Raw genomic sequence first — 72,089 nt, forward strand, 5'->3', positions numbered from 1 at the left:
AATTAAAATTGTATACTTCTAACAGAATTAATTTTAGATTACAACCTAACTCTATAAAAACTAATGTATTTTAGCTCTTACTTATATCTACAAAAAACATCAGATCAATTTTAGAAAAGTCTTACTACTCTATACATTAAAAAAAACTAAAAGGTCGCACACACTTACAATTTTGAGCTATCTATTGAATGACAAAAAGATTGTTTAAGAACAAGAATCATAACATCCCAAAACATTTTAAAAATGTAACAAAAACCAGAAAGGGAGGGGACAGGCCGTTTATTAGTCCCATAAGTTTTATAATAACGATTTCTTATTCGTTGGCTTAACAACAATTGGGACTTTTATTAAATTTAAAATTTTTAATTGGTTTATTCAAAAAGTGGAGTGTTTAAAAGTTTGAAGCACTAATCTACATAAGTGGTAATTTTGGGGGTGTACATATCATTGTCTCATCACTTTAGATGCCTGTACAAAAATAATCTTTAATAAATTCAATAGAGACAAAAAGAATACAAAAATAAAACTGTTTAAATAAAAATTATTAAAAAGCGTGGTGTAATTTATTAGATGACTGTAGACACACAAACATTTGTTTCATATAGAGAATATTCGCTAGTAAAAAAACTGGCCCTTTTTATTTTTATGCGTCCATGCATTTGAGAGTTTGACTACTGATAACAAACAAGGAACTTTGCTATGTTTCTCTAAAATACATAAAAATTTTATGAAATAAAAGCAAACTTATTTTTCAAATCAGGGTATAAGAGGTTGATAATTCTATTGTTAAGAGAGTACATTACTACCAGAGGCGTGCAGAAGGGGGATGTGGTGGAGTTAAAAAGGGTAACAAACTTTTCGGGTGCACATCGAACACCCCCCTGACAAAACCCTATGCAGTATGCACGCTCATACGGATCACTATATCAATAATTTATCGATGGTCTATTAATTACATTATTTCTTATTGGCTGATTGCTTGTGGTTTTTAAATACAATTTTCAAAAAAAGCGCTGTTTTGAAAGAACACCATTTTTTGGTCCCCTTACAGAAACGGCAACATTGCACATTAGTGAAAAAGTTGGTGTGCAATAGTTTTCGCAAATGCATGGAAATGTTTTCATATTATCCATGGAAAAAGGGGAAATTGGATCTTAAAGAAAAATGGTTCTTTTATCGAATTATGATTGGTTTGTTCCTAACTAGTAGCATCCTTACTTTTTGAACAAAAAATTTAATCTGTGGGAAATTTGGGGTTAATTTCTTTTATATCCATTGAGAATGCAAATCATTTTATCTCTTAATAGTAATAGACAATAGTTAAATCAAGGGAAAAAGTTGCAAAATCTATGACTCCTGACAATTTGATTATGTGTGGAAGTGATGTTACTACGAAAAGAATTAGACATCTTTGCAAATATTTAGAGCAATGGGGGTAACCATCAGGTATAAGACAATGAATTATAAATTATTCTTCACTCAATTCTGTAATTACTCTTTGGGATTAATGGTTTACATAAATGATTAATTTTATTTTGCCTGTTTCTTATAATGTCTACAATGTCTAAATGCCATTACAACCTATGAGAGACTTTGTTTTTGTCTAGGTAAGGTTTTATGCCAATTAACATGATGAATGCGATTACTTGTCCCTGTGCTTTTTTTTGTGCTACCGTTTTTCGCAAGCTATCAGTTTTAAGGTTAGCAATAAATCATATTCATATGAATATGTGTGTACAAAACAAAACAAAACAAAATGACACCATCCATTTATAGCGATGATAAATAAGAAAAATTAATTTACTAAAATAACTATTAAATACCTATAAATTTAACCTCCTGCCCTCTCCCTCTCTTGCTTTTAAATTTTGAACAAAAATAACATGTTTATAATCCTACAGGGTCCTATCCCTACGGAGTACTATCCCTCTTTTAACCCGTACTTAAACTAACCTAAACTAAAATAACATGTTTATTTATTTTTAAACCGCCAGTGAATTTCAAATGATATGCTTATTAATTATAAAAATCTTTACAAAAAATCAAAGACAATTCTAGATCTTGAAGTAAATAGACTGTCAGAATGTTTTTTTATTCTAGAAAATGTTTCTGCTATTAATGCTGCTTTATTGTGTGTTTCTTTATACAGAATGTTTCTGTTATAATAAAAGAAAATTTTTTACAAATAGATAGAAGATAGTTAGATTGGTGATTTCAAATTGCCTGATAGGATCCGGAAGGTCCAAAGTTCCAAGGGGACTGAGTGCCGCCAGCTGGCAGCTGATGGCGGCCAAATCCAGGTAGAGGTGATGGCGGTGGAGGGGGGTGTGTTTGCCCCGCGAAATGGTTTCCTAAAAACATAAATATTTTAAAGGTTTTGAAAGTTATGACATTGGAAGATTTGATTGTTCTTTATATCTCTGAAATGGAAAGATAGTTTTTAACGGAAAGGGAATACAAACTTAGAGCTCTTATACATATTTGCTTTTTAAAAGCCAACAGCAGAAATTATACAATTCTAAATATCTGGTCAAAATCGCATGAAACCAGATATGTTAAAATGTTGCTATGTCAAGCACCTAATAGCAAGAAAGGGAGAATGTCTTCGTGTATAAACAGGCACATCAAACTGACATGCACAGGTAGGACCTCTAGATAGGGTATTGCAATCAAACAGTTGCAACCCTTACAAGAAATAGCCAATTTAGGGATTAAATGGATGAGGAGGCTGTGGGCGCTGTCGCTATTGGAAAATAAACTAAGATGGAATGCAAATAAAAATGTGAACATGACATAAATGTGGCCAGATATTGCATATATTTAAACTACCCTACACAAATATTCCAAAATGGGATTCCTAACTTACTCACTACAGTGGTGACCAAAACTAACTGATAAATCTATTTTTTCAATTTTGACTTAGTTGAAAGTCATATTTAGGTGTGTTTACAAGAACGTCCAAGCTTTCTACTTTTTTGGAATTAGGGGGGGGGGGGGGTGGGGGGGTAAAATGGTTTCCAAAGTTCTACCGGATATTTCCCTTATTAGACCAAATCTGTCCTAATTGTTTTTCAAAAAATAAATAAGAAAAATGTTTTTTTTTTCATTCTTAGCTCTTAGCGTTGAAAATTAGGTATTTTGGTTGTTTTGAAATACCGCAGGGCGGGGTATACATATGTTACTGAATTACTAAAAAGGTGGGGCTTAAAAATGGTGAAAATTCAAATAAAGTGCAATACTACTTCTCTGTTTCTTTATCATTCTTCATTCTTAAAGATATCTCTCTCTCTCTCTCTCTCTCTCTCTCTTTCTCTCTCTCAGTTTTCCTTTGTTTAAAAATGAAAATTATGGTATTCCTTTTTATGTTTTTTTGATAAGATCAAGTAAAAATCCTTTCATTAGTAGAAGCAAAGCAACAAAATAATAAGGGCTTGTCAGAACATCCGTTAGACTGTCTGACTACCTCTTAATAATTAAAATCCTATAAATATCTAAGTGGTCTAGAATCTAGAATATTTAAGCACTTTATACTCTACATTATCTACGCAGTCTAAACTCTAGAGTTTTTAAGAAGTTTAGACTTAGCATTACATTCTTAACTCTACAGTTTGGACGCAGTTTCTCTCTATGGTATTTAAACTTCCTCTATAGACTCAACAGTATCTACGCAGTCTTGAATCTATAGCAGCGATACATTAAAGACTATTCAATATCTACAGGGTCATTGATTTATGACACGTTTTTTATGGTAATTTTGGACCAGAACCGTTCTTGTTCTCATAACTTTAAAAAAAGGAAAATCTAATTATGCAAAAAGAGTTGAAAATTTGAATTTGATGAGCTTTAATTATGCAAAAAAAAGAAATTTCATAAAAAAACAAATATTCAAAAAAGAGTTTTTACGATTTTAACTCATCTGTGTAGGCTGTTTGATATATCCTAAATGTACATATATTCTAGGTCTAAATATTTGATTTTCTAATTATAAAATAAGAAGTAAAAACCCCGCCCATTCGAAAGAGATTTTTAATGTTAAGGGACAGAGAAAGAGATTTTATGAAGTGTAAAGCTGTAATAGATGCTTACTTAATTTTTCTCTTTTAAAATTTATGTTCCAAAAGTACAAAAACAGGGACAATTTTGTTCAATAGTGCAAGAGTTGTTTAAAGGGGGAGTTAACCCATCAATCCCCAACCCCACCCCTCTTTTTCACCAAATCATAAAATATGAACCATTAAGAATTTTGGAGTGTTTAGATATTATAATAGTCGCATGCGCAGAGAATAATTACCAAATTTTCAACGACATTCGTATATTTGAAGTTTACATCGCATCATAGTGCTAGAGTAGCTGCGCTACCGAAAACAGAAGTTGCATTTATCGCCAAGTTAATCTGAATTTAACGAGTTAAATTTCACATTTTGACGTAGGATTCATTGTTTGGTTAAACAGCGTAGCTGCGCTACATGTATCATGTGAAAGTTCGTTGGTTGCTCGTTTATTTACCATTAAGGAAAAAAAAGTGTTGTATAGAGTTAGGTGGGAAAGGGGTTCCTTTAAGGGATATAAAGGGATAAGACAAAGGCCGAAATATTGATGTACATCCCTATGACAACACACTAAATTATCCCTTTTGTAGATTAAAATTAGTGGTTGAAATGTTTTAACAATCAACTTAATAAACAAACCAATCAAAATTCAGTAAAATGTTCAGCAAACGAATAAGAAAACGTTATTGTAAAAATTATACTTATTTATTTGTTACTTTTCAAAAATTCTACACTCGTTATATTACAAATCATGATTTATATTTTTTTGTTATTAAGTAAAGAAAGGATAGATTTGGTTGAGTTTAAAGGCACTCCTTGGAAAAAGGTTACATTTCTTTGAATTATGATTTTTTCTTTTTGTACCATCTATCTAGTTATTGTCTATTTACCTGGTCTAACTGGGGGCTGGCTGTTGCCAAAAGGTAGCTGGAGGGGTGGAGGTCCCCCACTAGTTTTCCTCTTGACTGGATTGCCAAACTGATGGTTGGTAGGACTCCCCCCGAAGGTGGTTCCAAAAAGGGTTATGGACCCGTGTGGTAAGTCTATACCTAAACATATACGATACAGAATTTATATATTAGCTATCAATAAAAGGAATCTAGCATAAACTATTTAAAATTAAAATGTAAATTTATGTTAAGTATAGAATGACGGTTGCAAACGTTAAAGGAAACGTTATTGACTGCCTTATGGACAAACCAAAGTTGCAGTCTTAACAGAGTAGCTGCGCTACTAAAACTGCATATTTAGCATTTTACATAATTATTGTTATGATATTTAAATAATGTAAATCTTTTAACTTAATTTTTTATGTGGTTTGAGTTTTGCAAAAATTTGTTTTTGAAAGGTCGTGATAAAATTAAAATTGTGCAGCTTTTCTATTACTAAGGTTAATGTGTACGTTAATATGACGTTGTAAGATTGGAAGATTTACTTGATTCCCTGTTTATTGATTATAATTAGAAAATTAGATTAATTAATTTGCAATTCATAGAAAAATATAATTTATCATAGCAATAGCTCATCTAACCCTTATAACTTTCCTTTTATGTTCATAGTATTCTGTTATTGCTGGGCTAATTTTGAATATAATTGTATTAGTAATGAAAAAGATATAAAAAAATGGCTTTTCATTAAATGTTAAAGCTTATTTTTGTAATTAAAATACCTAAGCGTCGCATTTTTTCTCAAAAATCTTTTTTCAAAATGCCTTTGTTTAATAAATAAATATGTTCACTAGTAAAAACCCCCTAAAAAATATATAAGAATAATGGATCATAAGCACTTTACCATTATAATTAAAAAACAACAGTTGAAGCAACTCTGTAGGAAAGAAAAGGATTACTTTACGTTATTGAACTTAACAACCCATAAGTTATAGAGTAGCTTCGCTATAAATTATTTGCCGTTGTGTAATAAAGTATCTTTTGGAATGTCAGAGATGTGCATGGATTCAGGGATAAGACAATGAACAAAAAATTGTCATCTTTTGTGTTACGTTGGGTTTTAAATATTATGGGAAAAGAATGCTTTCAATTTGAGCAGGGAGGAAGGGGACATTGGACTGTAAATTACAACAGTACTCAAAGTTTTGAAGACATCGTTTTACTCGTTGTTTAAATACTTTTGTTGAATATTGATTGGTTGGTTCCAAACCCTTTTTCAATCAAAAGTTTTTTCTTCAAAAGGGGTAATTTGTATATCATTATGAGGATTTAAATCAATTAAGCGTCCATTATTTCTTCCCTTAATATTTTTGAATGGGAGGAAAAATTAACTTAATTGCCATTGTCACCTCCTTCCCCCCTGGAGCTTTCAGATTATGATGACATTTTGATCCTTAAGATCTTACTGCATTTAGATCTACAGATATAAACTAGGACAGTTAGGTTCATAATAATCAACTGATATTCATTCTCAGTGATGATAAACAAAATAACCCCTATTGAAGATTAAACTTAAAAAAACATTTGGACAGTACTAGTTCAAACAAAAATTCAGTAAAAGTACCCAATGTTTTTGAGCCAAAGAATAAAAAACATGGTTATAAATTTTAGGTACCTGTGTAATTTACAGTCCAATGTACCCTGCCTACCAGCAAAAACTTTTATACTTTTTAACATACTTTTATACTTTTTAACATACTAATCTAATCTAATCTTTAATTGTTAAAAAAAAGTTGGAAAACATAATTTTGTTAGAGATGCTTCGCATCAAATAAAAATACTGTTCTTAGAGACATTTAAAAGTCAAATAAAATTTATACATTTAAAAGTAAAAGCAGTAACATCCCTCTAATCAACCAGTGGATCACATAACTATTGAAACTTAACCTAGCCTAATCCAGGTATATCAACAGATAAGAAAATGGATATATAATTGATATTATATCTTTTGTACCTTTAATTTATTGGTTGAAAAGTTTGAACACTGCTAATAAGGAACTAATCCATAAGGTAACCCAAAGTTTTGACCAATCATAAGTAAGTTTTCTTATGGAGGGTTATTATTACTGACCCAATACCGATTGAAGGGATCTTCTTTAAAAAGCTTTATGAAAATAAAAATAATTAAACTTAACAAGGTATCTTCAAAACATTTTTTGAAGTTCGATCCTTTTTGCATTTAAAAAAATATTATGTACTTTTCATTTTCTAAAGTCAGTCTCATAGAATTTTTAACATTATTCCATTTTTGTTAAATATATTTTTACATTTAAACAAAAAATAAAGTATTGTTATAAAAAAGAGATGCTCATAAAAGCTTACCTAGAAAAGAATCTGGCTCTTGTAAAGAGACGGGTAGGTTACAGAGTAGAATAACAATGGATAACAAAATTGTAGAGATGCTGCGCATAGTTCTACTTCTGGAACGGGAAAATATATTCTGTCTATCACATCCTGGGTATCAAAGAAAATTTTGTATTATAAAAGTAACTAGTTGTCATTCTGTCTGTCTGTCTGTGTTTGTGTATCTAAAGAGATGGATCTAGACCAATATGGTTCTCCTTTAAAGTGAAGCAGGTACTAGGAAAGTAAATCAATATTTTGGGGAGGATACATTCACCTTCTCAAGATAAGTGAACCTTGAAAAAAATTCAATCCCTTTCCAACTGGGTGAACTTAACTCCATCCGGCCTTTTCTTGAATGCCCCCAGAGGCCTCAGCCGCTAGTTAAATATATTTAATTTATTATCTTAAACTTAAGTTTCTTTGCCTAATGATTTTAAAGAAATTTGAGTAGAGTTTGACTCCTGGCTGCTAGTTGAACGTATTGGCCGCTGGCCAGCTAATGTGTATTCTGGCAGCTGACTACTGCTGCTTGAGCCGGCTGACTTCGTCAGCAGGCTGCGCCGACCCTTCATGTTGATCGGCAAGCTCACCTGAAAAGTAAAAAATATATTAAACAAAGTGCTTGTAGAGAAGATTCTCTTTTAATTTCATATTTTTTATTGACAAACATGTAGCTCATATTTCTGGTGGGGGGAGGAGAGATATTAAAAAGAAGATTCAAATTGTTAACAGTTATTGTCAATAAATCATAATATATGACATTCTTAATAAGATATGCTATTTGAATGTAAGCAATTCGTTGTTCGAATCGTTAAACAACTCCATCAAAATAAAAATATCATTTTATATTATTTACTTACCGGTGGTAGATATACATATCAAATATAGAGTAGCTATGCTACTAAAAGTACATCATAAATTGAAATTATTTTATCCTTTATTATATACCTATTCATGTATCCCTAATTACTACCCAAATAGAAAGTAATTAGACGCGTATTATGGCAATTAGGTAAAATTGTTGGCAAGCCAAAAGAATTTGCTTTTAGCTAGTTGCCAATAAAATTTCGGTGATATCCCTCAAAGTGCATGTTCCTTATTTTTGTATAATTGAAAATATTGGGAGGTGGAGGGGGGGGGGGAATTAGTTTTTTTTTCACTATACCTAATTCCTGCGGAGGCTCCTAACCCTGCGGTGCTACCCAGTAACTAATGTAAACTAACCTAACCTGACCAAATTTACTCATTTTTATTTTTTAATTGAGGTGGGGGGGGGGGGGGTTCAGTGCTTGACGAGGGACTTTGAGGGAAAATGCCAAAAATTGGTTTGTATGGAAAACAATTACAATTATATCTATTTTAAGGACAATACACTCTGTCATATAAAAACAAGAGCATTTTTTTTATTTGATCTTTGATTTTTATTTACCAGCGAGATTAAGACAATCATTCAATCTCCAAACATTACCAAAGACACAATTTTACATTTAACAATTAGAGGTGCTTGGTTATATTCCTTTTTTTATAACCAATTATCAATATTATCAATTTATAGAAAATAATTTCAAATGTATAAAAATCAAACTAACTTAATAACTTATTTCAACAATCAACCTAAAAATTCAAAATCACTAAACTTTTTTATCACAAACTCATTAGCAAACACGCCCTTACAGTTTGGCGCCAGTGTTGTAACTGAATATGTTGGTCTTATTGTGACAGGCAGGAAAGCATATATATATTTAGGACTTGTTGTGTGGAAAATGCAATTTTTATCTGGTATTTAATCACTGAATTATCAATCAGCTAGGGCAGGTTGGTTGGTGGTAAAGTGACCAAACAGGAACAAAAAAATGAGGACAATTCTTTACCTCTAAGCTCCTTCCTTGGTGCTCATACGATGCAGCAAAGGTTTCTTGTCTTTATATCATTACATCATTTGAATAAACTTTTATAAAAGAGAAGTTTTGCTATAAATAGAGTCTGTACGTTTGATTTGTATAATTGTCAAAGAAAAAAGCGCTGCATTTCGATTGTCAAAAAATATTAATAAGGGATTATTAATAGAAACATATATTACTTTGAAGCCGGCTGTGAAAAAAAGTGGCTTCGAAAATGAGAGAATATATGCTATTAAGTAAAATTTCTTAGCATTTATATAGTAAAACTCCATATATAAATTTAAAGCCGGCTGCAAGATTTTTGGAACTTTTGGTGATTTTTTCACATATATATTTCAATAAATTCCTTTGATTAATTACCATTCTCAGATTTCGAGGAAAATAAATTTTTTTTTAAATAAGGGAAAATCAATAAAAATAAATTTTTCAAATTATTAAGTTAAAAAATCACTAAACTTGTCATGATCGCTTCTAGTTTGGTTGTTTACCTAAAATGACTTTTTGAACCATAAAACCTAACTTTCTTGTTTATTGACCAATTTCAACCAATATTTTTTTATTTCACCTGGAAATTCATTGGAGATTCCAAATCTGATATCGTATTTTACCTAAAATGACTATTTGAACCATTAAATCCAACTTTCTTGTTTATTGACCAATTTCAACCATTTTTTTCCTTTCACCAGGAAATTCATTGAAGATTACAAATCTAATATCGTAGTTTACCCAAAATGACTATTTGAACCATTAAATCCAACTTTCTTGTTTATTAGCCAATTTCAACAAATTTTTTTTTCCTTTCACATGGAAATTCATTGGAGATTACAAATCTGATATCGTAGTTTACCCAAAATGACTATTTGAACCATTAAATCCAACTTTCTTGTTTATTAGCCAATTTCAACAAAAAAAATTTCCTTTCACATGGCAATTCATTAGAGATTACAAATCTGATATCGTAGTTTACCTAAAATGACTCCCTGAACCACTAAACCCTACTTCTTTGTTTATGGACTGATTTCAACCATTTTTTTTCTTTTACCTGGAAATACATTGGAGATTACAAATCTGATATCGTAGTTTACCTAGATTGACTCTCTGAACCACTAAACTCAACTTCCTTGTTTATGAACACAGTAATAGTGTCTGACTGATTATGACGTAACAAAAAAATTAGCCAATGAGAGGCCACTATAAATTTTACCATTGGTCAATAACGGCCTCTCATTGGCTATTTTTTTTGTTACGTCATAATCAGTCAGACACTATTACTGTGTTCCTTGTTTATGGACTGATTTCAACAAATAAAAATTTCTTTCACCAAGAAAATCATTGACGATTCTAATTCTGATATCATAGTTTACCTAAAATGATTTTCGAAACCACTTAATAAAATTTCCTTTTTTTTTGGACTAATTTCAAGGATAGGTTAGGTTAGGTGAAGATAAGATTTACCACGCAGTGTTAGGAAAGAGGTTTGGTTAGTGCCCCGTAGAGTTAACCCCTCCATGTAGGGGCTATAAATAAGAAAAATTACCATTTTGGACAAAGAATGTTGTCATCCTTGTTTAAAAATAACTGACCCTTCCCTTCTTTCTTTTGTTAAATTAGGACAGTCATGCCAATAAAAGCGAAGCTAAAAAAATCAGGTTGCCTAACAAACAACATTTTTGTATTTTTAGCAGGAAAGCTACTGTATAAATCCAAAACTCAATCTCCAACGTGATTTTTTCTCGGCTCCTATTCCAAAAAACAAGGACAATGGCAGACCAAACGAACATTAACACTTGTAGAGGCCAGACCTGAATATTCAGATCATAAATGTATAAAAGTCAATGCATAATTGCAAGTATTTTTTTAAAAACTACTTAAATACAGGAAAATGTTTAAGTAATTAAGTAATAATTAAACTAAAAGAAGTCAAAAACCCGCCTTAAAAAAAAGAAGAATGTAAATATGTTTAGTAAAGAATTTGTTCAATGCTTTGATTAATTGCTTAACAGTTACTTGGGGTGTAGGTTGTAAAAAGATGTCACTTAATTCCCAAGAGGGTAACTTTTAAAAGATTTTTTTCTCAAAAGATATCCATGGATATAGAGAAGAGTAAATGGACAAGGAATAATTGCATAATATTTAGTAACTTGAATATATTTACATTCTTCATAATATAACCTAATTGGCATCTCATTTAACTCTTAACCGACGGGTCCCTTGTCCCACCTTAATCGGTCATTGGGGGGGGGGGGGTTGAATGCCCCCCCCCATTATCTCAGTTCATTTCAGACCCACAGTACGTCAAAGTCAAATTTTGCTTCCTTCACCCTTTTATTTAACAACCTTTGTTTTAAATATTATAATTACTTTATTTACATTGCTATAAATCTCCCCTTTTCTCTTTTTATTGCTTATCATTTTTTCCCTGAAAAAATAAACCCTTTCCACTAAAAATCCTCAGAAAAAATCTGTTAAAAAATACAAATTACAATTTTCTTGGGGCAAATACAAATATGTAGTAGCAAAGCTTACTGTTGACTTTTTTCATTGATATAAACAGAATAAAAATCTAATGTTAATGGGCAGGCAGTTTTTAAAAGCGAAGCTTTTCTATAATTAGGTTCGGTCCGTCCGTCCGTCTTTTTTCGTTAAGTTAGGCATGTTAGAATTGTCCTATCGATTTCAAACTGTGTATGGTGATTTCTTTAGTAGTTAGGTACGATCTAGAAAGCGTAGCAACTCTATAATCATTACCAAAAATGTCCGTATGTTCATTTTAAACATGTTGATTTTTTAAAAGTGAAGCTTTTCTACATTTTTGGTCAGTCCGTCCTTCCGTAACGGATAGCTTTTTTTCATTAATTTAGGCATGTTAGAATTGTCCTATCGATTTCAAACTTTGCATGGTGATTTTTGTAGTAGTTAGGTACGATCTAGAAAGCGTAGCAACTCTATAATCATTACCAAAATATCCGTACGTTCATGTTGATATCTTAACAACTTTTTTAACAACAAATTTTTATGTGATCTAATTATCCGATTGATCTGATTTTTTGTATACTAATTCCTGGCACAACAAAGTACAATATTATAAGCGAAGCAACTCTATAATTAAGTCCTAAAAATGTAAGTATGTCCATAAACAGAAGTTTTGCAACAAATTTACGTATTATTTTGTCAAAACTTATCGTTTTAAAACATACAGGTTTTTCACTGTTTTTAAAAACATTTTTGTATGATATAATTATTGAAATATACATGTTAGAATTATCTTATCGATTTTAAACTTTGCATGGCGATTCCTGTAGTAGTTAAGTACGATTTAGAAAGCAACTCTATGCTCGTTACCAGAATGTCCGTACGTCCATTTTAAACATGTAGATTTTTTAACATTTTTAACAACAATTTTTTATGTGATAAAATCATCCGATTAATCTAATTTTTGAATTACTGGTGCCTATTACAATAAGGTACAATATTTTGAGCGAAGCATCTTTATAATCAAGTCTAAAAAATGTCAGTATGTCCTTAAACAGAAGTTTTGTAACAAATTTAGGTATAATTTTGTCAAAACTTATATATTAATATTTTGTATATTCAGTTCTGACACTCTACAAGAGGTAATGTTCGTCTATCATACCGTTTCAGAGTTTCGCTTTTATGAATGTTGTCATCCTTGTTCATTAAATATTAATGTGTTGGGATTCATATATCCCAATCCAATAGATTCAAATCAATTCGTAAAAATTAGTAAAACCAACTTTGATGTCAAATAACATATCTTAACCCCTTACAGTCGGGCCCCTTGCCGCACTTTAATCAGTCGGGGGGGGGGGGGGGAGGGGGCGTTCAACGTCCCCCCCCCTATTATCTCAGTTCCTATTAGAGCTAGAGGGGTAAAAATTTTTGTGCAAGTCCCCTGTGTTATGATGAATTTTAAGATGTTTAAGTCAAAAAAATATTTTTGCTCTTTACCTGGATGACCCTGCCAGGTTTGCTGGCATCCTGTGCCCGCCATGATGGAGACATTCAAAAAATTCCAACTCTCAGTTATGTGTCATACCCAAACTTAAAAAGTCAAGCTCTTTATCTTTCACACACAAAAAATGAGATAAAAAAAACCGGATGGGGGGGCGTTCAACGCTCCCCCCCCCCCCACCGACCGTTAAGGGTTAAAAGCTTTGATAATATATTTCTTATTTTTAACATTATGTGTAAATGATTTATGTTTTCTGTTCCCTCTTATGTTTCTAATAGATAATATTTCAATAAGATTGTTCTTGTTATTTATTTGTTTATGTTATTTGTTAAATTTAACCCTTTACAGTCGGGCCCCTTGCCGCACCTTAATCGGTCGGGGGGGGGGGGGCGTTCAACGCCCCCCCTAATTATCTCAGTTCCTATTAGAGCTAGAGGGCTAAATTTTTTTGTGCAAGTCCCCTGTTTGATAATGAATTTCCGACCTTTTATAAGTCTAAGTCAATTTTCGCTTCCTTCACCCTTTTATTTAACAACCTTTGTTTTTAGGTCTTTTTTTATTTAAAAATTTCAAACGGCTGTAATTTTCTTATTTTTGAAGCTAGAAGAAAATTTTTTTCCCAGAAAATGTTTATTTTTATGTAAATTTTACATTAGAAATGTCAAAATATAAATTTCAGCGGCCGCAGCTGTACTTGGCAGCTGCCAGCCGCCGCAGTCGGCGGTCGGCGGGAAAACGGCGGCTGATCTTCATGAAATTTTAATACGTTATGAAGACATGTAAGAAAAGCTTAAGTTTAAAATTTGAAGTCTCTAAGTCAAAAATTGCGGCCACAGGAGCCTTTTAAAGATTTCTGGAGACCTGTAGGATCAGGACCTGCAGGATCATACCTGGAACCTGAAAGTGACTTGAACACCTGTATTTCATATAAGGATGTACTACTAGAGGATTTTTTAGTATTTTGGTATGATAAAATGCTTTGTTTTAGTCAAAAAAATATTTTTGCTCTTTACCTGGATGACCCTGCCAGGTTTGCTGGCAACCTGTGCCCGCCAGGATGGAGATATTAAAAAAATTCCAACTCTCAGTTGTGTGTCATACCCATACTTAAAAAGTCAAGCAGTTTGGGCTCTTTATCTTTCACACACAGAAAATGAGATAGAAAAAACCGGATGGGGGGGCGTTCAACGCCCCCCCCCCCCCGACCGTTAAGGGTTAAATATCTTGTCAACAATTTTTCCTTAAAACAAGGATGACAACATCCTTAAAAGTAAAGCTTATAAATGACAAACGAGCCTAATGAAATCAACGTATTTCACAATCAACTTTGTTTAGAACCAAAAAGCTGTATAAAATAAACCAAAATTTATGTGTTTTTCTAGTTAGAATGATCTTTAAATTCACTGCATCAATTTTTCTACAGCTTTCATGGAAGGTTTAATTTGATTTATACTGGATCATATTGGTTAAACTGTATTACCCCTCACAACAAAAATAAAAACTTTTTCATTCCAAATTTTAAATTAAAACATTTTATCTTTAAAAGGAAAATAAAATTATGAGTGCTCAATATGGCATTTAAATTTTCTTTTAAAAATATTGATAATCCTAACAAAATTGTTCTTGTTATTTAAAATTACCGACAAAACAAATGCTAAAGTAGCTGATTACCAAATTTTGAAGAATAAAAAAATAAAAATAAAAAAAACAACAATGACGGTCAGACTGACTTTTTGCAGGTTTTTGGATATTTTTATATTTTTCACATTGGTGTTTATGGTCCAATTTTCAAAATTTTTCAGTTAAAGATATTGAAATTAAATTTCTGGCGTTTTAAGAAAAGAAACAATGGCGGCAAAACCGCCTTTCAGCAGGTCTTTGGCTATTTTTATATGTTTGACATATTTCCCCAATTTTGGTCCAATTTTAAAACTTTTTTGCATTGACAGTTTCAAAATATTTTTTCCCATTGTTATGTGCATCTAGTATGTAATTTATTTTAACCGTCTTCATCATACAAAATAAAAAAAGTTTCGTGTTTATTTCCTCCAAGAAATCTATTCTTGATTTCAATAAATACACTTTAAATCTACTTCTACGTATTTACATCCAAAAAATTTTGTGCTTCGCTACTTATGGATGTTGTCATCCTTGTTTAAATAGCATTTAAACCTTATAACTTACTTACTTGTATGTCTTGTCACTCTAATAAGGTATTTAGAAAAATGTATTTACTCGGCTACTATATAAAGTAGACATCTGAAATTGGACACAGGCCAATGAGCATCTTCAACCAAATTTGTTTGCTTTTCTATAAAGATTTGGAGCAAGGAAAGAAAATAAGTAGGGGGTTTCGTCGTATTTTCACAGTAACTTTTGATAGGTTTTTTTAGGTTAGGTAAATGTTAATGATTGTCCATCAGGGTTACAACCCTCCACCATGGCTAGAAATAGCAGAGAAGCTACTGTGAAATTACGATGTAACCCGTTTTCTTTCTATGATTTAAAGATTTTTGTATTCATGTTCATGTTGTCATCCTTGTTTTTAGTAGTAAAGCTACTTTATAATTCACAATGTCCGTCCGTCTGTCCGTCCGTAATTAATGAATTGGGGGAAACGTGATTTTCTCGGCTCATATAAAAGATAGAGAGCAGAAATTTTTTTTACAACATTCCCATCATTAAGGAGCTCAATTAACTATAAAACAAATCACGCTTGGTTTTTTATTAAATGAATAAGTTAGGGTACAATGTTTGGCACTTTCGATATAAGTAAATGATAATAAAAAACCCATAGAATGCGATAATAACTTCAGAAAAATCGAAGAAAATAGTTTTAATACTTAATTAACGTTTTTAAGTTTTTCTTCAAAAAGTTTAGATAAGATGCCTTTAAAAGTCGTCTATGATTTTGTCAGGGATAAAAATGTAACTTTAAAATAAGAATTACAACATATTTTTTCAATTAGTACAAAGTAAAATTTTGAACATTTTATTGATCAGTATATTTTTTAAAATGTGAAACCTGAATATTTTATCATGAAAATTGTGTTATGATTTGATTGTCTGCTAGATTACAAGAAAAAAGATACTGACAGTACTTGTTGGTTCTTTAAAAATAATTAGGTAGATTACTTTCAGAACCCCTCTTTTTGCAACGTTATTTCAATAGAACAGAGCCGTAGTCTTAGTGTACTCAATATCTAGACAGCCAACCATTGTTTTAGAATTGTTCATTTTTTTTAACTTCTGATAAAAACAGAATTAATGGTATTTTTGTAAATATTATACCTCCAAGAAATGGCTATACTTCCCAATCATATGTTGTGTGATATTTAAGAGGAATTATTTTGATATAATGTCATTAAAATATTCGTTAAAAAAAGTGCTATTCTAGCTTATACTTTACATTTTAATGTGTATGATAATTCAAATAAAAGATAATGAAGATTTATATTATATTTAATTGTTATAATTATAAAGAAAAACCTGGAAACAGTAAAAAACTGACTTTATTTTATTGACGTAGGGAAAATTTTGTCAAATATTTGAATAAAAAAACAATATGAAACAAAATAAATTATTTTTAATATAGTCACAAAAAGGCTTAATGAGTTTAGGAAATATTTCATTTACTAATCATGTCATTTAAACTCTATTCCACAGAATACAGTGTAAAAAGATGTTCTCGTTTTAATTTTAAGTAATTTTAATGCATTTTAATACCTTTTAATGATTTATTTTTTGAAACATCTTTTTATAAAATGTTATTGATTTTTGAAGTTTTATGTTAAAATGTTTTTAAATTTTGTTAACATTTTGTTTTAAATGTAGAAAATTGGTAATTCTAAACATTCAAAAAATGATTTTATTAAATTTTCATCACTTAAATTGCATGTTTGATGAAATTTTCAACTGATAATTCAAGAAAAATCGTTTAAGTTTTATTATATTTTACTTTGAAATGTTAAAAAAATATAATTGTTGTCAAAAATGTGGAAGTTATACTTTCCTCAAAAAAAGACCTAAAACATGCAAATTAACACGTGTAATGAGATTTTTTTTCTTTCAGGTTTAATTTTAAGTAATTATTGATATTTTTTGTAAAAAGGATTTTATATAAAAAGTTTTAAAACTCGAGTTATGTAGTGGTTCTAAAAAAGGTTGCGAATTTATGCAATTTTCTTGCAAAAAAAATTTTCTAGGATTTTAAAAATAGCAAAGGGTGTTATTAGACGTACTTACAGATACAATTGCAAAGTCATTTTGGCCAAACACTAAAATAAAGTTTTGACATCTGAGGGTCCAACCGTGAAATATGACGGTCGGACTGCTTTTAAGCAGGTTTTAGGCTATTTTTATATTTTCCAAATTTAACCCATATCTTTGGTGTTTGTGGTGGATTTTCAAAAATTTTTCAGTTAAAGATATCAAAATTAAATTTCCCATCATTTGAAGAAAACAACAATGACGGTCAGGCTGCCTTTTTGCAGGTTTTTGGCTATTTTTATACTTTTCACATTTTTCCCCATATCTTTGGTGTTTATGGTCCAATTTTCAAAAACTTTTCAGTTAAAGATATTAAAGTTAAATTTCTTGCGTTTTAAAAAAGAAACAATGGCGGCCAAACTGCCTTTTAGCAGGTTTTTGGCTATTTTTATATGTTTGACATATTTCCCCATATCTTTGGTATTTTTTGTCCACTTTTTAAAACTTTTTTGCATTAACAGTTTCAAAATATTTTTTCCCATTGTTTTGTGCATCTAGTATGTAATTTACTTTAACCGTCTTCATCATACAAAATAAAACAAGATTTCGTGTTTATTTTCTTCAATAAATCTATTCTTGATTTTAATAAACTCACTTTAGATCTACTTCTATATATTCCCATCCACAATTTTTTGTGCTTCGCTACTTATGGATGTTGTCATCCTTGTTGTTTTATTACTAAGCAAATAATTTATTATAATTATAAGATAAAGCCTTCTTTTAAATTTCAAATACAATAATATTGAAACAAATGATAAATAAATAAAATAGTTAATTTTAAGATTTTACAGTTAGGGAGTTGAATCCATTTTCATATAAGCAGAAATATAATCTATGATTACGGTTTTGACTCTCTAAGTAACGTAATCTACTATTTCACTTTCCCCTCTCTTGGTGATGATATCATCAAGTTCAACGCCGATACGATTTTTGAAATGTACCATTCCACTTTCAATAGAGGCGAAACTGGAGGGTACATTTATCAGTGTATTCATAAACATTGATTTCCTTATTTAAATCGACATAATAGTAATAGTATATTCTAGTTTTTTTTTATCTTAATTATTAATAGTATTTAATACACTACGATTAACATAATTTAGAAATAGTTTGTATGATTTCAATCATGTCGATGTTAAAAGTGTAAACCACCATTCCAGTTTCGCCTCTCTTAAAAGTGGAATGGTACATTTCAAAAATCGTATTGGCATTGGTGATATCATCACCAAGAGATGGAAAAGTGGAATGGCAGATTACGTTTTTTAGTGGGTCAAAACCGTAATCATAGATTACTGCTTTATGTTAAAGATTAAATGTGTATTTATTTGAGTTTTATAAGAAAAGTAAACAAGGATGCCAACATCTATAAGTAGCAAAGCACAAAAAAAACATGGATTTACAATTGAAAAAGGTAAAGCTCGTAAATATTCAGATACTAGTGATGCTATATTATTAAATGTGCCCCACAGTGATAAAATTGTTTAATAGCAGCTGTGTAAATCTAATTATCAAGATAGCGTTACAGACGAACAGACAAAGTGATTGAGTAAAAGAAGTTATTATAAAGAAAAAGCATGAAAGAGACCGAAAAGTTGGCAATTTAGACTGCGTCAATTCTAATGTTTCTTGACTGTCAGTCAATGTATTCTTAATGAATGTAGACTGTTGGTTGTATTGATAATCTCTTACTATAGAGTAGCTACGCTAATGAAAGTAGAACAATTACTAAAATGCGGGAAAGCAAAAAATATATTGCTACTTTGTTATCTTATTTGTTTCACCTTTCTTGTAAACTATTTGTATATTTTTCGTTCATTCAATTAATAATTGTTCTTTTCATATGGTTAATACTAATAGTAAGGTTTTAATTTCAATCCATATGATTATAGTAACAAGTAACAATATCTAAAAGTAGCGCAGCAATTACAAGAAAATAAGAAAAAAAGCAGTAAATTGTTAGTGATCAAGTAAGGCATATTTAGAAAACGTTTACTTGTTATATTAAAGATATTAAACATTTCGTGACAACGCCTCTTAAAGAGAACTGGTTTTAATCCAGCGGATATTAATCAGTTTCGAGGTCATACTTGAATATCTATTCCTAACTATAATCAAACTTTAATAAAATTTGAAAATTAATGGTAATTTTTACTCTTAAACATCAAGATTGAACACATTCAAAAGTAGCAAAGCATTTAAAACAAATAAGTAAATTTCTAAACAATCATATCTTCTTAATTTTAATTCTATAAAATAAATAACAAGACCAATTGATTAATATACTAACCAACAAATAAGACTTGAAAAGAAGCTGTGCTTCTTAAAACCGTTAATGGTTTTATTTTTTCTTTTTTTTAGGTATTTTTTGTAATTGAGGGTTTCCGTCTAAACGTTAAAAGTTTAAATCTTTAAAAAAATTAGTATTTTATTACAATACAGATGGTTGAGGTCCTGTGATCGATTACCTCTAAAAACCCGTTTTATGTGTTTTCTTTTGTGCATTATTGGATTTTGGGTGTATTAGATTATTCATAGGCCTTGCAGGCATAATGTGTTCAGCTGTTTGGCAGCTAGAGGACTTTAAAGTTCATAGATTTTTGGAAAGACAATTGATAATAGGATCGAACATTTCATCGTGAACTGCACTAGATCCATACATACACTATTACGCATTAGCATTTTAATTAGCCAGCTATGAGAAGAAAGACAACTTTAAAATGTATCATATTTACAGAATAAAAGATTAATAGTTTGTTGTTAAACTTTGAATCTACAATTTATAGGGAAGCTTTAGATTAGTCCAGGTCATATTTTAAGCAATTCGTATTCAAGGGGAATGAAACAACTAAAAAACTAAAAAAACATACCCCTCACTTCCTAAAGATTTATCCACAGCCTTTTAAAACTTGATTTTTGAAAAATCTAAGATTGTGCCCTAACTTTTCAACCAATTGAGCTAGAAATCAAGTTTTCTTCACCATTTCTCAACGGATTGAGCTAGAATCGATGTTAAGGTGTCTAAATGAGCGTATTAATGAGCCTGACATATTCTCTTTAGCAAAGTTCTCTCTCAGATATTTCGATACGATTGTCGCGGTAAGGCTCATTTTGCACTTTGAAAGCGAAATTAGACTTTGACCTACTTATAGTCGGAAATTCGTTGACAAACAGGGGACTTGCAGAAATTTTTTTAGCCCTCTAGCTCTAATAGAGCTGAGATAATAAGGGGAAGGGGGGGGGGGGCGCACTTACAGTTCTAACTTACAGTTTCTACTAATTTGGGGATTACTGAGGATGTATATCAACTTATCTCACGTTGTCTTATCTTATCCCTTTAGCTCCCTGAATTTAAATACAACCCTCCTTATTCATTTGCTTTTTTGAAATAATTGAAATTGATTAACCATCTAATCTTTAGGGATAAGACAATGGATGCAAAAAATATGGACGTTCATTCATTACAATCTTAAAAACCCCTTCTGTAGATGAAAAAATAAGGTTGAAAAGTTTGGATTCAAAATTTAACATGGATGATAACATCCATAAGTAGCGAAGCATCATAACAAAGAAAAACAAGAGATATATTCAAATAAATATGCAATAACTAAAAATAGCCAATAACCTGCTAAACAGCGGTCCGACTGTCATGGATATTTTTTCGAAAAACGAGGGGAAGTTCAATTTTAATATTCTTAACTACAAAAATTTAGAATATCGTACCATAAACACCAAAGATATGGAAAAATATAAAAATAGTCAAAAACCTGCTAAAAGCCTGGTCTAAAAATATGTACATGCCGATGAAGAAGACCTAATGAAATTCCCTAAATTAGATAGAACCACGTTTGGGAACCATTTCATTACTTTCCCTGTGAATCTTATTATAGATTATTAGCGTAGATAAGTTCGATAATGCTAACATTATTTTATTGCCAAATTTATAGAGAGATAGGGGACAATTGACAGTAAGTTACCCAAAGTTTTATAGCCAAGTTTTCTTATTTGGTGGGTATTTATTAGTTTTCCATTTGTTGATTTCAACAAGTAGTGTCCAAACTGCTAACCAATAATTTTAATGTAAAAAGATTGAGTAATTTTTTATCTTTGGATATGTATTATGTACATCAATTATCGCCCATTGTCTTTTTCCTTAAGTCAGTGTTTTTATTCCTAACAAATTAATAGAAATTATTACAATGATGCAGCATGTATTATTATTATGCCTGTTACTTGTCAAATCGTCTATTTTTAAAAACTAAATAAAATATTATTGAAAATGCAATTTTGTTTAATTTCAGAGGCTTGTAATAAGTCAATATCTACAATAACCTATGCTAGGGGCGCAGCTGTAAGATTTTAAAAGTGAAGCAAATTTCAATAGTCTACATGTGAAAAACAGTTGGACTATTTAGATTAATTAGCTGTGCTTCAAAAAAGAAAACAAATCATAAAACTTGACACCTTTTGGACATGAACATAAAATCTAAAAATTAATCAATGCTGTGTGCGTGTTTTTAAAGAGTAGTTAAAGTAATTACAGGGTAGCTTCCTTTCTAAACTAGAAGATAATTCCTGATAAAAAGAAGTGCAAACAATGTGTAATAATTTGGTATTTTATTCATTTATATTTAATTTCTGTAGTAAAACTGTGATATTAATTCATTGCTTTTTCTTCCATTATTTGTTCTCGCCACATACACACACACACACAGACCTCCTTTGCGTTCAGAATTTAATCCTTGAGAAAAAAAAGAGTGATAAACAAGTATGACAACATTCAGAAAAGCAAAGAGAGTTAATAGTTAGATTAAAAGCTATAATTATTTTATTTCTTTCTTAAACGTCTAAACAGAGAGAAAGAGAGAGTGAGAGAATGAGATAGAGAAAGAGATAGAGAAAGAGAGTGAAAGAAAGAGATAAAAGGAGATGAAAAGAAAGAGAGAAGAAGATAATTATTAAGTGAAAGAAAGAAATTTTTTTTGAATGTAGGGCCTTACAATAAAGTAACAAGATGTTTGTCTGTTTGTCTATCTGTTAGTCTGTCTGTCTGTTTGCTTGTTTGTTGGTCTGTACATAAGGATATTGCTAACCACTGAGCCGTTATGGTTCTCCTTTACAGGAAAGTTTTACATAAGTCCAAAGAATGAAAATATATTAAGAAACAAGGATGATAAAAGCCATAAATACAGAGCTGAATAAAATGACGGGCATATGAACAAAAATAGTAAAGTGACATAGGGAGGGATGGAGGAGACATTCGGCAAAAAATTGCACTTGTACTGAAAGTTTTTTAACTAAGTAATCTTATTCGTTGGCACAAAAGCTTTAGGTACTGTTATAAATTCTGTTTGGTTGGTTTCGATTACTATTACTGTCCAAACTTTTAAATCAATAATTTTTATATGCCGTCACAGAGAAATCTTATTCATAATGATTTGGAATGTATATTTATTGAAAAATTCTTATCCTTTTGATAGTCGCTCATTCGCTGGTTTAAAAACTATTGTGAATTTCTTCATATATAATTACGTTGCACATCAATTTACTCCATTGTCTTATCCCTTAGAATCCTTGTTTTAGCATTATTCAAAATTGTCTTTGGGTCTATAATTAAGTATTTAAATAGGTAAAAACTAGCAGATATCATATAGTTGCTATTATGCCTATGTGCTACAGGCATGGATATAGAATATGTATATATTGTGACATATGAATTTTGTCGTCAATTTAGGTTGCTAATATAGTCCTCAGATATAAGTCAAAATCTTAAATAATAATTAAACAAGGATGACAACATCTATAAAAGCAAAGCTCTCAAATCAGAAGGAAGGACAAACGAACAGTGACTCTTGTTAAGTGTCAGAACTTAATAAGCAGATCATTAATTTCTAAGTCAAACGAAATTGTCCATAACTTGCAAAAGTGAAAGGACATTCTTTCATTTTTAGGATTTAATTATAGAGTTGCCTCGCTCATAATACTTTGAATGGCTTTCCTAAGAATCATTATTTCAAAACTCAGATGAATAGGATAATCATATCATACAAAAAATTGTTGTCGAATGTTAAAAAATCGGGATGTTTTAAATTGACGTATGGACTTTCTGGTAACGATTATATAGAGTTGCTACTCTTTATAAATTTTACCTATCTGTCATAAGAATCATCACATCATGCAAAGTTTGAAATCGATAGGATAATTCTAACATGTACATGGTGATTCAGAAAAACTGCGTTTTCCGTTTTTCTGACACAACCAGAAGGAATACAGAAAAAATGATTAAATGTCCTTGTTATCGTAAAAAGGTACATCAAATTTGTAAAAGGTGTTTTTCATTATCTCTAAAAATGCGGCCTCTATGATAGGTAAATAGTTTCAAAAAATGCTTTATGTGAAAAATTTTATGCCAGAAAAATTAAGGTAACTCTTCTATTTTGTATAAGAAAAATCTAAAAATTTCAATACTAATTTAGAAAAAGATCTAAGAAAAAAGATTTACAGTACATTGTTTCTATTTGGAAAAGCAACTCGAATAAAGAAAAGATTCTCTTTAGAGTAAAATGCTTATATATCAATCAAAATTTAAATTTATAGATTTTAAACCGAACAACTTTATAATAGCAAAAAAACTAATAAAAAGCACCCTTAATGATAGGAATGTTGACAAAAAGTTTCAATCGTGTATCTTGAATAGGACCTGAGAAAATCACTTTTCCCCCACTTCGTGTCTGATGGACAGACAGACATTTGGAATTAAAGTACCATCGATCCAGATTTTTTTTTGTTTTCATGTAAACATAATTGTCGATATTATGTAAGCCAAGCCACGAACACTTTTATTAAAGCTATTAAGTAAATATAAACTTTTAAAATTGCATATCTATAGATTGTCAACAAGAATGGCTGGGTATAAAGATCCAGGTTCTTTATACTTTGTCTGTCAGTTCGTCAGTCAGTCATTCCTTAACTTTATAGGTGAAATGTGACTTTCTTGGCTGCTATTGAAGATAGACCACTAAAATTTAAAGTGCTGATTTCTATGGCATATGAACATCTAATATCTTTACATTGTTTTGTTTGTCTGTCTGTCGTTCATGTTTCAAAACGTTAGTTTTTGAAGTTTCGTGATTTACTTGGTTTTTTGCATATTGTATCTCTTAATTTTTTCATTTTTATAAGAACTGAATATCTGCTCTTTGACTCCTTGTCTGTTTGTCAACTCAATGATAATGTTCTGCGTATTAAGCCAGTTTTTATCTTAATTCAATTTAAAGAATTTGAATTTGTTATAGTGTTTTAACTATTAACAGTCGGGCCCTTTGTCGCACCTTTATCAGTCGGGGGAGAAGGGGAGGGTATTATCTCAGTTGCTATTAGAGCTAGAGGGCTAAAAATTGTTGTGCAAGTCCCTTGTTTGATAATGAATTTCCGTGGGTCATTATTAAATTTCGCCTCCATCACCCTTTTATTTAACAACCTTTGATTTGAGGTCTTTTTTTACTTCAAAAATTGAAACGGCTGTAATTTTCTTATTTTTGAAGCTAAAAAAACAGTTTTTTCAGAAAAATGTTTTTCTTTATGTATATTTCATATTAGAAATCTCAAAGCATAAATTTCCACGACGGTAGCTGTACTTGGCAAAATTATCCTTAATTTATTCCAAAATTGCATAAATACAGGATACTTTATTTAGGTCTTAAATTCGATTTTAGGACTTAATTTATAGAGTTGCCCCGCTTATGATATCATACTTAGTTGTCATAAACATCATTATTCAAAAAATCAAATTAACAGGATAATCTACAGAAGAAGTAATTTTGCTTATCATCATTGGGGATGTACATCAATTTATTTGCCATTGGTTATTCGCCCCTTAGATCCCCAAAAGCTTAATCTTTTTATTTGAACTTTTTTGTATGTTTTCTCTTTCTTAGAAAATGGATTTTTTCACTATCCCTTTCTCTTTTTCTATCTAACATGCTATCTTTATCTCTCTCACTTTTTCTCTCTCTTTCTATCTCTCTCTCACTTTTTCTCTCTCTTTCTATCTCTCTCTCTGTCCTTGTTTTCTCCCTTTCCTTTTCTTTCTCTCTGCCTATCTCTCTCTTTCTCTCTCTATTTCTCTCTTTATCTCTTACTCTCTCTCTCCCTCTCTTTCTTTCTCTCTTACGCTCTCTCTTTCTTTCTCCTTTTGTCGTTCTCTCTCTCTAACGTTCTCTTTATCTCTCTTTCTCTCTGTTATGGTATCGCAAATTATAAAACTAAAAATAAATAAAGCATGAATAGCAACTCCATGAAAAACTCTTTAAACTAATTATTTAAATTCTTCCTCTTTCTATCTCTCTTACTCTCTCCCTTTCTTTCTCTCTATCTCACTATCTTTATACATCAATTTATACGTAAGAACCTGCAATCTATCAAAAAAAGTATATTTTTCTCTCACTTTATTATTACCTCCGTCATGAAGGAGGTCAGCTAGATTAAAATGGACCCCAGAATCGGAATCTACGACCCCAAATTGTATGGAATTATGGTCTTCAATATTTCATATAGGCCCTATGGGGGTTATAATATCCAAAACCAAATGTAAGGAGCAAACTCTCAATCAATGATTTCTTTGTATATAGTTATACAAGTTACTTTTCTCAATCAAGGATGACCACATCCATAAAAGCGAAGCTCTGAAAACAGGAGGACAAACGAACACTAACAGAACTGAATAATCAGAATATAAGTGTAAAAAAGTGAACACAAAATTGTAAGTAAATTTGTTTAAATACCGCAAAATACTGAATAATGTTTAAGGACATACTTACATTTTTAGGACTTGATTAAAGAGATGATTCGCTTATAATATTGTACTTTGTTGTCCTAGGAATCAGTATTCAAAATAATCAGATCAATCGGATAATTATATCATATAATTATAAAGCTATCCGGACGGACAGATCAACCCTAATCATAGAAAAGATCTATAAGCTAATTGTATCAATAGATGTAAAAAAAAATGCATCAATGTTTGAGTTACAAAATAACAGCACAATTATCCAGAAATAATATGCTAATCAATTTTACCTAAATATCATTTAAACCAATTTCTTGGCAGGTTTTTTTTGTCTGAAGCTTACGATTTCAACAACTTATTAAGTTTTCCTTTTAGAAAAGCTTAATATGGTTTTGGGGTGATTTAGGCTATTTTATTTTTAAATCCGAAGCATATATATAATTAGGGTTAATCCGTACGTTCGGAATATATAGCTTTTTTTGTTATTTAGGCATATTAGAATTGTCCTATCATTTTATGGTGATTCCTGTAGTGGTCAGGTACGATTTAGAAAGCATAGCAACTCCTTAATTGTTACCAGAATGTCCGTACTGATTACTAGGACAATAAAGTACGAGATGATCTTTAATTTTTCAACAACAATTTTGGGATACTGATTACTAGAATAACAAAGTACAATGTAACTTTTTTTTGAAAAAATGCTTAAATACGTTATGATGTTAAAGGACATACTTACTTTTTTACTTGATTTTAGAGATGCTTTGCTTATAACATTGTACTTTGTTGTCCTAGTAATCCCAAAAATCAGATCAGTTGGATAATCATATCACATAAAAATGTGTTGTTAAAAAAGTTAAAAATGAACATGTTTAAAATGGACGTAAAGACAATCTGCTAACAATTAAGGAGTTGCTACGCTTTCTCTATCGTACCTAAGTACTACAGGAATCACCATGCAAATATCTATTTTAATAATTATATCATACGATAATGTTTTCAAATAAAGTAAAAAACCTGCATGTTTTAAATGGATATATGGACTTTCTGGTAACGATTATATAGTTGCTATGCTTTCTAAATTGTACCTATATAATAAATCATCATGCAAGGTTTGAAATTGATAGGACAATACTAACATGCACAAACAAAAAAGACCTAACCCTTACGGACGTACAGATGGATCAACCCTAATTACAGAAAGGCTTCACTTTTAAAATTATGATAAATTCCATATCTAGCGCAAATAGAACAATCTTAAAATGCTTTTTGTACAAAAATACAAAAAGTTTTAACTTAACATTATTGGGTAATGAATCACATCGTATTATAGACAGTTATACTGATAATAAATGATTAATAAAAGAATAATTCCAGTTCTATTGGCCCCAAGAGATTTTTATGATTTTGATTTTATTATTCTTATTATAAACTTTAGCTTTTCTCACAGTTTGAAATGTTTAAGTAAAAAGGGACCTATAAATAAAGGTTGTTAAATATAAGGGTAGAAAAGTTGATTTTCAAATGGAAAGTTTAGTGATTTTTTTCTTTGTTAATCTATTTATCTCAAATATTAAATTGAAAGATATAACTTGAAGCCAAATTACATATATTCTGAGCTTTTTAGGTTGGGGTTAATTTTGGAAGAAAAAAGGGTTTTAGGAGTTTATTTTTAGTAAAAAAGGGTCGAAAGCTGTCAACATATATTTTTATCTTTTTTCGGCTTTGAAAGTGTTTTTTACAGCCGGCTGCGAAATAATATATATATACATAAATTTTTAATTATGGCTGAGAACCGGTTCTAATACAGCGAATATTAATCGGGTTCGAAGCTATACTGGAAAAGTAAAAACTTTACAACTTAAAACTGTTTTAGCATAATGTTAGAATAGTGTCTAAATTTTGTTTTATGTAGATTTCCATAACTATTTGGCACATTTAAAAATCATATAACAATGCCAGTAAGCAGAGAGGGAGGGGACATTGGGATTTTAATATTTTTTAATATTGTTTACATAGTCGTTGGCTTAACAACTTTGGGGGCTTTTAATGAATTTTGATTGGTTGGTACATTAAGTTAAGTGTCTAATAAGATATATAAGTTGGAAAGAATTTTAATGTTAGAGGGAGATTTGAAATCTACATCAAATTTCAAGTTTTTTTTTATTAAATTCGTTTTTTGTATAATTCCTTATATAAAAGTGGAAATAAAATTTAAGTTAATTAATTTGACCAATAGGATAGGTGGATTAAAAACTACATGCGCTCTAATTGGTTAAATGATGTACGTCAATTAAGCTTCTCCAATCAGAGCGCAGATAGTTTTTTATCAACCAATCACAGATGTCAAAATTAATTAACTTAAATTGTATTTCCGCTTTTATATAAAAAATTATACAAAAAAACGAATTTTATAAAAAAAAATTCCTTAAAATTTGTTGCAGATTTCAAATATCCCCCTAACATTAAAATTCTTTCCAACTTATATACCTTAGTGTCCAAGCATTTCACCACTAACTTGTAATATACAAATGGAATAATTTTGTAAAAAATCAATGGGGATGTTCATTAATTTATCGGCCATTGTCTAATCCCTTTAGATCCCTGGCCTGTAAGACTAAGTTTGTAGATTTGTTAATGTTTTTCACTAAAAAGCAGAAAAATGTTGATGCTACACTATTTCTATACATATTATCCTTGTAGTTGTTAAACACAGTTTTATAATAATGTTTTCTTATTCGTTGGCTAAATAACTCTGGAGACTTTTGATTTTTCAATTCATTAACATGAGTGTCCCTACGTTTCAACAACTAATTGTAATCTACAGAATGGGTAATTTTGATTATCATCATTGGTGTTGTACATCAATCCAACGGCCATTGTCTTATCTCTTTAGATCCCTAAATGTTATTATAGAACAAGGAAAATATTAGCGTTGAAATCTAAGGTATAATTTTGAACCATTTACCTGTCAAAATCACAAACCAAAACTTTAAACAATCACGAATACTTTGAAAGCTTAAAAGCAAACCTATTTACAATTTTAGTGAAACATCAATTCCACTTGCCATAAAAAAAAATCAGTTTCGCAAATAATCCTATCCTATAATATAAAAAGATAAGGTGTTTTTTTCTGTCTGAAGCTTAAGATTTATTACTAATTAACCGATTGAGGTCTACGTTTCTTGAAAGTTTCTTATAGGTCCTGGAAGGTTTATAACTATTTGGAAGGATAAATCACCAACCACCAAAGGGAAATCGAACCGTAGCAAAAAATGTCCCTCTTTTAAAAATAGAACTGAAAATGGTGGATGATGGTTGAATTCCCCCACAACCACCACAAAAGCCCCTAGGGGCATAGCCGCCTTGTCACATAGTACAAATTCTTATATTATTACTTTTGTGAAAATTTGCAAATATTAAACACTTTTAAGTTGTGACACTTTGACTATCATCCTGTAACTTTTTATTTATCGTAAAGTTTTTTTTCTGTATTTTCATATTGTATAAAGCATAATTTTAAGTATTTAAGCTTCAACAACCTCATCCCTCATCAGATAAGCTTATTTCATAAAGCATAATCAAGAAATAATGATAATTCATTGTATAATAAGATTACTTGTTGCTTCGCCCCTAGTTCCTGAGAAGGTAGGGGACTTAAGAAAATAGCCTAAAACCAAACTAAGACAATTATAACTTTTGATTTTTACCTTCAGACAAATAAACCATTACAGAATAAGATTATGACATTTCTTTGCTGTGAAATGAAAAAATATATATATTTATATAATAGGGGATGATTATGTATGTATCGAATTATTTTCAAAATGAAAATATTGAAATAATACAGTTATGAAAAAGATAGAAAAAACTTTATAAAAACATTAAAGTCAACAATCAAAAATTAAATAAGGTCACAGTAAAGTTTATTTCATATTCAAGGCCAAGTTGAAAGTTAAGGAGTTAAAAATACGAAAAAGCTGACAACAGTATGTAATATACGACATAGTACACCACATAAATTTCTAAGTCAGGGAGGGAGGAGACAATGGGCTATTTATTACAATAGTCCCCAAAGTTGTTTAGTAACGTTATCATATCCTTTGGCTTAAAATCTTTGGAGACTTTAATTGAATAATGATTGGTTGGTTCATTAAAACGATTGTCCAAACGTTTCACCCACTAATTATAATCTACATTGAGGCAATTTGTTAAGCATCATTTGGTTTTTATACTAATTTATTTGTCTTTGTCTTATCCTTTTAGATCCATGTTCCTAAGTGCACTGAAATTTTAAAACGGTGTCATGGAAATTTACTTCCCTTTTTTTCGTTCTTAATTTTATTTCTTAAAAATCAAAACTTAAAGAATTTTACATATTTATTACCTACTAAATTGTTAATGGTAAAAATGTTTTAGGTGAAAATTTCTATATTTCGAATTTTGATATCACAAAGGCTTTTGACTGTGTAGTGTACACCGCAGTGGCAAGCAACAAACTAACATCGCTTTCCCTTCCCTAGTATACATAGTGCCTCGATACTTGAATATTAGTTTTATTTTGTTTTAACTACCGGGTTTGCGTAGTAGCGGACAAGGCCAGGGATCTAAAGGGATAAGACAATGGCTGATAAATTGATGTACATCTACAATGATGATAAATACTAATACTCTCTCTGTAAATTAGAATTAGTGGTAATAATGTTTGAACAATCAACTTAATGAACCAGCAAATCAAAATATAGTTAAAGTACCTAAAGTTGAAAGCCAACGAATAGGAAAATTATTTTATAAAACCTTGGGGACCAGTGAACTAAAAGCCCAATGTCCCCTCCCTCCCTCCCTCCCTCCCTGGGGTTTGCGTAGTGGCGGACAGGACAAAGTTTGGCCTGGAGGAAACAGGGATAGGTTAATGGAACAATAATTTCTTTCCAGTATTTTCTTCAAAACAGACTAATTACGACCGGTTTAAGGGCCATACTGAACAAAATTATGTATAGCGTCGTATTGCAGACAATTTTCCACGAATATTAAGCTAAAAATCATAAAATTAATAAAGCTTTGTTAACCCGGTCCTGGCACCTTGGGGTTACCAAACAGGTTTTGATTTTTTTTTTCATTTTAATATCCGCGAAAAGCTGTCTATAATACGAGGCGATACAAAAACTGTACTAAAATCGGTAATAAGATCGCGTCTTTCGTGTCACGGTTTAATATTTTAGTTTCGGAGAGAGTTTGTAATTTGGTTAAGTTTCACTATTCATTTATTCGTGGTTTAGCAATCTATAATACAAAGTAGAATGATGTCTGTCCGTCCGTCTGTCTGTCTGTCCGTCCCTTAAGATCTCGGTAACAACTGAATCGATTGGATTCTACTCTTCAGGGAATATACCTACTGGTCCTGTGGTGGTTTAAGGCTATTTTTTTTTTTTGGGGGGGGGGACACCCTCAACCCCCTCAAAAATGAAAAAAATCCCCCCTCAATTTTTTAAAAATTATTTAAAATTTGTGGGGGCATCTTCAGAGGTAATTATTTTTTTTCTTTAATTACCTCTTGGGGCAAAGCCTCTAGAGGCTAGGGGCGGAGCCTCTAGTAACCTAATATAGTCCTAACTTTGACAGGGAGGGAGAGAACATTGGAATTAAAGTTACACTAGTAGGTAGTTAGTACCCAAAGTTTTATACTTATATGTTGGCTTAAAAACTTTGGGTACTTTTATAGAATTGTGATTAGTTGGTTCCAAACTTTTCAACCAGTAATTTTGATTTAAAAAGGGATGTTCATTATTATTGGGGATGTACATTTATTTACCGTCCATTGTCCTATCCCTTAAAATCCCTGTATATTTTACCTCATAATAAATCAATTACTCGATTTTTAGGTGTTTCATATTTGTAAAAATAATTACAAGTTTTTTTTATGTTTTCACACCGGGTGTTTTTAGAGCATTATTTTTTATTTGGGGGGGGGGGGGGAGATAGGTCTATATATCTTGATTGAAATGCCCCTAGAAAACACCCCCCCCCCGCAAAAAAATATTACATTTTCTTAATTAATTAATCTTAAATCAAAAATGACGGATGGTGGACTATCCTCCACCCCCCCCCCCCCCCCCCCCAACAAATAAAATCCACCACCACAATTTTTTTTACTTTATCTTTTTAAATCCAAAAGAAAATTTGGGTTGTCGAAAACAAAACCAACCCCAAAAGTGCTCCATGAGGCCTCTAGGGGAGTAGTTGCTAGAAAGAAGTGAAAAACTCTAGGACGCGGATTATGGAAAGAAAATGAAGTTGCGGGTTTCGTCATATTTTCACAGTAGCCTTTCTCCTATTTCTAGCCCCTGCGGGGAGATCTAGCACTGCGGGGCAATCATTAACATTTACTTTCAAAAGCTACAGTGAAAATACTATGAAACCCGCAACTTCGTTTTCTTTCCATGACCCAAGGACGCTTTCAACATGACTGAATTAACAATCATTTATACCCGTAATAGACGGACGTAAGGTTCCTAAATGAACACTAAGAATAAAGAAAACAATTAAACAAATATACATAACTTTATTTCCAGGGATCTAAAGGGATATGACTATGGCCAATAAATTGATGAGTCAAATCTGTAGATTACAATTAGTGGTTGAAACGTTTTGAAACTCTTCTATTTGAACCAACTAATCAAAATTCAATGAAAAGTCAGGTTGTTAATCCAACGAATAAGAAATTATAGGCTTTGGGAACTATTGTAATAAACAACCTTCTTTGTCTTCCCTACCTGCTTTATTTTCCAAGAAAAAAATATATTTTTCATAAAAGTTTATCATTATTCCCTAAAAGTCTTATCCAAAATAATTATCTAATTTCTATTGGCATACACAATTTAAATACTTAACTCTGATTGGTCAAAATAAATTGCAAAACCGGTTCTTAATTTAAATGTAAACATTACTTTGAATTTTAGTAGCAGACAGAAAAAGTAAACATAGTACAGATTATACATATTATTTCGTTAATTTTGTCAATTGATGTATAAAAATAATGGTGAAAAATTAATTTTAATTGATATTTAGTAACATTAACATCTTTAGATAAATTCAAGAACGTATTTTTGACATTATAATTTGTTTATATGTAATAATGTTTTATAATTTAATGTCGATCCCATTAACTTGTTTTTGGCCGGAAAATTGATTCCAATGACGATAAGGTTCTTACTACAGGCGATGCGTCTTTCATTAAGTTTGTAAATGTAATTGAAGTAATTTATTGGTAGAGAAAGATTCTAAATATTTTTTTCTATTCAATGCGATACTCTATAATTAAATTTTAATAATGATCGATTCGCTTTTAGAGATGTTGTCATTCTTTTGTTTGAAAAATGAAATTGTTTCTTTAAAAAATTTAGGATCATGGAAAGAAAATGAAGTAGCGGGTTTCCCGTATTTTTGCATAGTAGCCTTTCTCCCATTTCTAGCGGGTGTCTCTAACCCTGCGGGGCAATCATTAATAACTTTTACATAACCTAATCTAAAATAACCTACTGTGAAAATACGACGAAACCCTCTACTTCATTTTTTTCAATGATCAAAATTTTGTATTTCAGATCAGTATAAAACTGTTCTGAAAAATGAGCAAAGAGAATGGGGCTGAAAATTATAGGCTACCAACCAATCTAAAACCTATAAACTACGATCTACATCTCCAACCGAATTTGGTTAATTTTACGTTTAGGTTAACAATTTTTCTTACGAAAATTATTATCCCTATAATAAAGTAAGTGCTGTGTGTGTGTGTGTGTCTATACCGAAGAATATTGATAACCGCGTAACCGATATGGTTTAGACTTAAAATTAATTAATATGAATGCTTTGTTATTCTGTATTTGTTTCTCTTAACAACCTGATTTTTATGTTTTGCTTTATTAGAAACTAGCGGCTACGCCCCTAGAGGCCTCTAGGGGCACTTAAGAGAGGGGAGTCGAATTTGATAACCCAATTTCTTATTTTAGATTTTAAAAGAAAAAGTAAAAAAAAATATTTTGGGGGGTGGAAATTTTTTTTTTTTTTGGGGGGGGTATCTTTCATTTTTTGGGGGGTTGGGGGTGTCCCACCCCCCAAAAAAATAGTTATAAACCTTCCCGGGACTTATGAGAAGCTACCCTGTTAAGGAGAACCCGATCGGTTCAGCGGTTAGCGAGATCCTTCAAGACACACAGATACACAGACAAACAAACAGACAAACATCCTGTTACTTTAGTATAAGGATTGTTATGTCTTATTCATATCTTTTTAGGGGTCAAAGCGTGATTGAATTAGACATTTTGAAGGACACCAATGAAATTGTTTGCAATGCTAAAAATCTTTGCATTGAATCTGTGTCTGTTGATGAAAAGAAACTGGATGATTCGGCTGTTCAATTGGATGAAGCTAATGAAAGACTGATATTAAGATTAGGTAAACCATTAAAGTATAAGAATAGAGGGGGAATGTACTCTGCCCACAGGACGGGGACCCTGTCTCGATTTTGTATTGGGTCTTTACAAATAGCTAATAGCGTCGGAAATATAAACACAGCCGAGTCCCTACAAAACAGAACACAATTTGCTAGTTATACTTAATACTTATACATTTATAGGTATACCAATATAATATTATACTAACGGCTTCGCCCCTAGCCTGTAGGGGCTTTGCCCCATTAGGTAATTTTTTAAAAATAAATAAAAAAAAATTAATTAAATTTATGCTGCCCATAAATTATGGGCGCAGCACCAGATTTTTTATTTTTTTTTGGGGGGGGGGTGAATTTTTATTTTTTTAGGGGGTTGGGGGTGTCGCTTCCCCCAAGAAAAAAGCTTAAAACCACTACAGGACCAATAGGCATATACCCTGAAGAGGAGAATCCGATCGGTTCAGTGGTTATTGAGATCTTAAGGGACAGACAGACATCGTTCTACTTAGTATTATAGATAACAAGTTATTCGATTGACACCGAACATTTTTCATTTTTACTTAACAGATTTTAAAATAACATACCTACATTGCTGAAAGTCTATAACTTCAGATTAGTTTATTCATTATGAATACCTGAAAATAACGTATGCACGAAACAATTCCGAAGTGTAAAAACTAAGTGTAGTGTGGGTGGGAGGTCAGTGCTTTACAGTCACTTTCAGGAAATTCCCTTCTTTTCTTATTAAAAATGCTGTTTTCCTTGTATTTTATGTATTGCATAAAGCACATGGACTTATTAACTCTTTTTTTTATATATAATATAGGCTCTGTTCTGTCTCCTGGAAAGTGTAAACTGGATATAATATACACTGGAATACTTAATGATCAAATGCGGGGATTTTATAGAAGCAAATACTCTATTAATGGTGAACAAAGGTATTTCATGTCGATGTCACATTTAATTATTTAAATATTGTTTTAAAGATAACATTTAAATAACTTTTTTAATTAAAAAATGTGAAAAACTTACCATATTAAAAATCAAGTCTTTATTTTTGTTTTTGTTATTTGTTATTTTTTTTCTTTTTTATTTTTTTATTAGAATGATAGTCTCTGTTTGTTATATCTTAATATTCAGGGATCTAAGGGATAAGACAATGACTGATAAATTGATGTACATCCCCAATGATGATAAACAAAATACCCCTTCTGTAAATAAAATTATCTACCTATTCATTAAAGCGATTAAACACTCAAAGTAATGATCCAACAAATTTAAAATCACTGAAGTCCCCAAAGTTGTAGAGCCAATATGGATAAGAAAACGCTATTTAAAAACTTTGGGGACTAGTGTAAAAAACAACCCATTGTCCCCTCTTTATCTGCTTAATAATCCAGGTACGCAGCTGTAACCCAGTTTGCGTCTACGGATGCCAGACAGGCGTTCCCCTGTTGGGATGAACCAGCCTGGAAGGCGACATTTAATGTCACCGTTACAGGTCCTACGGACAGGTATGAATAACAATCATTAATGAAAATTTTATTATTAAAAAAAGATTTTAATTTTGACACTTTCCTTATATAAAAATCGAGAGGGTTTGAGCTTTTGGTGGGCGTTATTCAAACAGCGAGAGGGGTGTTTTATTATTTTTACACCCATCGTTTTTTTTTATCCAGGATAGGAAAAAGGAACCTATATTGACTCTTGTGGTTGAAATTCATCGCTTTTTTCTAGTTAATATTGCTTAGAATTAAGTATTGTAGATTCACTTTTCTCGTCTTTAACACTATTCTGAAGACTAGGTTAGTAGGTAACCAACAGACTCGCATAAAAATCAAAATTACATAATCTAATATGTTGCTCTGACATTGTAGATTAACTTTATCCCCCAATGACATTCTTTACCTTCTGTAGATTAAAATTATTGGTTATAAAGTTTGGAACTATCCTTATATTAAAATTAACGTAGTACAACCAGTTTTAGAGGCACCAAATAAGATAACATGTTTGTATAAAAAAGGGGGGAAGGCGGATGTGCCACTTTTTGAAACGAAAAGTAAAATGCGCTTCATCTCAGCCCAGGCCATATAAGAGTTTATAGCTATAAGATTCGGCACAGCAATTGCTTTTGTTGAGAACAATATGGAACTGTGAAGAAAAGGCAGTGGAACCACCGCTCCCGCCGAAAACCGCCGTTTCCCGCCGAATTTTTTTTGCCCTTTCTTGCCATAATAGACCATTTTCAATCATATGAGAAAAACTTTTTTTATAAAAAATGCCCTTATATTTTCACTTGACACTTTTTTTAAAAATTGACATGTTTGAAATATTATAAGTGTCACGTGAAAATATAAGAGAAATTTTTATGAGAAAAAAAGTTTATCTCAGATTATTGAAAACTGTCTAATTTGGCGAAAAAAAAGGCAAACAAAAATTTTGACGGGAAACGGCGGTTTTCGGCGGAAGCGGCGGTTCCGCCGCCGTTTCTTCACAGTTCCATACTGTTCTTCACAAAAGCAACTGCTGTGCCGAATTTTAGAGCAGTAACTCTTTTATGGGCTGAGATCATGCGCGTTTTACTATTGGTTTCAAAAAGTGGCACATCCGCCTCCTTCCTTTAAATACTTGGGAAACTTACATTTCAATGTTCACTCCTTCTCTGATAGAGAGAATAGGAATTTATTTTTTTTTATTTTTAAGAGGAACTAAAATCATTTTCGTATTTTCTTTTTATTTTGTAGGATTATATTGTCAAACATGCCAGTTAAAGAAGAGATGGTTAATGGAGATGTGAAGACTGTTAAGGTAAACATTTTTTAAGTATGGATTAGACACCGATTATTATCCCCTGGATAAGAACCTGTTTTCATCCATACTGAAAAATCATGTATAGTATCGTATTCTATACAGTTGTTTTCTATGAATGTAAAAATGTACAATCATAATATTAAAACTATGAGTGTTAAAATTTTCGCTGGGGACTTTTAATGGACTTTGGTTGGTTGGTTTATATTATTAAGTTGAGTGTCCAAACGTTTCGACCACTAATTAAAATCTACAGAAGGGGTAATTTTGTATATTCACTGAGGGATGTACATCAATTTATCCGTCATTGTCTTATCAATTTAGATCCATGCTAAGATTAAGAATACATGAATAATTTAAAATCATTTACTTGTAAGTTTATTTTAGTTTGAAGTAACGCCAGTGATGTCTACTTACCTTTTGGCCATTGTTGTTGGAGAATTTGATTATATTCAAGGAAAAGTACAATATTTCATATAAATATCCGCGGAAAGCTGTATATAATACAATACAATAAAGAACTTACTTATTTCTAACCCTAATATTCGATGTATTTACACAAAGAACAATAATTTAAATTCTCCCCCCACCCCCCATCTATTTTATCATCATATTTTATCCTTCAAATATATAAAGGAGCAGATTGGACTGTATATAATTCAAATGGTACCCAAAGTTTGTTGGCTCAAAAACTGTGGTATTTTTATTAAATTTTGATTTTGTCAATTCAAAACTAGTAGTGTTAAATTTTTTCAACCAATAATTTTAATCTACAGAAGGAGTAATCTTGTTTTGTCATCATTTGTGATGCATTCAAAATTATAAATCTTATCCCTTATAATCCCTGGAGTCTAGGAACTAAGCTTGTTGTATTAATCCTATTATATAAAGCAGTAAGCTTTTTTCTGTCTGTGTTGTTGTTGTTGTTAGCCATCAGGAGCTAGATTCTTCATACAATATATTAAGGAATTCCGCACATTTTTTTCTGTCTGTAGCGAAGGATCTCGCTAACCACTGAACTGATATGGTTCTCCTTTACAGTGAAGCTTCTTATTGGTCCATAGGTGGTTTTAGGATATTTTATTGTTTTATAAGTAAGCCTGGGTATGGTTTTAGGCTATTTTTCTCCCCTTCCATATCCCTTCGAATATAGATGCTAGTGGGTATATATATAATATACGTGGATATTATGACATCACCTTAGGTTACTAACATGGACATAATTTATTGGTAAGTTTGTACATCCAGGAGGGAAGGGGATGGCCTAATGGGGTGAATGGGGGGATTGTATTGTACTACATCCAGGTTTGACAAGAGACAATATTAAAGTTAGAGTGTACACTCCTGTTGGGTGTAAAGAACAAGGAAGAAACACACTATTTCATTTCATTATCAAATAAAAAAGTAAAAGAAAGTAATGTGATAGTTCCATTCTTTCAAGGCAAAGATTTTCTTTAGTCAGGGTCGGTCTGTCCTCTCGTCTGTAACGGTTAGCTTTTTGGTTAATTTAGACATTTTAGAATTGTCTTATCGATTTTAAACTTTGCACGATGATTTCCATAACAGTTAGTTACGATTTAACAATCGCAGCAACTCTAAAATTTTTACTAAAAAATCCGTAAGTCCATTTAAAACAACAACTTTTTGTATGATATAGTTATCCTATTCATCTTTGAAATAATGATTCATAGGACAATAAAGAACAACATAAGTCATAAAATGTTGTTATTTCCATATTTGCATATTGTAGAAAATTATTTTGGGATAGTTATATACCTATGGAATGTTTTCTTTGCTTTCTAAAAGACAAGGTATACCTAATTTTTGGAAATGATGAGTATTTTTTTTTGTTAAAGGTGAATTTGCCCGTAATTGTGGAATTAAAGCTCTAGAATATTTCACAGATTTCTTCATGATTCCATATCCTTTAGGAATGTTGGCTTATATTTTAAATTATTAGATTCTTTGTAACTTTGTTTTTACATTTCAATTGTTAATTAGAAATTGGTAGATATTGATCTAGCCAAAAAACAAAATAAAACCATTTTGCGGTTTTGCTCCAAGTGGCTAGTCGAGCACAGAACTTCCTTCTTATTTTGATTTAAATGGAAAATTATGTAAGTGTCAAAGTAGGGTTAGTTTTTTCGTGTGTTTGTGTTTTACTTTAGGCTAAACCTATTATTATTTTAGGTAAACTTTGGTGCAGAGTAGCCCTAAGTAATGATGAGAAATAAAGAAAATAAAACACATCCTTCAATTTGATTGAAAATAACTAGAAAGGGGCTGGGGGGGGGGGGATTATTACTCGCTAGCGCTTTGAGGGAAAGCACTAACAATTTATTTATTCTTGAAGATTAGATAACAAATATTATATTCTATAGGTCTTATTGATAATAGTTATTATTTTCTGATAATTTATTTATCCCAAAGCTTAATGTTGCTTTAAGATTTAAAATATAAGCAAACAAATTATAGAAAAGTATGACATGGTTGCTGTATCTGATTTTCTATTTGGTGCCATGGAGAACTGGGGACTAGTCACTTACAGGAATGGATATATAAATTATTACTTGGATCTTACACCAGATTTTCATCTTTTCTAGTGAAGTAAACCTGCAGCGGGCTAAAATATCTATACCCCATTCAAACCCCACTCACTTCCCTCCTACTGGATGTACGAACTGACCAAAATGAGTTCGATGTTAGCAAGCTAAATTGACGACAATTTTTCCCCTATCGTAATATCCACGTATATTTTATATCCATTGTTACAGGGAGAGTAAGATACTAGTCGACCCTTCTGTCTCCAGCTCCTCTGCTAAGGTTTCTTTGTTTTTTAAAAATAACAAGAACTACTTAGGTTATTTGTAGCGCAGCTAATAAAATTTGTGTTATCGTGACAACTATTACAATAACAGTTTTCATAATGTTTTGTTATGGTAAATAGAAATCAGGTAATATATATTTATCGCATCTTATAGACAAATTTCCGCTGATATTAAAATTAAAGATTTTAAGATTAATTCCAGTTTTTATGGCCCCCTACGAGAGGCCACCGGGCTGGTCGGATGGAGTGACGGGCCTAGGCATTATAGTAAAGATAGACTACGGTGCATCTGCTATATTGAATTTCTACCCAGAGACGGACATTAAGCTGTTTATTATACTAGTCCTCTTAAGTTTTTTAATAACGTTTTCTTATTTGTTGGCTTCACAACTTTAGGGACTTGTATGAATTTTGATTAAGTTTAATGTCTAGACGTTTCAACCACTTTTTTGTAATCTACAGTTAGTGTATCATCATAGTGGATGAACGTACATCAATTAATCGGCCATTGTCTTATCCATTTAGATCCCTGACTTCTAGGTATATTCTACTTTAGGAAGGAATAGCCTACACCGTGTGCCATGAAACTGCCCACCAATGGTTCGGAAATCTGGTCACAATGGAGTGGTGGACACACTTATGGCTAAATGAAGGTAGATGTAGTTGTAGTAACCCATTATTTATTTCTAAGTTTTAAAATTGTTGAATTTCATAGCCTTTTGTTAGACTTTGATTGCATTAGAATCCAAAGATTAACTTTTCCTCTAAATATTTAGTCACGTTTATAGTAATTTTAGAACTATTTGATTAATAATAATTTTATAATTTGAATCTGCAAAAGGGGAAATCTTGTTCATTATCATTAGGAAAGCAAATCAGTTATTTAATTGCTATTGTCTTATCCCTAAAGATCCCTGCTTCCAGTCAATCGTTTAGTTTTGACTTTTCCAAAGTATTTGATAATATATTTTCATTTTAATATCATTAGAATGATCTATAGAAACCTACATAACAAAATATATATGAAAATCATTATACTAAAGTAACAGGATGTTTGTCTGTTTGTGTGTTTGTATGTTTATACCGAAGGATCTCGCTTATAACTGAACTGATATGGTTCTTCTTTACAAAGTAGTTTTTTTTGGTTAACAGCTGATCTTAAAATAGATTGAAAAGATAACGTTCTATCGGCAGCTAGATGACTCTAGGGGCGTAGCCGCTAGTATTGTATATCATAATTATAATATGTGAGGCATAATGAATTTGATTCTTGTTATTATTTGTTTTTGTTAAGGATTTGCTAGTTTTCTGCAGTATCTGGCTACCGACCACATTTACCCTGAATTAACAGTTTTCCAACAGTTTGTACCTGACACTCTCATTAGGGTAACTCCTTATCTTACCAGCAAAGCTACTCTATACTGGGAGTGAGGGGATATTGGGCTGTTTATTACTCTAGTCACCAAAGTTATATTGTAAGGTTTCTTTAATTGAATTTTTATTGAATTTTGAAGTTTCAACCACTAATTGCATTCTTCAAAAGGGATAATTTGGTGTATCATTTATCGGGATCAACATCAATTTACCTGCCGTTGTCTAATCCCTTTAGATCTCTGCACTCCACCAGTCTAATACAAATGTTGTTAAAGTTTGAAGATATTTTGGTAGTCTATAGTCTCTTATTGTATTTATACATAACTAAAAAGAAAATAATAGTTATTTCTTTCATCGTATTATAAACCACTTTCCGCGGATATAGAATGTACAATTATAAGATTAAAACCAGTTTTTTTAGCCGGTGCCTCCGACGGTTTTAATCTTATGATTGTACATTTTTATATTCGTAGAAAGCTGGATATAATACGATGCTAGACATAGTTTTTTCGTATTGATGAGAACCGGTTCCTATCCACCGGATTCGAATGAATACGAGAACAAGTTATCTTTATTCCAAAAAAGATTATTTGCAGAACATGCAAGATACGTAAATTTCTTAAAACTCTACATTTCTTGATTTACCAGTAATAGAACTTGTCTGAGACGTCCGGAAAAGTAGAACCTATTACGTCCAACGGACGGTCAGTGTGATCTTTTGTTTTTACAGACACACACCTAGACATCCTACCTCTTTTAAATAAGTAAAATCATATTCATTGTAGCTATAATTCTAGGCTTTGAACCTGGATTGTTTGGCAAGCAGTCATCCTATTGAGGTTGATGTAAAAAATCCTGCAGATATCAACCAGATTTTTGATGCTATATCATATTCAAAGGTTATAATTACATATCTACACTAGTACACATGTACTTTTTAAAAACTTCTTTATTTATGTTTTCATTTCTTAAAATGGTTAACTTAAAGTAAGTTTCGTAACTAACTCAAAATAAAAGAAAATGTTGTATAAAATAACATGAAATATTTTAGCATTTCATGAATTATGAGGTACTAGGATATGCTCCTAGAGGCTTTCAGGGATCTCTAAAGGGAGGATGAGGGGGTACGTTGACCCGCCTCTTCTTTCCATTTCAGCTCTAAAATAAATTTCAGGGAGGGTTAGTTTACAAACCTAGTATTTTAAATTTTGAAATGGATAGGTATATTATTACCTAAACCTTACACCAGATTTTTATGTTCTCTAATAAAGTGAAACAGGCATCGGGCTAAAGTAATGATTTCCCCTTTACCCAATCCCCTCCCCTCGTACCTGATGATCGAATTGACAAATACGGGAGTTCCATGATTGAAACCTAAATTAACGTCAATTGTCATAATATCCATGTATATTATTCAGTATCCATTAATTTTGAATTCTTAGGGTGGTTCCATCCTGCGAATGTTGTACACCTGGTTAGGTGAGGATTCTGTTAAGAAAGGTCTTCAGAAATATCTCACCAAGTATCAGCATATGAATGCTAAAACTGAGGTAGAAAAAAAAATAATGAAAATGCGTATTTTTGCAGTTACCTAGGTACTCTTTTTAGAGGAGCCAAATCTCTCCTTTTCTGTCCAAACACCCGGGGTATTAGGTTAAGCAACACTCAACAGATAACAAACTATTTGATTGCACAACCTTTGTCTACAAGTCCTAACTGTGCATGGTAATTAGTTGCGCCTATTTTGGGCCAAGACAGTCCCCCATACTCAGTCAAATAATGCCGCGCATCTGACATAGCAGCAGTAGGAACCATTTTTGACGTCTTTCGTTATGTTCAACTGAACTTCTAATATATTTCATGTCCATATTTGCTAAAGCATATTGATAATATATTCAGGATCTGTGGAAGGAGCTGGAATCTGAGAGTGGGAAACCTGTTGCAGATATGATGTCCAACTGGACTAGTAAGCTTGGGTATCCAGCTATTCATGTACAATCCAGGTTTATTCTTTTTTTAAACATTTTGTCATAGAAACTTTTAAATATTTTACCTATGTATTGATTTTAACTTTTTCGTTTTTGAGTTTTATCTCCCTTTTATTTTGTGCAATAATTTATGTATATCCCCAATTATGATAAACTAAATACCCATATTTGTAAATCAAAATTATTTAACACTGCTAAAAATTGTACCAATCTATCAGGGTTTGATAAAAGTATCCAAGGTTTTCAAGCCAACAAATTAGATTTTGTATGTCAAGCACCAAAAATTTGGGTATCAATATAACTTACATTAGGTAAAATGTTCCTTCCCTCTGTATTGTTAACCCTAGATTCTAATGTAGAATTTTTTAACTAAAAGAGGGGTAGGTTTCGGGTAAAATCCGTAAAGGTTATGTGTTATAAGTAAAAAACAGTAGGTAGTAGAACGATAAAAATTTATGTTATGTTTATTTTTTTTCAATAAGAAATAAACGTATTTAGTGAATATTATCGTTCTACTACTATTTTTAAGCCTTAAAACATACACCTTTACGGATTCTACCAGAAAAATCTACCCATCTTTTTTATTTGTTTAGGCAAGAAGGGACTAACAGAATAGTAACTCTGAAACAACGGAAACATTCATTGATTGAAGACAAGACTAGCAAGGAACAAACTATTTGGAAAATTCCTATTTCAATTATTTCAAATGGTGGAAAAGAAGTTGCTAAGGTAACAGTTATGTATTATAGACGGCCTTCCGTGGACATTTGATGCTATACATAGTTTTCAGTTTATGGTCTAATCCATCGGATATTAATCGGTTTTGAACCCATACTGGAAAAATTATGTTTTCTTGTTTACTTCTAGATTAGGTATGCCTTTTAAAGAAAGCTTTCTTCCTTTCAACCCATTTAAAAATATGGTTATTATGTTTTTTTTTCTGTAATTTGTTAATCTGTTTATTTCTAAGGGCCTCTTAACCTCCAGAAAGATTGGCGAATGATTCCCAAATGGATTTAGAATAACTGCTCTGAATAATATTTTTCTCATGTATAAGACAGATTTAGAAGACAAAAATCACCATCAAAACCTTAACTTGAATGTTTTTATATTCGTTGGTTTAAAACTCTTAAGAACTTTTATTGAATTTTATTTGGTTGGTTCATTTACTTGGGTTTCCAAACGATTCATCCACTAATTGTTGTCTACAGAAGGGGTAATTTTGTGTATCATCATTGGGTATGTACATCAATTTATCGGCCATTGTCCAAAAACATTTGTTTAAGGTTATTCTTGAAGAGGTGGAAATGAAAATTATAATTGAAAATTGTTCTGTTGATGATTGGTTCAAACTAAATCCAGATTTCACTGGTTATTACAGGTAGCAATACAGAGCTGGATCTTTAAATGTGTAGCCATTGTCGTTGCCGTAGCTGTAGCTGTGACCGTGGCCGTTGCCATAGTTGTAGTCGTAACCGTAGCCGTTGCCGTAGCCGTCTTAATTATTTATTATGCCTAATTTTGGAAGTTTTTTTTACACAAAATTACAATTAAGTATTTATTTATTTAAAAATGTCACTTACAAGGTTTGGCAGGCAACATACCTAATACAGACGTGACGGGACTTTTTTTCTCTTCATTACGTGTGTGTACAAAAAAATTTTACATTTAAATACATACGAAAAACATTCAGTTAATAATTTGATTATTATTTATAAATAAACCTCAATTTCAAAGGTTTTACGTTAAAATTGTCAAAAGTAGCTGTCTCTGTGGCTTTAGCAACACTAACGTACTGTAGCCACGAATAGTAACAAATAAAGACTATAAATAATTTAAGGTTAGTTTTCTTATCATAATTAGGAGTGTGTCACAATTAAGCGTCCATTTTCTTAAACCTTAAGTTTCCTTAGATACTGATAATATTCATTTTAGAGTTGATTATAGCAAGCCTGATATGGATAGATTACTGACAGCACTTCGGGTAAATTTAATTTAATTATTATTGGATGTTGTGTGGTAAGCCGAACGTTTCAGCTCACGGGTTGCGAGTTCGAGTCCAACGAGCCTTAGCCTTGAATTATTCTACCAAAAACAAACTAGCAGGATTTAGTCATACAGAAATTATATATTTAACTGAATAATATTTACAATGGATGTTTACTATATATATACAACAGATTATAACAATGGTTAGGTTTGAAGGGGGTGTGGGACACAAGGGCTTAGCCCACGGCAGTAGACAGGCTGCGGGGGCAGCTGTGGTAAAAGGGGAGGCAGCGCCTCCCGGTTGTATAATTGCGTGAGGGGCGCGTGATAGCTGCGTGTCCGTGCCCCTCCCCATATGTAGGCAGGCCAGTTTGACCGCTGGACAGCGGGGTCACCGGCGGTCATGAGGTAAATGGTGATATAATGGGATTAGTGCAGAAGGCTTGTTATGATAAGTCACTGCGTAGCAATTCTGTAAACTGCCCGTCCGTCTGTTTGCCGTATTACCACAGTTGCATCAGATTTTCATGTACTTTGAAAAGTAATACTTGCAGTTGGCTAAAATAACGATACCTCCCAACCCAATTTTACGACAAATTATATATATTTTATATACATTGTTTCAAGAGGTAGGTGCTAATATGAACCTCATTTATTGGTCTGTTCGTTTATTAAGTAGGAAGTGAGGGGATGTAGTAAAGTGGGTGGATGGGGGGGGGGGGTAACGCTATATTGGACAACTGAGAGTATCACTTTATCAGAATATATTAAAATCTTGTGCAAAAAGTTATAACATATGTACCTACCTATCTATTTTCACAAGGTATTAAAAAAATGAGGCATTTAATTTATTTTTTTTAGAGAGGTGATATTAGCTCACCACTTGACCGTCTGAATCTTGTTGATGACCTCTTCTCACTGGTGCTGGCTGGTCAAGCAGAAACAACAGACTGGCTTGCACTTGTACACAACTTTACTGTGAGTATACATGAGAAGCTTTCTGTAATGGATAGCTCTTTTCATTAATTTGGATATTACAGAATTGTCCTATCGATTTCAAACTTTGCATTATGATTCCGTTATGAGTTAGGTACGATTTAGGAAGCGTAGCATTTAAAACATGCTGATTTTTAACCTTTTGACAACAACTTTTTTAATTTTGGAATAATGATTCCTAGGACTACAATGTACAATATTATAAGTGAAGCATCACCTTAATCAAATCCTAAAAATGAAACTTTGCTATTTTACAGTATCCTGTAGTTAAGCAAATTTACAACAAATATATGTACAATTTTGTTTAGACTTTCAAAATAATATTCTGCCTATTAAGTTCTTACACTCTATAATAATTATGGTTTGTTTTTTACCGCTGTTTATGAATGTTATGATTCTTGTTAATTTAGAATGAGAGTAGCTATATAGTATGGAAGAACATAACTGACAACTTGATCCTGCTACACAATGTTCTGTCAGGAATCAATGGATATATTATTACATGGATATTGCACAATTTTCATGTTCTCTGATAAAGAAATCATCTTATCTGGCTAAAATGAGGATATACCATTTTCTCTTTTCCTACTGGATGACCGAAATGACCAGTAAATGAGGTCCACGTTAGCAAGCTAAATTGACGAATAGTTTTCCCTGTCAATATATCCACGTATATTATACATCCATTATGTTAGGACAAACATGCCAGCAACAGCTGAACCAGTTTATTATCACATTGTATGCAAATCTTAAGGCAAAGGTAATTTTTAAAAAATATTTAGGTATATAGGAAGGGAAAGTTTTAATAGATTAAAAAACAGTAAGTAGGTACTAAACTTTGTGTAGCTTGAATTAATATTTGATGGGTAATTACTGGTTTTTAGTTCTTATATACATTTTTCTACGAATATTGAAATAAAAAATATAAACACTAGTTTTGTTAACTCGGACATTCGGCCTTTAGGGGATAACAGAATTGGTTTTCATAATTTTTAAATTTTAATTTTTGCAAAAAGCCGGTTATAATACGATGTGATAATAGTTATTTCTCGCATCGTATTATAAGCAGCTTTCCGCGGATATAGAATGTACTATTATAAGATTAAAACCAGTCTTTTTAGTCCTGAGGTACCGAAGGCACGGGCCTAAAAACTGGTTTTCATCTTATGATTGTACATTTTTATATTCGTAGATAGCTGGATATAATACGATGCTAGATATATTTTTTCGTATAGATAAGAACTTGTTCATATCCACCGGATTCGAATGGATACGAGAATAGTTATTTATAATATTTAGTTTTCCTGGAATTCGTCTCTGGAAGACGACCACCATAATTCTCTGCTCCGCTGTCAAGTTCTGTCCATCCTGTGTTTGGCCGGAGATACGGATATAATCAAGGAGGGAGAAGTCAGGTTTCACAAACATGTGGATGGCACTCAATTACTTCAACCTGATTTAAGGTAACATATACATAATATAGAGAAATGGATTTATTATTACTTGGATCTTACACTAGAGTTTCATATACCCTGAAAGAGGAAAACTCGTAGCTGGCTAAAATAACGATCCCACCATCTACCCCTTTACCCCTCCCCCTCTCCTCCTACTGGATAAACGAACATGATTTATGTTAGCAACCTAAATTAATGACAATTTTCCCCTGTCATAATTTCCACGTATAATCTACTTATATCTATTATGTTATGTGATTCAATAATTTTAAAATATTTAGAGAGCCTGCATATGAATGTATAGGGCAAAGTGGCAAAGTAATCTATTATGACCAGCTTATTCAACTATACCAGGACACAGAATCCAGCCAGGAAAAACTTAGGATTCTAAGGAAAGGTCTGGCTTCTTTTTCTAACAAGGTAAGGAATAATCGTATTATAGACAGCTTTCCGCGGATATTAAAAAATATAATTATAAGATTAAAACCAGTTTTATTAGTTCCGAGAGGCCGCTAACTTTTTTAGATATTCGTGGAAAATTGTCTTTGTATAATACAATGCTATACATACATGATTTTTCCGAATATGACCTAACCGGGCGATGCCTATACCTGCTTTGTTGCAGCCCTGCAGGGCTACCCAGAGAACCCAATTTAATATGACCTAAAGTAATAAACAAACAAAGAAAAAATAAGGAGGTTTCCAGTGCTAAAAATAACTAAATTAATGTACATCCTCAATGATGATACACAAAAGTAGCCCTTCTGTAGATTACAATTACTGGTTGAAACATTTGGACACTCAATTTAACGAACCAACCCATCAAAATTCAATAAAAGTCCCCAAAGTCGTTAAGTAAAAGAATAAGAACACGTTATTAGAAAACTTTGGGGACTAGTGTAATAAACAGTCCAATGTCTCCCTAGCCTAGATTTAACATGACATAATCTTCTTCAGGATATTTTGAAAAGTGGACTAGAATTTGCCCTGAGTGACAAGGTTCGAGCCCAGGATGCTATTTTTATGTTTGTTGCTGTGGCACAAAACCCCATTGGAAGACAACTGGCATGGCAAGCTTTTAAGGTAAGTAAAAATCCTTATAATAAAGTAACAGAATGTGTGTTTGTCCGTGTGTCTGTACCGAAGGATCTCGCTAACCGCTGAACCGATCGGGTTCTCCTTAACAAGGTAGCTTCTCATAGGTCCTGGGAAGGTTTATAACTATTTTGGGGGAGGGTACCACAACCCTCCCAAGAGAAATCGCCCATAGAAAAAAATACCACATCAAAAAAAAATTCTCCTCCCAAAAAAAATTTTTGTTTTACTTTTTCGTTTTAACTCTAAAACAAAAAAATAGGTAACCGAATTCGACTCCCTCCTTCTCAAGTGCCCTAGAGGCCTCTAGAGGCGTAACCGCTAATACTGTAATAAAGTAATGATAGAAGTTCAGAATAAGGATTTTGTAAACGGTTAACAAAATACACAAAAATAACTGTTTAATATTGATTGGAATGTTTCATTAAATATCTACCTACTTTTTATCTTATTTTTTTAAAATTTATTTGTAAATTTAAATGAAAAATTCTAGCCCAAGATTCACCCAAAAAATCTGCATTATAATTCTAAATTATAAAGTATAAGTTTTTTGCCTGAAGCTAAAGATCCCTGTCAAGGAATATGGATAGACAATAGCCATTTCCGAGATATTATGCTCGACACAGAGCAGACATCCTCTACTTCCCCAGTGAACTAGGCAGTGTTACAAATAGTTGTTTATTATTAAAATAATAGGTTTCGTGTTTTGAAATGAGAACAAAGAAAATAATTCAATGAAAATACTCAAAATTGCATAAATCCATATAAAAACATAATAGAATTATTTGGCAAACGAATAAAATTATCATAAATGGATATAAAAATAATCGCATACATAATAAGTTTAAAAATAATTGGTCTTTCTTTGAAAATTAAAGGAAAATAAATTCTATTGTACTTAAACAAAAAAAATCTTAATATTCCAACATCCAGTTTTTTACGTAAAAGAAAATTACCTAGATATTGAACACATCAAGCCAGGAAGCATATGAGGGAAAATAAAGCACGGCTAACAACACATTTCATACAAAACATGAGTTTTCATTATCATGTGTGTGTGTGTAGCCATTTCATCGGTCTGGTTCAGGGTTGCCATCTAGCTGTAGAAATCTTGCTACTTTCCTCGGTTTTTTCCAAAGGTCGATAGGATTCAGATCTGTAGGGTTGGAGTTGCAGTTGAAAAGGTGGGGGACATCATGAGGGGAAACTTGACAAGCTGGGCATTTGTTGTCAATTTCTTCGTTGATACGGTGATTGTAGTCATTCACTTTAGTGCTAAAACCAGATCTGAGTTGGGACAGAGAACAGCGGGCCTTTTTAGTTAGTGTGTTCTCTGATTTACTAATTTCTGGGGGTTTGAAGTTGAGGACTCTGTTGTTCTTATATTTGTTTTTAACAGTTGCAACGGTTTTTGTGTGCAGAGATTTAAGGCCTCTTTTTAACTCTGGTTTATTTGTAATAGGAGTAATGCGTCTAATTTCGTTTCTATATTGGAGGGCAGTTTTTTTCATCTGTCTTGGGTCTGGGGGGCGATCCAGGTGCTTCTGTCCAGGGTGGCCAGGTAAGTGTGAAGCGAGCAGGAATTGTTTGGTAATAAGCTGAGCATGGGGTTGTAGGGGTAGAACCTTTGTTTCTTGATGGAGATGATCTATGCTGGACATTTTTAAGCAGCCAGTGGCTATCCTAAGAGCTTGATTTTGGATAGTTTGTAAATTTTGCCATTGACTAGGGCTAATTATAGAGCTCCAGATGGGACACCCATATTCTAAGACACTTCTGCCAATAGATTTATAGGTGTTGACTAGGGTTTCTTTATCCTGTCCCCAGTCTGATCCAGCCAGGCATTTCAGGATATTAATCTTTGGTTTAGCATTATTAATGGAAGACTGAGTGTGATGACAAAATTTATGGAGCGAGTCAAATACTACTCCTAATAACTTTGGCTTGTTTTCAAGGGAGATTAAATTATTTCTAAGAAAGACTTGAGGGTGTATTTTGTAATCTTTGGTATCGGGTGAGAAAAGAGTGACTGTAGATTTTTCTGGAGAAACCAGGAGTTCTCTTTCATCCAGAAAATCAAGTAGTTTATCCAGGTATGCATTTATCTTGATGGTTAAAGCCTGGATATCAACGCCAGAAGTGTATATGGAGATATCATCGGCATATTGGATAATATAGATATCTTCTGGTGGGTCAGGAATATTTGCAAGGTAAAAGCAAAAAAGAAGGGGAGAGGTAACTGCCCCTTGAGGTACACCTGTGCGGACATTCCTGGATGTTGATAGTTTATTTCTAAACTGTACTTTAGATTGTCTACCTCTCAGGTAACAATTTAACCATCTTTTAAGGTGTGGTGGAAGGTCAGAATCATTAAGTCCTTTCAAAAGCTTATCGTGATTTACCATATCAAATGCTTTTGAAAGGTCAAGTTGCACGAGCAGAGTTCTGTCAGGGGGTAGATTCTGATTAAAACCTTTACATACATGTTCGTTGAAATCATGTAGAGTTGTGATGGTAGAGTGGTTTTTCCGAAAACCATGTTGAAAAGTTGGAACTTTAAGATGGTGATCCAAGGTTGGAAGCACAAGGCGCTCAAGTATCTTGATTGCAGGACAGAGGATGGACACAGGTCTGTAGGATTTAGAGTCAGAAGGATCTTTGCCAGGTTTTAAAAGTGGGAAGATTATTGATTGTTTCCAAATTGATGGTATTATGCTGGAATTTAAGGAAAGGTTGAATATTTTGGTTAGAAAAGAAATACCTTTATTTCCCAGGTGTTTAAGGTGTAAATTGGTGATGTTATCAGGACCTACGGCTTTTGATGCTTTACTTTTCTTTATAGCTTCTTTAGTTTCGTCATCAGTGTGAGCATGTTGGTTATCATAACAACAGCTCGTGCGTAATATAAACAAAACAATGGCTTTGTTTATGTTTGGTGCGCGTCTCTCAAGGGAGATGCCATGTAAACGATCAGCACAAAAAGTCGTCTTCGTGCGTTTCACATTAGGAATAAGGGGACCTGGGATCGAATCCAGGTAGGCAGACATACACCACATAGTTACCAAGACAATCCCGAAGATTGCTAATGGGTTTAACTTTTCAGGACAATTTTTTACTCCTTTGGATGATTTTATTCTTTTTACCTATCCTGACCGCCCCATAAATGCTAGGGACGAAGCAACTGTTTGATAACAAAAGATACAACGTTGGTATCTAGCATGTAGAAAAATTGGAGCAGATTAATAACTTTGGTAATGTCTTGTTCTTACCTGCATTAAAAAAAGACAAACAATTTTTGAATAATGAAACAAATTCCATTCAATTTAGGAGAACATTGGTATGTTAAATGCCAGGTATGGAAGTGGACATCTGATGAGCTCGCTGGTCAAAGGTGTAACTGAGCAGTTCCACCATGATTCTCATGTAGAAAATATTAAACAGTTTTTTAAGGTAAAAATTCATCCTTTGGAATTTATCCTTATAGAAAAGTAAAAGGATCTCTATGTGTGTTTGTCTGTGCGTACCGAAGGATTTCGCTAACCACTGAACCGATATGGTTCTCCTATACAAGTAGCTACTCATAGGTCATGGGAAGATTAATAACCATTTTGAGACAAAGCACCTTTAATAAGAGCACTTTTAATACTATATTTTAATAAATAGCGGGCGTGCCCCTGTATGCTATGGTGCAAGAAGGGTGCAGAATAGCATTAAACCATCCCAAGGCTTAAATCTAAAATAAAAAGCCTGAAACCAACGCAGAGCCTATGTGAATCAAAATCTCAATCAGCTCTTATCGTAGCTATAGAAATATTGAGCTTTGGAGTGGACAAAAAACCTTACTACTTTATCTTGATGATAAAAATATTAAATTTAGGAGCACGAAATAGCTGGCATTGAAAGATCACTTTCTCAGGTATGTTATACAGAGGGCGGTGGGAAGGTTCCTTAGCTTTTTTTGTTGGGGAGGGGGGGGGGGGGTTGATCTTACCACTAGGGTAAAAATTTCATAGCGAAGGGAGGATTGTTATTCCCTCCATAATATTTTCCGCGGATATTAAAATACTAAATTTTAAGATTAAAACCAGTTTTTTTAGCCCCTAGTATTAATTTTATGATTTTATTTAAAAATTTGTTTTCAATGGAATGTAACACGATGGTATACGTAACCGTTTCTAATCCTGCGGATATTAATCGGGTTCGAAGCCATACTGAAAATACTGTTACCAACTCAATTATGTATAATTTCAGGGAATAGATAAGATCCTTATGAAGGCTGCCTGGATAGACAGAGATCTTGATAAAATTAAACCATACCTGGATAATTTTGTTAAGTCACTATGAAAATATTATATTTAAGTGTTTCTTTGATTTTATGAAGAAAAAAAAATGAAAGCTAATACAATGTTAACATTGACAATAAATTCCTTTCTAAAATTAGTAAAATTATTTAAAGCGAAGCTCTTCAATAACCAGGATCTGTTTCTTGATTTAGGCATGTTAGAATCGTAATAATGGTTTCAAACAGACGAGGTGATTGATTTATTTTCTAGAGGCGATTTCTCTTAGGAGGGTGAGTTATCCTTTTCTAAAAGAGTTATTAACCTTCCATGGACATAAAAGAAGCTTCAATGAAAAGGAGATCCTAATCGGATTAGTGGTCAGCAAGATCTTAGCATATTGTTTACTAAGAATGGCTTGCTACTTGTGGACATAACTATCCTTGTATAATTGTAGAGTAAACATAAATTATAAGAGCTTTCTCAAAAATATTTGCCTTTCTCGCGCATTTATAGCTTTCTCCTCCCCTCCATTACTGTATACTTTCTCTTGCTAGTATAGACTTACTAATTTTATATTAATGTAGTATTAAAATAAGCCGCTAGATGTTCGACTATTAGATAAAAGTATAAAAGCATAGCAATAAAGTAACAAAACAAAATGTAAAAAGTTTTTATTTGATTAAAATTAAAAACTAATTACAATGTAATTTGTTTTTATTGTTTTATGTAAATTTTTGAAGACAGGAAAACCTTGCTACTAATGTATTTATATTGAAATTGTGTACTATATTATCCGGCTGTCTTCCACTTCTTGGAAAAATTCTTGATTGATTAATTTGTGTTAGGGTTCTTAACCTTTTTAAATTAAGGTTATCAATAAATCGAAGTATAAGTATGAAGCTATGTGTAACACTCCCCTCAGGGCAAGGACCCTGTCCCGATTTTGTATTGGGCATTTAAAATAAGCTGATAGCTTATAAAATACTAGCGACTTCTCCCCTAGCATCTAGGTGATCCTTATTCTAGGGGGAGAAAGAAATTGTAGGAAAAAATCCATGCACCAAAATCCAAATATATAATAGCGTAAATTTTTTTTTAGAAATTTGGACTTCCTAAAATGGAGAATTCCATCGGTTCAGTAGTTATCAAAATCTTCAGCTATAGACAAAAAAAATCTTTTTACTTCATATGGTTTTGTGATATGCTTTACATTACTACGAGCGAAGAAAATTTAATACAATATATTTTACCAAAGCAATGCTTTATCATAAAAAATTCCATTGTTTACAGCAAGCTCAATACAAAAATGAAACTAAAACATAATTGCTCTTCAGTACCAAAATATGTACTCATTCTAACCAATGATATGGCCGGATTGTTTATTCACTGTTTTCCTATTAGCCGATCTTGAGAGTATGTATCTAGATTATATCTATTGTAAAAATAGTATCAATCAGATGTACTGAATTTTAGTCTCCGAAGGTGTACTTAGCATCCGCGTCCTATCTCAATATTTGCTACTAGCTAAAAAAGCTTCAAACTTCCCAAAAAAGATCAAAATTTAAAAAATTTAAATTTTGAATGTCTAATTTATAAATCGTTTATACAGTATATCGCTTTTCATTTTGCCCGGAGTAGCTGAAAATAGCTTTTGCAATAATTGGGTTATTTGCTGTACACATTTGGAAATTATTGAAAAAATAGACACTCCATTTTCAGCTCATCATAAATCAGGGATCTAAGTGGATAGGATCATGGCAGATAAAATGATGTACATCCCCATTGATGATACACAAAATTACCTCTTGTAAAGATGACACGTTTCTACACTCAACCTAATGAACTAATCAATCAAAATCCCATAAAATCCCCAAAGTTGTTAAGCCAACAAATTAGAAAACATTATTACAAAACTTTGGAGACTAGTGTAATAAACAGGCCAATGTCCCCTTCCTCCCTAATAAATATTCTGGCAGCTGAGTTTAAAATGGGAGGCATTGCCGGGAATTAATGTTCTCAAGTGGCCCAAATAATGCCAGGGCGTGATGTGTTCATTTTTAAACAGGGGGCTTTGTTCATTTTCCCAAGTTTTTAGTAGCTAAGCTACTTTATAATTTGAAATGTCAGTCTGAAATGTTTTGGGGGAAACGTGATTTTCTCGACTCATTTTTAAGATATACGCCTAAAGTTCACATTCTTCATATTTTCACCAAATTTTATTAAGATTCGTTAATTGCGTGGGGTGCTAGATTGATTCCTAGATTTTTTAGTTTTCATAAATTACTAAACTCCTATTCAAGATAGACGGCTAGAATTTTTAGGGATTGAACAAGTTCCATGTTAGCAACTTAAATAATATCATAATATCAACAAATATCAACCAAGGAATGTTAGAACTTAAATCCCACCCTCCCCCACCCCTGTTTAACGCCATTGTTTTAGTGTATCCGCCTTTTCAATGTATATTTTAAGCAAATATGACAATATCATAAATTCCACGCCTATTATACACACATTATACAACTGGGTGGCACAAAATCTTTCTCTTCATCTTGAAAATTTCTTGGTAGCCTAGCTACTCTATAACACATGTTGCCGTTTGTCCGAACATTCGTAATGCTGATTGGTAAATGTCATTTTCTCGGCTGCCATTTAAGATAGACATCTGAAATTGTTGGTGAAGATTCCCTGGTCCAACTAACATCAAGTATAAAATTTTCTTGATTAGTCTTTCTATCATTTAATTATGCTTCAAACATGTTAATACTCTTCTTAAATGTTTCGTGATTTGTTCTCTTTCTTTTTTTTTGACACTAAACATCTGCTTTAAAATTCACTTTGCCTGTCCATTTTTGTTGTCATCCTGAGGTGGACAGAAGGGTTATTAACATAAGATTTTATTTAATTTTTGTAGATTTTTTATGTGATTTTGGAGGATTTTTCACGAAAACAATTTTGCCCCACTAAGCGAATAGTGGGGCAAATTTTTTTAAAAGAATATACCTCTGGTTTGACCGTGTCCTCCCCCCTTAAAAAAAATAACTTGTAAATGATGATTTCAGCTTTGATTGAAGGTTGAAAAAGGAATATATGTAGTAGCCACATAGTGGTAGCTTAAATTTTTTTAACTGTCTAGTTTTTTGGAGATTTTACAGTACACAGTCACACTCATAGAAAAAGGTGGAAGGGGGGTGTAAGTGCAAAGTAATTTTGTTGAAGAAAGAAATATTAACCCTCCTCCCTACTTTCTTATATGCGAAATTTTTCCTCCCAATAGTTTTTACAAAAAGAGTTTTTAATTTTCTTTTTCTCATAATTTGATATAAGATTTAGTAACTTAACTTACAAAAATGAATGTAAAATATACGTGGATATTATGGCGGAGAGAAATAGTCGTCAACTTGCTAACATGGAACTCATTTATTAGTCAGTTCTTTAATCCAGTAGGAGAGAAGGAGATAGGGTATAGTGGTGGATAGGGGTACTTGTTATTTTAGCCAGTTTTAATTCCATAAAAGTTTTTTTTTTTACTCCTTTAATTAATACATTCATTAAAATTAAAAGTCCATACTTCAATTTAAAACATGCCGATTTTAGATTTTTTTGACAACAATTTTATGTTAATTCGGCCTATTAATCTATACAACAAGGTATAATCATACAATTTTGTTTAGACTTTTACATTTAAATTTTGCTTATTCAGTTCTGACACTCCACAAGAGTTAATGTTCGTTTGTCTAACCATTTCAGAGCTTCGCTTTTATGGATGTTAAATAATAAAATCTTAAAAGTATAAACAAAGTTGTGTAAAAGTAAAATGTATTTACCAGTTGCAGGGATCTAAAGGGATAAGACAAAGGCCGATAAATTTATGTACATCCCCAATGGTGGTACACAAAATCACTCCTTCTGTAGATTACAATTAGTGGTTGAAACTCAAGATTGAACCAACCAATAAGAATTCAATAAAAGGCCCCAAAGTTGTTAAACTAACTTAAATAAGAAAATGTTATTAAAAAACTTATTGCATATATTGCAATAAACAGCCCAATGTTCCCTACCTTCCTGTACAGTTTGACCTTTGCTATAACCCTCAGCTTAGCACATAAATAGAACTATAAAAGTATCTTTAGCCGTAATACAAAATCATAAATTTTCCCCGCACTTCAATTTTCTAAAATAAATGGCAAACAATTTCCCAGTTGATAAAGTTGTATCTTTTTCATAACTAGCGGCTACGCCCCTCTAGGGGTATTTTGAAGGGGGGGGGGGGGGTGAGTGTTAAACCTCCTCCCTATTATTAATTTTGTTAAGAATTTTTTTTAAGGGGAACATTTTTTAGGGACGAGGGTGGAGTTACCCTCCCCAAAAATAGTTAAATACATTTTCTGAATCTTTAAGTTGCTTCACTGTTCAGCAATCAATGAGATCCTTTTATTTATTTACTAAGTATATTTGCGATTACTTTTATTTAATAGATTTTTCCAATTTTTAACATTTACAAAAGGGCCTGCTTTATTGCTTCAAGATCCATGTCAGATCTATATAGGAAATAAATGTCTATAAACAAGCTCAAGTTTTCCAAGGAATTAATGTTCAAAACTCATAGTGCTCTAATAATCCATAATAAACTCTCATTGCCCAGAACAATAAAACCCAATATTTTACTTTATTAAGAATAAATTAATTTTTTTTATTTCATCTTGCTATTTACATAATATTGAAGTATTTTATTACTATTCTTAAAAAAGAAAATTTAAATTCATAATATAGTAAATTTAAGAAAACTTAGTTTTAAAATGAGTTGATTCTAGCGCCCCTCCCTAATGTGTCCAAATTTTGAAACAAAAATTAAAAACATTTTAACCCTTTCCTGACGGTTATAAAAAAATATATATTGAAAATTAAATTCCATAATTTAAATTGCATTTTTGAAAGAATGAAAATGGCTTTATTATAAATACGTTTTTGAAGATTAAATTAAGAAATCAAAAGAAAATGGAAGAAAAAGCAAGTTAGAGAGAGGTTTTTTTTTAAAAAACAAGAAAACGCTAAGGCAGAATGTTAATACGTTCATAGTATCAAAGGCTTTTATTATAAAATAAATAACTAAAATCAGCCGGACAGAAATTCTAACTTAAGTAGTTGAACTTGAAGTAATCTTTATGTGTAAGTTAATATATTTATCTCTTTCTATTCTAAATGCATAAGAATATTTTAAACTAGCGGATGTGTACCTAGCATCCAGGGGCTCTCAATTAAAAGAGGCAGAAACAGGCCAGAAAAAATAGCTCAAAACCATCTGAAAATGAAATAGCCTAATACCATCATGGGACCTATTTAAAGCTTACCTAAAATAGAGAACCCAATTGCTTCAGTAGTTATTGAGATCTTAACCTTCATAAAAAAAGTGGAAAAACATATTTTTGCAGACAGACTGACGGGCCAATTGAGATGCAGAGTAGATGCTCATCACCCTGTAAAATTTTACCAGGGAAAAATTCATCTTTCTATCAATCAAATGACAATCAGAGCATTACCGATAGACTGACAGACCAGGTAAATTATATAATGGATGCTTATTTGTAAAGGAGAACCATATCGATTCTGCGTTTATAGAGATCTTTTAGTACAGACAGACACACACACACCGAGATCCTTTTACTTTATTTTAAGGACTATAGGCTAGACTTCTATTTTCAATAGAAGAAAAGGCACATTTCCCTTCAGAAATTGATGTCATCTGGAGGGTTACAGACAGACTAACCGACTAAATAAGGTAGAGAGTAGATATTCATTTCTCAGGAAAATCTTCTCTAGAAAAAATCAGTTGTGATCGTCTATCTACTTTATAATTTGATAAATAAAATTTTTACATTTTAAATTAAATGCCTTGCAGGGTATTTCCGACAGGCTGATGGAATAAGTAAATCACATATTGGATGCTTAAAGGTATAGGGTATATTCTCAAAAATTAAAACCGTCTTTCTTTAATAGCAGATGGTGAATTATGTTTTACCCTCAGACAGACATTTCTAATTAAAGAGGGGCTTCGCGTAAAAAATATTATATTTAATAAAAAAAGCAAGGTCAGTTAAAGTGAGGATTAGGGTGCTTTCCCATAACGAGTGCATATCGAGCATTGAAAATACACTTCCATATTTTATAAATAAATTGTAAATTAGAAGGGATAGTTTTTTTTTGCATAAGCCTAACTCTTGCATGGGGCCCTAACCCACCAAGGTTTACCCTTGATGTGCCCTTACTCTTGATAAGATATTAATTATAGAACATATAGAATTTCTTAGAAATTTTAAAGCTAAACAAGGATGACATCATTTATAAGTCCTTAGTAAAGCTAATAAACATGGAAATCTTTACAATAGAATTTATATAATATCTTTGATAGTAGATGCATATCAAAGCATTCCAACAGACGGACAGACAAAGTAAGTTCATCAGTATGGGGATGTTTTTAATTCCAGCCATTGATCTTTTATAACTGAAGAGAAATTTACGTTTACTTCTTTACGGTTTCTTTCAGACAGACATTTCAATTAGAGTACCAAGAAACATATGATAACACCCATAAACTTTGTGAAGTTCATAAAAATCTAATAAAGTAGACGGACAATATAGTTAAAACATTAGATGTCAATAGAAATATATACAGTAAACTTAAAACATAAAATACCATAAAATCTAATTACTAAAACTTTAGCATAATGGACGGACTGACTGACAAAGTTAATTAAATATATATGATGCTTTTTAGTCAGCGAAATCCTCACAGACAAATTTGCTTTTAATTTTTAATTTTAAGTAAACCATAATTCTGATTTTGTACCAGACAGACATACAAAGTTCAAGTAAGATTTTCTGCTAAAATATTTTTTAGTACGGATATCCTTTCCAGTACAGATATTTAATATTCTCAAGAGCATTACAGACCAGCGAACAACGTGAGCTGTAGGCTAGTTAAGTATATTTGCGATAATTTTTATTTAATAGATTCTTCCAATTTTTAACATTTACAAAACAGCCTGCTTTATTGCTTCAAGATCCATGTCAGATCTGTATAGGAAATAAATGTCTATAAATGAGCTCAAGTCTTCCAAGTGATGAATGTTTATAACTCATAGTGCTCCAATAATCCATGATAAACTCTCATTGCCCAGAACGATAAGACCCAATATTTTACTTTATTAAGAATAAATTCATTTTTTTTATTTCATGTTGCTATTTACATAATATTGAAGTATTTAATTACTATTCTTAAAACAGAAAATTTAAATTCATAATATAATAAATTTAAGAAAACTTAGTTTTATAATAAATTGATTCTAGCGCCACTTTTAATGTGTTCAGATTTTCAAACAAAAATTAAAAACATTTTAACCCTTTCATGACGGTTATATAAACAAATAAATATTGGAAAATAAATTCCATAATTCAAATTGCATTTTTGAAAGAATGAAAAAAGCATTGTTATAAATACGTATCTGAAGATTAAATAAAGAAATCAAAAGAAGAATGGAAGAAAAAGCAAGTGTGAGAGAGATTTAAAAAAAACAAGAAAATGCTAAGGCAGAATGTTATTACGTTCATAGTATCAAAGGTTTTTATTATAAAATAAATAACTAAATTCAGCCGGACAGAAATTCTAACGTAAGTAGTTGAACTTGAAGTAATCTTTATATGCAAGTTAATATATTTATATTTATTTTCTAATATTTTCCCTGTGAATATACAGTGAACCACCCCCCCCCCCCAAAAAAAAAAGGGCATAGGAATTGTCAGGGAAATTTTAACAAAATCCATATTTCTAATTCTGAATAAAAATAATGTATACCTAGCGGATGCGTACCTAGCATCCAGGGGATAGGAGCAGAAAATGGCTAGAAAAAAAGCTTAAAACCATCTGAAAATGAAATAGCCTTATACCCTCATGAGACCTATTTGAAGCTTACCTAAAATTATGAACCCAATCGCTTTAGTAGTTATTGAGATTTAAACCTTCAGACAAAAAAACTTTATATATTATTAGCGTTTGCCCCTTTATTATCTACGGACTAGAAAAAAAGCTTAAACCCATCCCAAGACTTAAATCTAAAAATTAAATAGCCTAAAACCATCACGGGACCGATGTTAAGCTTATATAAAATAGAGAACCTAATCAGTTAAGTAGATTAGATATTAAGAATGAGACATTGAAATCAAATTGACAATATATTTACAAATAAAAATATTTTTTATTTTTTATTAGTTATTTATTGCTGTATGTTGTAAATCATACCTAACTTGAATAGAAGCTAAGATAATAAAGTCTTCCCTGGAAATACTAAAAACTATACTGACAGGCCGACGGTAAAAATGTGTGGCCTCTAGACTACTGCAGACAGACTGACCGGCCAATTGAGATGTAAAGTAGGTGCTCATCGCCCTGTAAAATTTTAACCGGGAAAAAATCACCTTTCTATCAATCAAATGACCATCAGAGCATTACCGATAGACTGACAGACCAGGTAAATTATATAATGGATGCTTATTTGTAAAGGAGAACCATATCGATTCTGCGTTTATAGAGATCTTTAAATACAGACAGACACACACACACACAGCGAGATCCTGTTACTTTATTTTATGGACTAGAGGCTAGACTTCTATCTTCAATAAAAGAAAAGGCACATTTCCCTACAGAAATTGATGTCATATGGAGGGTTACATACAGACTAACCGACTAAATAAGGTAGAGAGTAGATATTCATTTCTCAGGAAAATCTTCTCTAGAAAAAATCTATCGTCTATCTAATTTAGCATTTGATAAATAAAATTTTTACATTTTAAATTAAATGCCTTGCAGGGTATTTCCGACAGGCTGACGGAATAAGTAAATCACATATTGGATGCTCAAAGGTATAGAGTATATTCTCAAAAATTAAAGCCGTCTATCTTTAATAGCAGATGAAGAATTATGTTTTACCCTCAGACGGACATTTCTAATTATAGAGGTGCTTCGCGTAAAAAAATATTTTTAATAATAATTAAGCAAGGACAGCCAAAGTAAGGTTTAGGGTGCTTTCCCATATCGAGTACATATCAAGCATTGAAAATACACTTCCATATTTTATAAATAAATTGTAAATTTGAAGGGATAGGTTTTTCCCATAAGCCTAACTCTTGCAGGGGGCCCTAACCCACCGAGGTTTACACTTGATGTACCTTTACTCTTGATAGGATTAATTATATAATATATAGAATTTCTAAGAAATCTTAAAGCTTAACAAGGATGACATCATTTATAAGTCCTTAGTAAAGCTAAAAAACATGGAAAGGTTTACAATAGAATTTATACAATATCTTTGATAGTAGATGCATATTAGATCTTTTCATGAAAATACTCTTTTTCAAATTTTAGTCTTCTGCTAACCTAAAAAGTTACTTTAGGAGCCTAGAAATACATGTACAAAATTTCAGCTCTCTATCTCTACTGGCGACCTAGCGCCAGGCATGTAAAATATCAACAGATAACGGTAGCACGGCGGTTTTAACAATATCACAGCAATGTGCAGGTTTTAAGCTCTTCTGCATATTTCAATTTAAACACATAAGGGCAAAGATATATTATCCCAAAAATCTTTTGTCAAAGTCTACTCTACACCTAGCGCCAGTCAGTTTTCTAAAATCATGCCTTTTATACCTGTGAAAATAGAAATCGCCAGCGCTTATGTGTTTAAATTGAAATATGCAGAACACTTAAATTCATCTTCCAAGCCATTCTCTAGGCATTTTAATTTTTTTTATGAAATAACGGGATTTCAAAACTGCCCTTTGAAAAGGCCTAAAAAATATCTTTTTTTGTCACTTTTTTCATTGCTTATAGTTACAACTTATTAAGATATTATGCTCAGTTAAAAAAAATCGGCGCCTCCAGCACCAAAACCGGCAAAAACTGGCAGTTAAACTTCTGTGCCCCTACTTGCCCCCCTCTTCGGTAAACAGTAGTTATCTCAAGAAGTAAAAGAGATATCAACACACAGAAAGAAAACTTTTTAAATAAAACTGAACTAAGTGACCATTACACATTCAATTTTGGGACTTTCCTTCTAGGGGCTTGTGGAGCAAAAGACCCCAAAGCACTAATTATATGAGTTCTGAGCTTATTTTTAAAGATATCAACCTGATTTTTTAAAAATCTTTTGTTACCATAATTGAACTCAGTAACATTTACAGATTTCATTTTGGGACTTTCCTTCTAGGGGCTTGTTTGGCAAAAGACCCCCAAAAACTAAAAATGTGAGTTCTGGACTTATTTTTAAAGATATCAACCTAATTTTTTTGAGAAAACTCTTTTCACATAACCAAACTCAGCAACCTATACATACTTCATTTTGGGACTTTCCTTCCAGGTGCTAGTGGAGCAAAAGAAGCCCCAAAACACAAAAAATATGAGTTCTGAGCTTATTTTTAAAGATATCAACCTGATTTTTTTAAAGGAAACTTTTTTAACATAACCAAACTCAGCAGGGGCGTCCAAGCTATTTTTTTTTGGGGGGGGGGGATAAAGTTTGATTATGGGGGGGGGTTAATTACCCCCCCTGAAACCTGTTGGCTGGGGCAAATTTTGTTTACCTTCCCAAAATTTACCCCCAAATTTTTAAAGAAAATTTTAAAAATAAAACTCAACTCAGTAATGATTACACATTTCATTTTGGGACTTTCCTTTGAGGGGCTTGTGGAGCAAAAGACCCCCCAAAACACAAAAATATGAGTTCTGAGCTGATATTTAAAGATATCAACCTGATTTTTTAAAGGAAACTTTTTTAACATAACCAAACTCAGCAGGGGCGTCCAAGCTTTTTTTTTGGGGTGGGGGCACCCTCAAATTCTTTGGGGGGGGGGGGTAATCCCCACTTTACCCCCCCTCTTGGACGTCTATGAAACTCAGTAATGATTACAGATTTCAATTTAGGACTTTCCTTCCAGGTGTTAGTGGAGCAAAAGACCCCCCAAAACACAAAAAATATGAGTTCTGAGCTTATTTTTAAAGATATCAACCTGATTTTTTTAAAGAAAATGTTTTAAATAAAACAGAACTCAGTAATGATTACACATTTCATTTTGGGACTTTCCTTTGAGGGGCTTGTGGAGCAAAAGACCCCCCAAAACACAAAAATATGAGTTCTGAGCTGATATTTAAAGATATCAACATAATTTTTTTAAAGGAAACTTTTTTAACATAACCAAACTCAGCAGGAGCGTCCAAGTTTTTTTTTAGGGGTGGGGGCACCCCCAAATTCGTTTGAGGGGGAGGGGGGTAATCCCCACTTTACCACCCCTCTTGGACGTCTATGAAACTCAGTAATATTTACAGATTTCATTTTAGGACTTTCCTTCCAGATGCTAGTGGAGCAAAAGACCCCCCAAAACACAAAAAATATGAGTTCTGAGCTTATTTTTAAAGATATCAACCTGACTTTTTAAAGAAAATGTTTTAAATAAAACAGAACTCAGTTATGATTACACATTTCATTTTGGGACTTTCCTTTGAGGGGCTTGTGGAGCAAAAGACCCCCCCAAAACACAAAAAATATGAGTTCTGAGCTGATATTTAGAGATATCAAACTGATTTTTTTAAAGAAAACTTTTTTAACATAACCAAACTCAGCAGGGGCGTCCAAGCTTTTTTTGGGGGGGGTAAAATTTGCTTGGAGGGGGGGGGGGGGTAATTTAAATTTTCTTAAATATTTGGTATTTTTTTTGTTAGAGATTTTTTATTTGAGGGGTATTCAAAATTGTTTACCCCTCCTAAAATATCCCCTCCGAAATAGTTGATATCTTTAAAAATAAGTCCAGAACTCATATTTTTAGTTTTTGGGGGTCTTTTGCCAAACAAGCCTCTTGAAGGAAAGTCCCAAAATGAAATCTGTAAATGTTACTGAGTTTGGTTATGTTAACAAAGTTTTAAAAAAAAATCAGGTTGATATCTTTAAAAATAAGCTCAGAACTCATATTTTTAGTTTTGGGGGTCTTTTGCCCAACTAGCCCCTAGAAGGAAAGTCCTAAAATGAAATCTGTAAACATTACTGAGTTTCATAGACGAGGGGGGGGTAAAGTGGGGATTACCCCCCACCCCAAAACGAATTTGGCGGTGCCCCCAACCCAAAAAAAAAGCTTGGACGCCCCTGCTGAGTTTGGTTATGTTAAAAAAGTTTTCTTTAAAAAAATCAGTTTGATATCTTTAAATATAGTTCAGAACTCATATTTTACCCCCCCCCCCCCCCCCAAAAAAAAAGCTTGGACGCCCCTGCTGAGTTTAGTTATGTTAAAAAAGTTTTCTTAAAAAAATCAGTTTGATATCTTTAAATATCAGCTCAGAACTCATATTTTTTGTGTTTTGGGGGGGTCTTTTGCTCCACAAGCCGATCAAAGGAAAGTCCCAAAATGAAATGTGTAATCATTACTGAGTTCTGTTTTATTTAAAACATTTTCTTTAAAAAAATCAGGTTGATATCTTTAAAAATAAGCTCAGAACTCATATTATTAGTGTTTTGGGGTCTTTTGCTCTACAAGCCCCTAGAAGGAAAGTCCCAAAATTGAATGTGTAATGGTTACTTAGTTCAGTTTTATTTAAAAAGTTTTCTTTCTGTGTGTTGATATCTCTTTTACTTCTTGAGATAACTACTGTTTACCAAAGAGGGGGGCAAGTAGGGGCACAGAAGTTTAACTGCCAGTTTTTGCCAGTTTTGGTGCTGGAGGCGCCGATTTTTTTTAACTGAGCATAATATCTTAATAAGTTGTAACTATAAGCAATGAAAAAAGTGACAAAAAAAGATATTTTTTAGGCCTTTTCAAAGGGCAGTTTTGAAATCCCGTTATTTCATAAAAAAAATTTAAATGCCTAGAGAATGGCTTGGAAGATGAATTTAAGTGTTCTGCATATTTCAATTTAAACACATAAGCGCTGGCGATTTCTATTTTCACAGGTATAAAAGGCATGATTTTAGAAAACTGACTGGCGCTAGGTGTAGAGTAGACTTTGACAAAAGATTTTTGGGATAATATATCTTTGCCCTTATGTGTTTAAATTGAAATATGCAGAAGAGCTTAAAACCTGCACATTGCTGTGATATTGTTAAAACCGCCGTGCTACCGTTATCTGTTGATATTTTACATGCCTGGCGCTAGGTCGCCAGTAGAGATAGAGAGCTGAAATTTTGTACATGTATTTCTAGGCTCCTAAAGTAACTTTTTAGGTTAGCAGAAGACTAAAATTCGAAAAAGAGTATTTTCATGAAAAGATCTAATGCATATCAAAGCATTCCAACAGACGGACGGACAAAGTAAGTTTATACTGAATGATCATCAGCATGGGGATGTTTTTTTAATTCCAGCCATTTATCTTCAATAACTGAAGAGAAATTCACGTTTACTCCTTTACGGTTTCTTACAGACAGACAGACATTTCAATTAAAGTACAAAGAAACATATGATAACATCGAAAGGAACTATTTCCCAAAAGAGGTTTGAAAAAGAAGGGTTTAAAGTTGAAATATAAAGAAATTGTGTAAAAAAGAAGAAATATAAATGTTATAGTTTCCTGTTTTCTACATGATGGTCTATAATATATAATAGAAGTTACATAGAGATAGGCCAATGTAAGATAAAAAGATAGCATCGTATTATAGACAGCTTTCCGCGGATATTAAACTGATAAATTATTAGATTAAAACCATTTGTTTTGCCTCGAGGAGCCGAAGGGCTGGAGTAAGAAAACTAGTATTAATTTATTATTTTTCTTTTAACATTCGTGTAAAATTGACTGTAATACGATGCTATACAAGATTTTTCAATATTGCTGAGAACCGGTTCTAATCCTGCGAATATTAATCGGTTTTGAAACCATACTGGAAATATATTTTTTATTTACTTGCCATTGGTACATTGTTTAATATTTATATTTGTATGTAGATTGGATAATTCATAAGAAAAACTAATTTCTCGTATTCATTCGAATCCGGTGGATAGGAACCGGTTCTCATCCATACGAAAAAACTATGTCTAGCATCGTATTATATCCAGCTTTCTACGAATATAAAAATGTACAATCATAAAATTAAAACCAGTTTGTTTAGCCGGCGACTTCGGCACCTCGGGGCTAAAAAAACTGGTTTTAATCTTATAATTGTACATTCTATATCCGCGGAAAGCCGTTTATAGTACGATGCGAGAAAAACTATTATCGTCCATAGTCCTATTCTTGTATTTCAATTTGTTTTTCTCTCTACTTTTTACAAGTCTTCTTCTTTTAATTGATTTTGTTTCGCAATGTTTTTCTATATTTTATCATTAATGAAGAGATCATTTCTCTTTATCAAATTATCTTTCCAATACAGTTCTACCTATTTATATTTCATTAGTAGTGCAGCTACTCTATAATAATTCTTGTATTTGTAATTATTTGTGATCATTCCGGTTCCAGGACAAACGCAGGAGTCCCAAACGTCGGAGTGGACAATCGCAGGAGTGTTGAAATATTACTTTCATTAAGTATTTTTATACAGATTAGGTTAGGTTAAGATATGAATGTACAAATGAGCCCCCCTTGGGGTTAGGCATTTAAAAAACCTATAAGATGGTCTAAAATAGGTTAGGTAAGGTCCACTCCTGCGTTTGTCCACTTCGACGTTTGGAACTCTGCGTTTGTCCTAGAACCATCATTGTTAATTATTTATTTTTTTATGCAGACTTAGTTTCTGACAATCACTTGCTCTCCATTCTTATTTCATTATCATTATAAAATTTACAAAATTGAAAAAATATTTCTAAGAGGATAATACCACTTAATTTACATATAAACTAGCGGCTTCGCCCCTTGGGGGGGTGATATTTTTCATCTTTTGGGGTAGGGTTGGAGGTGTCCCACCCCCCAAGAAAATAGCTTAAAACCATCACAGGACCAGTAGGTATATTCCCTGAAGAGTAGAGCCCAATCGGTTCAGTGGTTACTAAGATCTTAAGCTTCAGACAGACAGATGGACAGACAGACAGACATCGTACTACTTTGTATTATAAATAGATATCTATGTCATATATTACTTTCATCTAATTTGTATCAACATGGTTTACAGTTTTTGCATGTACCCATTTTCAACACTCAATTTCTCCATACAAAACACAATCACACACGTACATACACACACCACACGTACTCACACACATTGTGAAAGAATTCCGAGGATTTTGCCGGCAAAACCTGGAACCCCCTCACACACAGGAAGAATTTGCCAATATTGAGTTTAGTTACAACGGAGCTTTTCAGTATGTTACTCATATGAAGAAGAATTTATGTATATTGTATACATGTGATTTTCTGTATATCCTATTATATAAATTAGTAGGCTTATTTTTGGTCTGTAGTAAAGGATCTCACTAACTGCTGAACCTATATGATCCTCCTTTACAGTGAAGCTTCTTTTAGAGCCTAAAATTGTTTATACTACTTTATTTTTGTAAATAAGTCTCAGTATGGTTTTAGGCTATTTTTTTGCCCTTTGAATATAGACCCTCGAGATGAAAGGGGCTTAGCAAATATATACATATACTTGGAAAGTCTTGTTTATTACCGTATTCTTTTGATTCAAATTATTCTCAAATCAAAAAATCCCAAGTTATAGGAACTTTTTTCTGTTATAAAACGTTATTTTCATACTGTTGTTTTAGAAAAAACTTTTTGTTTATGTTAAAAATTTTAAAAAGATTAGAGAAAATAAATGGTTTTTTGACATAGTTTTAAAACTACAGTTGTCAAATAATATCAAAGATTTTTTTTAAAAATCTAAATCTAGTAACATTCTGATTCGTTCAGAAATATAAAATTTGTGTAAAATTGTCACCATGCTATCATAATTCGTATAAAATATATTTCTAGTTCGTGCAAACAGTTGACTTGAACAAAATTTGAGTATTAGGGTGGTATTAAATTTAGCATAGTAGTAGAAACTAGATCGAGTTGCCAAAAGTGAGATTTTTCATTTGATTTTAAAATTAAACCAAATATGTTTTTGTAGGAATATTTTTAATCTAATTAAAATTTTCATTTAACACACTAATCCTAACTAGAGGGTATGCCCCTAGAGGTCTCAAAAGGCCCTTGAGGTGGGAAATGAGTAAGCAGTCAACCACCTCAATTTTAACTGTAGTTGTAAAACGAAAAAAGTTTTAACACCCTACAGTGGTGCTGCCTAGTGGAACTTTTCTGTTGGTATTTCTTTTCTTTTTGGCAATTTCTCTTGGGAGGGTAATGGTACCCTCCCCCATAGTTAAAAAAATTCCCAGAACCAATGATAAGCTTGAATTAATACTTTGTCGTAACTAAAGGCATCAAAAATAATTCCTACTGCTATTTCTATGTCAGATTTGCGACATTAATATACAGAGTCAGGGGGAATGCCTTGGCCCAAAACAGGTACAACTCATTACCATGCACAGTTAGGACTTCCAGGCAAAGGTTGTCCGATCAAAGGTTGGTTGTCTGTTGGGTGTTACTTTACTTAAAACCCCAGGTGTTTGGACAGAAAAGGAGAGATTTGGCTTCCTTTTGTTGGACCAGACGTTAAAGTGTCATTGACATCAGCCTCGCCCTTATGAGGTAACATCTCCATTTTTAGTAAACTTCTACAAAAAAAACCTAATTTTGTTTGCAACCACTGTGAGCAACAAATATCAATATTCGCTCCAAATATTTTCAGTAAAATTTAACAGGGATCTAAAGGGATAAGACAATGACCGATAAATTGATGTACATCCACAATGATGACACTCAACATTGTCTCTCCCGTAGATTGCAATTAGAGGTTGAATAGTGTAGACACTCAACTTAATGAACCAACCAATCATAAAAGTCGCCAAAATTGTTGAGTCAATGAAAAGGAAAACTTTATTATAAAACTTTGGTAACTTTATAAACAACCCATTATCCTCTTCCTGCCTGAAAATTTGATCATTCCATTTATTTTACACAGATACATTTTATTTTGTCTGCTCGTTCATTTTATATTCTACATTATGGTTATTAAATTATGGAGGATGCAAAATAATAGTTATTTATCGCTTGACTTTCTGTGGATAATAAAATAAAAAATCATAAGATTGAAAGATGCCTCCATGCGCAAATCAGCCTAAAACCTGCTTCGTACTGGAGCGATCGTCCAGCCATTTACAAGATCTTACTGGACACACATAAAAATAGAAATAAAAACCTTTAACTTTTTATAACAAATCATAAGAAATATTTTATGTAAGCATTTTCAACCTTTCTCTATTATTATAGTACATAAGTAGCGGCTACCCTACCCCAAATATGTAGTTACAAACTATCCCATAATCTATACAAAGCTTCAATATAAAGGAGAACCTTATCATTCCGGCGGTTATCGATTTCCTAAACTACTAACACACATGCATCCTGTTACTTTTAATTTAATATTTTTAACAATCTCTTTAATCAATAAGGCAGAGAGAGGCTAGAAAAATAGCAGAAAACTGTCCCAAGACTTAAATATAAAGAAATAGTATAAAAGTATCTCAGAACCTCTTTGAGTCTTATCTAAAATAGAGAACCCAATCACTTGAGTAGTTATTGAGATCTTAACTTTCAGACAAAAAACCCTTACTACTTTATATAATAGGATAAAAATTAAAAATGAGCTGTTGGAGTAGAAAATCAAAAGACACTCAAGATATCAACTTAATAAGCAGGTAAATACATAATATGCTTTTATTAAATCTTTATGATTTAAAAAATCAGAATGTAGATTTACACTTACAGTTAATGGCGGCTGAAATTTACAGAAAAAACGACTATAACTTAAAACAAATCTTAAAATTTTCAATCAAAGTTGTTGTCTGAATTAGAATTAGATGTCATTGAAGCAAAACAATTCATTCAAAAAACTATAAAACTACTTTGTATCTTCAAAAGTTTTAAAGTTTTTAAGCCAAGTACAAGAATGTTTTTTTCTTAAATGTGGAGCAAAATAACTTTCAGACGAATAAGTTTCATTAGGATCAAATTATCTTACATTTTTTGTTAAGTTATCTAAGTTTAATGACATAAGTAAAAACCGGTGTAAAGATAATGTAAAAGAGGAAAATTTAATGCTTCTAAAATTTCCAATTATGGTTTTTGGAAATTCTAAAGTTTTAAATTTTACAACATATATGAACACAGCTAAATTTTGGAATAGCTGTGCTACATGTAATGTTGTAAAACAATTTGACAATAACTAAAATATTAAAGTTAAAATTGGTTTCAGACAATTCCTTTCAAAGTGTCACAACTCATATTATTGTAAATATTTCAGGAATCTAAAGGGATAAGACAACTACAATAATTATACACGAAATTATCCCTTCTGGAGTTAAAAATTAGTATGAAACGATTAGACACTCAACTTAATGAACCAAAAAATCAAAATTATATAAAGTCCCCCAGGTTGTTAAGCCAACAAATAAGAAAACGTAATTATAAAACTTTGAGGACTAGTGTAATAAATAGCAA

General features: G+C 31.9%; 3 protein-coding genes across 3 annotated transcripts in view; 2 read left to right on the forward strand and 1 right to left on the reverse strand.

Moving 5' to 3' along the window:
* Positions 1–2,214: 2,214 nt before the first annotated feature.
* LOC145326651 (uncharacterized) lies at positions 2,215–9,034 on the reverse strand. The gene is made up of 5 exons (XM_080170019.1): positions 8,932–9,034; positions 7,767–7,932; positions 7,319–7,450; positions 4,940–5,098; positions 2,215–2,351 (listed from the first exon to the last, which is right to left on the reverse strand). Exons 2-5 carry the CDS (start codon positions 7,912–7,914, stop codon positions 2,215–2,217), a joined length of 576 nt encoding a protein of 191 aa, XP_080026145.1. The 5' UTR covers positions 7,915–7,932; positions 8,932–9,034.
* Positions 9,035–33,866: 24,832 nt separating this feature from the next.
* Positions 33,867–53,681, forward strand: LOC145327143 (puromycin-sensitive aminopeptidase-like). Its single transcript, XM_080170707.1, has 27 exons — positions 33,867–33,996; positions 34,558–34,718; positions 35,540–35,651; positions 36,114–36,227; positions 37,458–37,521; positions 37,909–37,976; positions 38,825–38,883; positions 39,375–39,449; positions 39,994–40,063; positions 40,290–40,344; positions 40,905–41,001; positions 41,643–41,734; positions 42,520–42,621; positions 43,165–43,272; positions 43,622–43,725; positions 44,304–44,439; positions 44,997–45,091; positions 45,646–45,694; positions 46,561–46,677; positions 47,106–47,173; positions 47,389–47,455; positions 47,995–48,158; positions 48,431–48,569; positions 49,107–49,232; positions 52,572–52,694; positions 53,122–53,160; positions 53,496–53,681. Exons 1-27 carry the CDS (start codon positions 33,893–33,895, stop codon positions 53,586–53,588), a joined length of 2,601 nt encoding a protein of 866 aa, XP_080026833.1. The 5' UTR covers positions 33,867–33,892; the 3' UTR covers positions 53,589–53,681.
* A 17,504-nt stretch (positions 53,682–71,185) lies between these two features.
* Positions 71,186–72,089, forward strand: part of LOC145325657 (uncharacterized) — a 10,736-nt gene continuing 9,832 nt past the window's right edge. Inside the window, exon 1 of the mRNA XM_080168611.1 lies at positions 71,186–71,287. Within this exon, the coding sequence (XP_080024737.1) occupies positions 71,232–71,287 (56 nt within the window). The 5' untranslated portion in view covers positions 71,186–71,231. The remainder of the gene's footprint in view (positions 71,288–72,089) is intronic.

Source organism: Acartia tonsa, chromosome 8 (assembly GCF_053477335.1).
Source record: "Acartia tonsa isolate MP-2025a chromosome 8, ASM5347733v1, whole genome shotgun sequence".
NCBI classification, from domain to species: domain Eukaryota; kingdom Metazoa; phylum Arthropoda; class Copepoda; order Calanoida; family Acartiidae; genus Acartia; species Acartia tonsa.

Bases quoted from the DNA above. Each gene is read 5' to 3' on its own strand.
- LOC145326651 (XM_080170019.1), bottom strand. From the start codon at position 7,914: ATGAAGGGTCGGCGCAGCCTGCTGACGAAGTCAGCCGGCTCAAGCAGC. The intron at 7,451-7,766 runs GCAAAGAAACTT...TTTGATACCCAG, and splicing joins AATTTCTTTAAAATCATTAG to GATGTGATAGACAGAATATA. The intron at 2,352-4,939 runs GTAAATAGACAA...TTATGTTTTTAG, and splicing joins CCAGCCCCCAGTTAGACCAG to GAAACCATTTCGCGGGGCAA.
- LOC145327143 (XM_080170707.1), top strand. From the start codon at position 33,893: ATGAGCAAAGAGAATGGGGCTGAAAATTATAGGCTACCAACCAATCTA. The intron at 42,622-43,164 runs GTTATAATTACA...TTGAATTCTTAG, and splicing joins ATGCTATATCATATTCAAAG to GGTGGTTCCATCCTGCGAAT. The intron at 45,695-46,560 runs GTAAATTTAATT...TATTTTTTTTAG, and splicing joins GATTACTGACAGCACTTCGG to AGAGGTGATATTAGCTCACC.